Source organism: Pristiophorus japonicus, unplaced genomic scaffold (genome assembly GCF_044704955.1).
Source record: "Pristiophorus japonicus isolate sPriJap1 unplaced genomic scaffold, sPriJap1.hap1 HAP1_SCAFFOLD_504, whole genome shotgun sequence".
Lineage (NCBI taxonomy): Eukaryota > Metazoa > Chordata > Chondrichthyes > Pristiophoridae > Pristiophorus > Pristiophorus japonicus.
Genome location: NW_027254410.1, coordinates 818 through 72537, shown reverse-complemented (window position 1 = coordinate 72537; position 71720 = coordinate 818). Strand labels below are relative to the sequence as shown.

The 71720-nt window shown below is 48.7% G+C and overlaps 1 protein-coding gene and 2 non-coding genes across 3 annotated transcripts; all 3 read left to right on the top strand.

Annotated features, from left to right (window-relative positions):
• The first annotated feature begins 442 nt into the window (after positions 1–442).
• trnav-uac (transfer RNA valine (anticodon UAC)) lies at positions 443–515 on the top strand. Its single transcript has one exon. It is a non-coding gene; the product is annotated as a tRNA-Val (tRNA).
• A 42038-nt stretch (positions 516–42553) lies between these two features.
• On the top strand, positions 42554–42626 carry trnav-cac (transfer RNA valine (anticodon CAC)). Its single transcript has one exon. It is a non-coding gene; the product is annotated as a tRNA-Val (tRNA).
• A 1464-nt stretch (positions 42627–44090) lies between these two features.
• LOC139253695 (maestro heat-like repeat-containing protein family member 1) lies at positions 44091–66287 on the top strand. Its single transcript, XM_070873517.1, has 5 exons — positions 44091–44129; positions 55864–56026; positions 57338–57539; positions 61953–62088; positions 62241–66287. The coding sequence occupies exons 1-5, from the start codon at positions 44091–44093 to the stop codon at positions 66285–66287; spliced, it is 4587 nt and encodes a 1528-aa protein (XP_070729618.1).
• The last annotated feature ends 5433 nt before the right edge of the window (positions 66288–71720 follow it).

Genomic DNA, 71720 nt, shown 5'->3' with positions numbered 1-71720 from the left:
GTCGAGGGGTTAAGATCTGCCGCACTGACGTGGTAACGATACTCGATCAATTCATCGCATAAAAATAATTGAGGTCTGTGAGACGATTAATAATTGCTGTAAGCACCATGAATACCAATACTTTTTATAATAGACCGAGCTTACAGACTATCTGGCTTCTCCTGCCCTTTGCCGGGCACGTGTTCCGGGTTTAATTTTACAAACTGGGTGAGTTCACTGATCGCGGGGAGACGGTAGGAGCCTCTGTGGCCCCACTGTGAGGATGTGGGAGTGAACACGGTGGCTGGGTGATCCGTGACATTTCTGTAAAGGGCAGTGGAGGAGAAGGATTGAGAACTTGCAGTGTGGCACAGAAGTTGTTTCAGGTGAGCCTGCTCATTCCCGATCAGCGCAGAGGGAGCTCACTGGTCAGCTCCCTTCTGTTGGGACTGTTATACCAGTGGTTTCTGTAGTGTAGTGGTTATCATGTTTGCTTTACACGCAAAAGGTCCCTGGTTCGATCCCAGGCAGAAACATTTTGTTTAAACTTGCCAAATGGGAACAATCGGAGGCGAGTTGAGTCTCCTGGCAAATGCTGCCTCATTTGCTGAGATTTGCAGAATTTGCTGTTTTTATTTGCTATTTATTCTCCTGGCAAAAGGGCTCCCTTATACCTGAATTGCTCTTTATTTAACCAATAAATAGATAACTTTCAGTGAGAGAAAACGAATCCACCGGGGACCTTTTGCGTGTGAGGCCAACGTGATATCCGCCACACTGCAGCCCATCAAAGGGCGAGAAACCACTGAATATAAAGAATGAGCTCACAAATATCAGGGGCAGTGCAGTCTGGTCAACGTCAGACCCTCCTTTCTTATTCAGCAGTGGCATGAACGGGAGTCAGACGCCACAAAGTTTAATTCAAGACACAAATACAAGTAACACATCTAAATCTTTTCACTGTAAAATTCTTTTACTTTATTTGAAATCCTGCTGCATTGAATCTGAAAATGAGCACCGTAGGATTTTATCTTCACTACTGATTCTATTTTCTGTGCACGGTCGGAATAACCGGTGCTGTTAAATTTGACAAAAGTTGCCCCAGATTCCTGGTGTCATCAGCAATGAAGATTTTGAACCAGACTCCTAAAATACAGTGAGTAAAATGGGTCAATATGCATAAGAACACAAGAAGATAAGAAATAGGAGCAGTTGTCGACCATACGCCCCTCGAGCCTGCTCCGACATTTAATAAGATCATGGCCGATGCAATCATGGACTCAGGTCCACTTCCCTGCCCACTCCCCAAAGCACAGGACAAATGATTGAAGTATCGACTCTCCCTCAGTTCGCATTTCTTTCATTGTGCAAAAGAAGGTGAGGGGTTAATTAATGATGCTTTCCCGTGAAAACAATACAAAAGTTTAAGAAAAAAACATACGGTGACTGGCAGGTGAGCACTGCTTCTGACACCAGGTGGGAATGGGCGGGGATTTTAAAACCCCTTGTATTGTGAAACCTTCATATCGACGAACATCTCAGACTTCATGTGTGGACATTGTCAGGCAATCGTAGCATGCCTGACTCCAAATCGAAAGGTTGTGTGTTCTAATCATGTTGGGGTTGCAATTAATTTCAACATTGTTCTTCCAGAAAATATTTTCTTTGCTGTTTGGCAATAACCAGACCCTTGCTCCAAGGTCTGTCTCACTGTTTCCCCGGTGTCAGGCAGAGCTGCGCCTGCTGACCTCATTTATTTCATGTGTCAGGACACAAAAGTTCAAAATCAATCTGCAGGTGGCCACATCTAGCTTTGAATACTCAGGGTGGTGGAGTGGTTTAAAGTGCTGTGTTCAGATCGCAGTCTCCTCTGGAGATGCATGTTCGACTTTGACATTTCTTATTTTTAATCATTTAGTGAAATTCTTTGTTTGACACCACGACCAACTCCTTAAAAGTGGGATTCTGCAGTCCACCTGCTCGCTTCACATTTCTGTCTGACCTGGTGCTGAAAGTGGAGATGTTTCCACAGCGTCGCACTTAACACGTTCACCTCACAAGCGAAAGCTCCCTGGCTGAGAATATTTTCTGGAGCTTTTTCCTCATACATGCTCAGGGGCGCATTTTGTCCTGAACACTCGAGCTAAAGTGCTGAGTTCATTGCCCATGTAGTTAGCAGCCTGCCAGTGAATCTGTTTAAGATGTTCAAACAGATTCCTGACAAAGCTGTCCCGGCTCGCTTCCCGGAGACACCGTGGTCACCAGTGCCCCAGTTTCAGTGGGTCAGCCCCGGGAGGTTGGCCATCCGTTAGAGAATACCCAAGATCAGGGATCATTCTACGGACAGGGATCCCCAGCCGGCAGCCTTCGGCGGCGAGGGTCTCACAGGAGAGGTCGTGGTGGACCAGCCACGAACTGAGAGTCCCCAGCCTACAGCCCCCGGCTGTGCAGAATCCTCAGTTAATGAAATGAACTCAGCAGCCACACCTAAAGGGGAAGTGTGTTGTTGCCCCAGAGGGGCCATTCCCCCGATAATGTGGGACTCAGGCACACCTCCAGTCAGAACACTCTGGGTCCTGCGGTACAGACCGCCTTACCGCCGGCCACACAGGCAAACCACAGGCTGAATAAGGGAAGGAGAAGAACAGGAATTAACTTGGCCAGTCGGAGACGGGTGGCAGATGTATATAATAGCACGATATGAGTTGAAGAATGTTGAAGAGTTCTAGTTTTAAATTAAGATTTTAGAAATTTCAGGTCACCACAACCTCACGAGGAATCCATGGGTAAAGAAGTAGTGAGAGGAATAAGATCGGTTATGAAGGAGTTGTGGCCGGCAGTGTAAGGGGTGGTTTTCATGGGGTCAGCTTGCCCTTCTGACCTTATATGAGCGGTTCCGAATCGCTCCCACATCCTTGGTTCTCGACACTGGAATTATGAAGAGACTGTAAAAGACTTGGACAGACAATCGGTTTCAAGGTAGGAAGAAGGTATGGCTTTATTGTGTTTATAAAGAAGTAAAAGGCACACCTTTAATAACACACACAGACCAATACACACTGAGGGGTACAACACATTGAATAAATTGTCAAATTACAGCCTGTGGGGAAAAGAATACAGCTTAAACTCTAAATGGAGTAAAGAGGAGAATGCAGATACATTTACACAAGTTATCCCAGCCTCCCCCCTCCCAATTACACCAACTGACTAAGTTATAGCTCTTAGGGTTCAGGGGCTATGCTCACCAAATCTTGAGACAGTTGCCGGTGATTCGTGGTTTCGGGGTTCACTGCACTTGGCCTTCTAGGCGAGCCGTACCACGGACAGAGGAGAGGATTTCGGACTGCGTGGTCTTCGGTTTGGGTGCGTCCGTTGATGCGCTAAGTTGTGTTTTGGATGTATGGGGTAAGTACCCACTTTCTTTGGTTCGGAATAGTTTTAGTTAATCCCTTTGGGTAATTTCTCCCCCGTTGGGCCGTTCAGAAGTAGATTGTAGGGTGGTTGTCAATTTGGTTGCTGACAACCTTCCGTTTCGTGGGCCTCGTGCTCGGTCAGTTCTTGATGAGTTCTGGTAGTTTCCTTCACTGTTCCATTTCTTCACTGTAGAGGGAGCAGGCTGCTTGTGTCTGTGTCTGTGTTCCAGTCTATGTCCTTGTTCGAGTCAGTGCGAGTTCCAGTCTGTGTTCTGTTAGTTTTTCCTTGTAAAACTGGGGGATAGATATATCCCCCAAAAAAGGCTTTGTTATCTCCCATCAAATCTCTTGGGCTCTGTTTAAACTGTTCTGTCCATTGATTTTCAAATGTCTCCTTTGTCGGCAGTAATTCGAGAATGTGCTATCACTGGTTTTGCATTGCTTGAGGATTGTCCAGTTTCCTGACCATGATTTCCATTGTGCTTGATTGGGTAATTCGATTATCTCTTATGGGGTGAATAGTTCCCTTCAGACAGTCTGGGATTAATACATGAATTTGCTTCACAGAGTTTAGCCCCACCTTCTGTACTCAGTAACTCTTTTTCGCAGCCAAAATGTTGTAGAATCTTAAAATTGATCTGCTCCTTTCCATAGATGTTTAGGGGATCTCAGGCTTCTGAAATTTCGGTCCATTTTGAAATCTCTTTCCTATGAGTCCAAACACTGTGGGGGGTGGGGGGTGGGGTGGGTGTCTCGCTGAATGCATTCCCTTTTATCCCCTGCAGGCGTCGTCTGCCCCTTTAAACTCATTTTAAAAGCCCAGAAAGGAATTCTTCTCCTCTGCAGGGGAAAGGTACCAGGCATCTTTGCGAGATATTGGTAAATTCTACATTCCCCCCCTGTGATACCATGTCATTTATGGTATCATCTTACAGGTGAGCAAAGTTCCTGGCTCTCAAGAAATAACCTTCCCTGTAAATTAACTAAACTAAGACCAAAATATGCATTACACTTATGCAACATCACCACAGATTCACACTTTTCCCTTTACAGGTACAAACTTTATATGTTTACACCCTCCCAGCTTGGAGGGGGTTCCATCCCTACAATTGCATTTCAGCACAGTTACATTTTATTTCAATTGCATTATATTCACCAGCATGTAGCCAACGTACAACCACATTACAGAAGGAAGAAAATAGATTAAAATTAAACAACATCAATTGGTCTCCTGAGGTTTGTCCAACATCTGGTAATGTCTGGATCCTGTCTTTGAGAACTGCTCTCAGGCTGGCTGACACACAAGACAAACTCAAAACAATCACCTGAACATTACTGCAACATTACCCTCAATTCTAAACTAAACCTTAAAATGTAAAATGGTGCAGTCAGCTGCCTTAGACTAAAAATTAGACCTATGTACAACCGCCACCTGTCTCCGGGTGGCCTGGTAAGTCCCTGTCAGGCCCATGCCTTGTGCGGCCTGACAGCTGCCTGGATGCTAGGGTTTCCCTGCAGCCGGTGAGCTGGAGACCCTTGTCTCTGGGACATCTCGATGATACTGCTCCTGTGAGACCCTCACCGCTGGAGGCGGCTGGCTGGGGGTCGCTACTCTGAGCGGCCTCTGTACTTCTGACCTTCGGCCTTTCCTGTCAGGCTGCCCTTCTCCTAGGGTAGAATCGCTGAGGCTCAGATGCCGGTGACCACGGTATTTTAGGCCGTGGTTTACGGAGGGTCCTTCTCAGGGCTTGGGTTACTGGGGGTGCGTCCGAATCCCAAATGATGGGTGGGATAGCCCCTCCAGTACTGCAATTCACAGTCCCGAAAGGCACGGTTTCTGAGCCTGCCACATTCCCTGTGGGCCCTCCACCGTTGGGGGCGGCCAACGGAGGATCCCTGTCCTGAGGACAGTTCACACATCCCGGCTGCCCTCTGTGCTTGGCTGACCCTGGGTTGTACAGCTTGCACTGGTTGATGTGGAACCACTTAGTACAGCTGGGCAGCTTTATGGCATCGACCATCGGGCTTGCCTTGTCGACAAGGCTGTATGGCCCCATATATAATGCTTCAAAAATCCCGACCCGAGCATGGTTCCTCACCATGACCTGGTCCCCTATCTCCCATTCGTGGTGTTTGCTGGGTTCTAGCAGCAATTGGTTACTATGATGCTGTCTGCACATGTTACAAGCAGCCTGCCAGTGAATCTGTTCGAGGTGTTCAAACAGGTTCCTGACAAACCAGTCCCAGTTCACCTCTCTGAATTGACCTTCTGTGAGCACCGGGGCAAGGACATGGGTGGGGGTCCGCATGATCCAGCCAGTCATGAGCTCGTATGGGGAATACCCGGTGCTCTTTAACTGGCTGGCTCGGATCCCCATTAGGACCAACGGTAAGACCTCCACCTACTTTTGGGGTGAGTCTCCTGTCTCCTTCCGCAACCTTTCTTTAATGGTGTAGTTTAAAAGCTCCACATTACCCGATGACTGTGGATTGTGGGCAATGTGCCATTTCCCCTCAATGCCGAGCACCTTAAGGGTTGCCTGCATTACCTGCCCGGTGAAATGGCACCCCTGGTCCGACTCCACATACTGTGGGAGTCCCCACCGGGAGAACACTTCCCTCACTAGAATCTTAGCTGTCCCTAGTGCGGTGGCTGTTCGGCAGGGCAAGGCTTCAACCCATTTTGAGAACACGTCCACCAGGGCTAGGCAGTATTTGTAGCCTCCCTGGGCGGTGGGTAGGGGCCCGATTTAGTCAATTTGGATTGACTGCCATGGTCCCTCTACCCTCCTGACGTGTCCTAGAGACTCCTTCCTTTTCTGGGGGTCAGGGTTGTTCGCAGCACACACCAGGCAGTTCGCACAGAACCCACGGACATCCTCCCTGAGTCCCGGCCACCATCCTGCCTGTTCCACCCGTTGCCAGGTGGTCTCAGGCCCGGGGTGTCCCGCTCCTGGACCCTCATGGGCCAGTTTTAGGAATTCCCCCTCGTGCTGCTGTGGCACGACCCATTGTCCCTCTTTAAACAGCATGCCTTCCTTAACGGTAATGGCTGCTGTGCCGTACGGACCTTCTACTCTCTCTCCTCTAGCTAGCGCGTTCAGGACAGCTTTCGGGACCGGGTCCTGTTGCTGAACTGTTTTTAAGTCCAGGGCCAAAGCTATCCCTGTACTCCCTGCTGCCCTGTTCTTATTCTTGACCGCTGCTATGCGGCCAGTGTCATAGGGGTCACAGAACTTTACCGTGCGGGCACTTTCTTTGGCCAGTTTGTCAGCCTGTTGGTTTCCCTCTGCACGGGGTTCGGTTTTTGAATGGTCCTTCACCTTATGTATGTAGTCCTTTCCTTCTTCCCTCACCGCTGTCATGATTTTCTCCAGCAGGGGCTTGATTGCCAGGGGTCTCCCGTCAGCGGACGTGTAACCGCGACGGGACCATATAGCCAGGTACTCTGTACACGAATTGCAGGTGAACATACTGTCCGAGCAAATCGTGTATGGGATAGGGAATTCCTCGGGGTGGGACACCACGTACATTACGGCGGACAGTTCAGCATGCTGGGCGCACATGATGCGGCGGAGCTTGATTACCCTGGCAATACCTGACCTTGGGTCATCGGCTTCGCACTCAGTGAGTCGTTTGCCAGCAGATACCATGCTGGACCCGTCCACGTAGATGTCCCGGCCTGCAGGGTGTAACCCAGCCCGAAGGCAAATGTTCACCTCCCATACCCCTTCTATGGAGCACCTGTGGGCTTTCCCTGGGTAGATTAGGTTGGCTGCGAGCCTTGGCTCATGGGGGCCTTCTACTCTGAGGTCCATCTGGGAGTGGAGCAGGGTCCAGCGAGCAATGCGGGCAGTGCTCACCGTCCCGTCCTTAATCATCCCATCTAGGAGCATCTGAATAGGTGTGTGATGGGTTAGGAGTGTTAGAGGAGACCCTCCCGTGAAGATCAAGGATATTTTCACTGCCCAATGTGTGGCTTGGAGGTGTCTCTCACAGTTGGAGTACCCCTTCTCCACATCTGTGAGGATCCTGGAGGAGTAAACCACCGGTCTAAGCTGGCCGTTCCGCTCTTGAAGCAGCACTGAGCTCAAACTGTCCCCGCTGGCTGCCACCTCCAGGAAAAACTCCTTTCCTACATCTATCGCTCCTGAGGCTGGTGCGGTCTGCAAGTCCTTCTTGAGCTGATTAAATGCTGCCTCGCAACCCTCATCCCAGTCCCACTCTACCCCCTTGTGTAGGAGCCTGAGCAGAGGGGCTGCGGTGGCTGCATAATCCTCAATGAAGTCTCTGCAGTACCCAGTGAGCCCGAGAAAGGATGTTACCCCTGTCACTGTGTTGGGGGCTGGTAACTCCTTACTGCCTCCCTTCTAGCCTTGTCTATGGCCCTTTCCCCAGCGCGCACAGTCAGCCCCAGGAATTTGACTTCCTTCTGGCCGATCTGTGCCTTATTCGGGTTTACTTTAAACTCTTCTTCTTTTAGCAGCTCCAGCAGCTCAGCCAGCAGTGGGCCATGCTCCTCCCCGTGATCGGTGAACAGCAGCAGGTCATCCACATACTAACCAACTGCTGGGGTCTGCTAAAACCCTTTATACAGTTCGCCATGCATTGGTGAAAAATGCTGGGCTGTTGTGGAAGCCTTCGGGAAGACAGTTCCACGTGTATTGTTGGCCCTTTAAGGTAAAGGCGAACTTGTACTGGTCCTCCCGATTTAAAAGAATGGACCAGAAACCATTTGAAATGTCCAACACCGTGAAAGTGGTCGCGGATGCTGGAATACTCCCTCTGAGGTCCGCTACGGCTGCTACAGTGTGTGCACAGGCAGGGGCATTCTTATTTAGCACTCGATATTTCACGGTGGCCCTCCATGATTTGTCCGGTTTCTTAACCGGCCACAGTGGAGAGTTCACATGGGTTGCTATCGGTCTTAACACCCCTTGCTCTACCAGTGATCCCAGCGCCGTTGTCAGGACTACCTCTGCCTCCCTGGGGATGTTATATTGCTTTTGTGGTTGGGTCATGTGGTCCCCTTCTATACTAACTTCCACCCCCGTTACCCTGCCACAGTCATGTTTGTGGGTGGCGAATGCTGCAAGGTGTGCCGGTACATATGCCTGGTACTCCACTGGGGTGTTACTGACCAGTAATTCCAAGTCATAACCCTCCTTTGGCTTCACGGTACACAACGTTCCCTTGGCCTCTTTTTCTGGGATCACCGCCACCTCACCTTCCCTGTCTCTCCCTGTGGCTCCCCATCGACAGTGGTTCCTCAGATCCAAAAGGATCTAGTGGCTAATGATAAAATCAGCCCCCAGGATACATTTTCCCTCCTGCTCCCATTTCATCAGGACACACTTCCATTTGGTTTTGAGTGTCCCTAACTGAATGGTGAGCGGGATGGGAAACGAACCAGTTTGCTCGTTGCCTGTGAACCCCACTAGACTGTACGGGACCCCGTTCGATAGAGGTGAGGTAGCTGGGTTATCTGCATGTACAAGGGTGCAGGAAGCACCAGTATCTAGCCGGTAGGTCCCGTTCACTTTCCCCACCTCCATTTTAACGCACGGTCTCTTCCAGGCATCGTACTCTAGGGAACACAGGTACACAGGCTGCGCTGGCTCTAGTCATACACATGGGTGGGTTGGAGCAGAGGGATTTACCGTACCGGCCACTGTACCGGTTGCGGTAGCTACTGCTCCCAGTCCATTTACAAGTGTCTGTAGGGTGGCTACGAGTGTCTCATATGAGTCGGGTGTTCCTGCCCCGGCCTTAAGGGCTGGGGCTGAAGTGACCTTTCCCTTAGTCTCATTCCATGGGTTCCTACAGTCCTTCCTCCAGTGCCCACTTTTCCCACACCCAAAACATTCACCCCCTTTGTGGGGAGGGTTCCCACCTTCCTGATGCCACTCTCTCTTGCCTTGGCTGGGTTTAATCTGATGGACCTTCCCGTTCCGGTAAGCCAGGGTCAACTGTCCGACCACTGTCTCCTCGGTGGTTCTGGATTTCTTGGATCGAACCAGACCTGGGCTTTTGCCTTTACTCCAGGTAAGCTGTTTGCCACCAGGCTGCGGAGCCAGTGAGCCAGCTCGTTAGGGGCCAGGTGGGCCCGGTCAAGAACCCCACTACAGGCCCTTTCGTACACCGGCCACAACCTGTCGGCGAAAGCCTGTGGAGTCTCCCCATGGAGCTGTACTGTCTTCTCCACTCGGGAGAAAGGACTCCCGTCGTTCATACCCATGGCCTCTAGAACCTCCTCCTTAACCGGAGGGTACGTGTTTCGCCCCTTTGTGCTGTCTGCAGAGAGGGAATGGCACAGCTTGGTGTCTAGTGAGAGGAGCAACAGCTTAGCCTGCTCTGAATCATTGCACCCGTTAATATCCCCTGTGTGTTCCACTTCCAGGAAGTGTACCGAGGGATCGCCCTGTTGGGTGAGCTTACTTAGGTGGCCTATCATAGCGCTCAGTTTTTGGGTGTCATGGGGCCTATGAAATTGCTTACTAGGGGTCCTGCTGCCCCATTTGCACCAGGTGGGCCAAACGTCTGCTGCCGGACCGAGTGCATTGGCCCTGGTTCCAGCCCTCCTTGTATTGGCTTGCCTGCTTCCCCCTGCTACCAAACCGATTTAAAACTCGGGGCCGCCGGTGTTGGTAGTTCGCAATCGTTACCTGCCCTGCACTCTGGTTGACACCCCCGCTGCTCTGGGCTGTTCCCGGGAGCTGCAGGCGGTGACTGCGTGGTTTCTCCTTGCTCTACCAGGTATTCCTGGGCTAAACCCGGGTTTATCAGGCACACCATGCCTTTAGCCCGAGATAGAGCAAGGTTCAAGCCTTGGATTAGCTGCTGGCGAGGGCCATGGTCACCAGCCTCAAATTCCCTGGTACTGGCTACCTTATAGGCTACCTGAATGTCTTTCACCCTCTCCCCATAATCTTTAACTTGCTTGGCGAGGCAGGAATTATATTCCCGCAATGCAAGTTCGCTATTCTTGGCTTCAATAATCTGACACTGTAAAAGGTCCAGTTGGGTTTTGTGCCTTTCTTTAGTGAGCTCTCTACTTTCCTTTCACTGTCCCACCTCAGTCCACAGCCTTTCCCCGACTGTGTCCCTTGCACTGGACCTCTCTTCTGCCTGCCTCAATACTCCCTTTAATTTCTCATTCTCCTCATCTCGAAGCCGGATCTGTCGCTGAAGGCAAATTAGCCAAATGGCCTTCTCTATTGACTTTTTATGGTCCTTGCTCTCAGTCCATTGAGCTGCAGCATCTTCTGGACGCTCAACATACAATAGATCGAGTACCCACTCCTTAGCCACATTTACCCTCTAAAACACATACGAGGAAATTCCCTCTTCCTTTATGCTTCTTTTCATGAAACCACTCTCTCTCTTATCACGTCCCTTGCCCCAGAGGCCCTTGGTGGTCACCATTATGTAAGGGGTGGTTTTCGGAGGGCCAGCTTTCCATTCTGACCTTAAATGAATCGCTCCCACACCCTTGGTTCTAGACACTTGAATTATAAAGGGGCTGTGACAGACTTGGGCAAACAATCGGTTTCAAGGTAGGAAGCAGGTATGGCTTTATTGTGTTTAAAAGGAAGTAAAAGGCACATCTTTAATAACACACACAGAATAGTAATAGCAATAGACACTAAGGGGTAGAACACGTTGAATAAATTGTCAACATACAGCCTATGGGGAAAGGAATACAGCTTAAACTCTAAATGGCGTAAAGAGGAGAATGCAGATACATTTACACGAGTTATCCTAGCCTCCCCCGCTCTCAATTCCCCTGACTAACTAAGTTATAGCTCTGGTGGTTCAGGAGCTATGCTCACCAATCGCTTTTGACAGTTGCCGGTGAATCGCGGTTTCGGGGTTCACTGCACTTGGCCTTCTAGGCGAGCCATATCCCGGACGGAGGAGAGCACTTCGGACTGCGTAGTCTTCAGTTGGGGTGATGCGGAAAGTTGCGTTTTGGATGTATGGAGTAAGTACCCACTTTCTTTGGTTAGGAATAGTTTTAGTTAGTCCTTTTTGGTAATTTCTCACCCGTTGGTCGTTCAGAAGTAGATTGTAGAGTGGAAATAAATGTCGATTCTTCGGTTTTTGCTGAGTTGGTTTCGGTTGGTCGTTTCGCTGGTTGTGGTGGCCCGGGTTGTCAATTTGTTTGCTGAAAACCTTCCGTTTCGTGGGCCTCGTGCTGTTTGCATGCTCGGTCGGTCCTTGATGATTTCTTGCAGTTTTCTCCACTACTCCATTTCTTCACTCCCCACCTCCGGCTGCTTGTGTTCTTTTCCTTGTAAAACTGGGAATAGATATATCCCAAAAAGGCTTCCTTATCTCCCACCAAATCTGGCCCAGCTCTTTGTTTCAAGGGAGCTGCTCATTAGTTTTGAGCTCTCTTCTTTGTCAGAATTTGTCGGGCTTGTTCAGCAGTAATTTGATTGAGTTGTGTCGTTTAGATAATGGTTGGTAATTTGATTATCTCTTAGAGGGTGAATTGGCGTTGCATGGTACCCCCAGACAGTCTGGGATCCTTAATACACGAATTTGCTTCACAGAGGTTAGCCCCATGTCATTTATTCGGTAACTCTTTTTTCGCAGCCAAAATGTTGTAGAATCTTAAAATTGATATGCTGCTTCCCAGAGATGTTTAGGGGATCTCAGGCTTCTGTAATTTAGGTACAAATTAAATTCTCTTTCTTATGAGTTAAAACACTGTGGGGGCTCCATGAATGCATCCCCTTTTATCCCCTGCAGGCCTAGTCTTCCTCTTTAAACTCATTTGTGTCCTGAAGTTTGTCCTTCCATTTTAAAAGTCCAGAAAGGGATTCTTCTCCTCTGCAGGGGAACAGGTACAAGGAATCTTTGCGAAATATTGGTAAATTCTACATCTCCAAAGCAAGTAAAGCAGTATTAAACATGGAAACCAAATCTGCACGCAGTATTCCAGGTCTTGCCTTACCAATCTCCTTTATAACTGCAACAATACTTCTCTGCTTTTCTACTCCATCCCCTTTGCAATAAAGGCCAAGATTCCATTGGCCTTCTGATCAATTGATGTACCTGCATACTAACCTTTTGTGTTTCATGCACAATTACCCGCAGGTCCCGCTGTTACTGCAGCACTGTGCAATTTTCTCCATTTAAATAATAACTTGTCTTTGATTTTTTCTGCCAAAGTTGCACTTTCCAACATTATACTCCATCTGCCAAATTTTTGCCCACTCACTAAGCCAGGCTATGTTGTTTTGCAGGTTTGTTGCGTCCTCCTCACACATTGCTTTTCCTCCAATCTTTGACTACGTTACACTCGGTCCCTTCTTCCAAGTCGTTAATATAGATTATAAATAGTTGGGGTCCCAACACTGATCCCTGCAGCACCCCACTAGTTACTTTTTACCAACCAGAGAATGAACCATTTATTCCGACTCTCTGTTTTCTGTTAGTTAGCCAATCCTCTATCCATGCTAATATATTACCCCCAACCCCGTGAACTTTTGTCTTGTGCAGTATTCTTTTATGTGGCACCTTGTCAAAATGCCTTCTGGAAGTCCAAATACATCACATCCCCAGTTTTGGTCTCCTAATCTGAGGAAGGATGTTCTTGCTATTGAGGGAGTGCGGCGAAGGTTCACCAGACTTATTCACGGGATGGCAGGACTGACATTTGAGGAGAGACTGGATCGACTGGGCCTGCATTCACTGGAGTTTAGAAGAATGAGAGGGGATGTCATAGAAACATATAAAATTCTGATGGTACTGGGCAGGTTAGAGGCAGGAAGAATGTTCCCGATATTTGGGGAAGTCCAGAACTAGGGGTCAGAGTCTAAGGGATAAGGGGGAAGCCATTTAGGACCGAGATGTGGAGAAATTTCTTCACTCAGAGAGTTGTTAACCTGTGGAATTCTTTGCCACAGAGAGTTGTTGATGCCAGTTTGTTAGATATATTCAAGAGGGAGTTAGATGTGGCCCTTAAGGCTAAAATGATCACGAGGTATGGATAGAAAGCAGGAAAGGGGTACTGAGCTGAATGATCAGCCATGATCTTATTGAATGGTGGTGCAAAACTGATACACAATATTCCAGGTGACGCCTCACCAAGGCCCTTTAATTCTGCAGTAAGACCTCCCTGCTCCAATACTCAAATTCCCCAGCTATGAAGGCCAACATGCCATGTGTCTTCTTCACCGCCTGCTGTACCTGCATGCCAACTTTCAATGATTGATGTACCATGACACCCAGGTCACGTTGCACCTCCCCTTTTCCTAATCTGTCACCATTCAGATAATATTCTGCCTTCTACGTATCTATGTTTCTATGTCCTGCTACTGCTTTTTTAATAATGGACGCCAACATTTTCCCAACCACAGACGTTAGGCTAACTGGTCTATAGTTTCCTGCTTTTTGTCTTCCTCCTTTTTTAAATAGGGGCATTAAATTTTCAGTTTTCCAATCTGCTGGGTCCTCCCCAGAATCCAGGCAGTGCATGTCCACAGATCCCTGAAGGTAGCAGGCCAGGTCGATAAGGTGGTTAAGAAGGAATATGGAATGCTTGCCTTTATTATCCGAGGAATAGAATACAAGAGATGTGGTCGGTGGGGCTGGTTTGGCCACTGCTGGAGTACTGCGTGCAGTTCTGGTCGCCATATTACAGGAAGGACATGATTGCACTGAAGAGGATACAGAGGAGATTTACGAGTCTGTTGCCGGGAGTGGAGAATCTTAGCGATGAGGACAGATTGGATAGGCTGGATTTGTTTTCCATGGAACAGAGCCTAAGGGGAGACTTCATTGAGGTGTATAAAATTATGAGGGGCCTAGATATAGTGGATAGAAAGGGCCTATTTCCCTTAGCAGAGGGGTCATCAACAAGGAGGCAAAAATTTAAAGTAATTGGTAGAATGTTTAGAGGGGAAATTTCTTCACGCAGAGGGTTGTGGGGGTCTGGAACTCACTGCCTGAAAGGGTGGTAGAGGCAGAAACCCTCACCATATTTTAAAAGTGCTTGGATGTGCACCTGAAGTGCCGTAACCTGCAGGGTTATGGACCTAGAGCTGGAAAGTGGGATTAGGCTGGATAGCCTCTTGTTGGCCGACGCGGACACGATGGGCCGAAATGGCCTCCTTCCGTGCTGTAAACTTCTATGATTCTATGATCTCCTTCACAAAGAGTTGAGGTGCGTGTGAGGTGACTTGGGCACATCTTTCCTCACGTAACAGCATTTCAAAGGCAACTCAACGACTGTAAAGCACTTTGGGGCATCATGAGTTCCTGACAGACGCTGCAGAAATCCAAGTCCTTCTTTGCAAAATTCGATGCAAATTCAAAATTCGCGGCAAAATGAGGGCTCGTCCGCGATTTGAACCCGGCACCTCTCGCATATTTCAAATAACAACCCCGAAGCGAGAATCATACCTCTAGACCAACAAGCCAACTATGTAGTTTATTTAGAGATAAGGTGTAACCATTATTAAGCATTTTTAGTTTGTTGCTATTCCTGATTGGAGGAGCACATGAGACGGAATCAGTGACTTTGTCTTTTTGACATGTCTTCTGAAGTGCCGCACGGTCCCACTCCTGCAGTCAATGAGCTGTCGGGACGTTAATGTATCCATCATCATCATCATCATAGGCGGTCCCTCGAAACGAGGATGACTTGCTTCCACACCAAAAAAGGATGAGTTCATGGTAGTATGGTGTTGCTCCTCCCTGTACGATCCCCAAGTTTGGCCAGGGAGCGTACAGCCCCTTTGGTGCCTGACCTGATGGCCTCTGCATTTCACTCAACAAGTGAGACACCATAAGTAAAGAATAATCGCGAGTTGACAGACAACCAAAAGTGGGAAGCTATTCTGATCCCGGCAGGAACTTCTATATTTCTGAAAATGTCCCACCAAGGTGGAATTGTGATCTCGAGAATCGTTCTCCCGATCTCAATTGTTTTCTGTTCTCGAGAATCGAAATGTTTTTGTGAGATTACTACAGCTGCTAGCAGAGCAGTAAGTTGTTCGGATAGTGGGGGAATTTCATCGCCAAATGTACAACATAATCCTGCAGGTTTGTGATGTTTTCTCTCATAGTGAGGTGAACAGTGGAGGGTTCAGGAATGGGGACAATCCTTTCCTGGGACACTTGAACTTCTGCCTCGGGTTTAAAGCAAAAACTGCTGTCACTGACCGGACACCAGAGTGACCATGTTGGTAGTGGGGCGCACTGGTGGTGACACTATATGTCCCACCCCCGATGTATGCTCCCTGTGGAGGGACATGGTTTTGTGCCATTACCTCCATGGTACAGTTGATAGACTGTGCACCAGCAGCTTTAAACCCACACTGTGGTTTAGAATAGGTGTTCAAGTGCTGGGGACACAGTATTATGTGTGCACCCGGAGAGGTCAGTACCCGTCACAGCGTGTTCCCACTTTATGACATCGGGTGGGACTGCTGTGAAATGAACATGTGCACCTCCTTGAATGACTCCAATGTTCTCCACCCTGTATACAGTGTGGGAAGGGCTGTCCCACCCATGACCGACATCCTTAGTACTATCCCCATGATGGTGTGATTAGAACATCGCGATCGACTGGGACAGGGTAAGTTTCAGAAGCTAGGCCGAGCTGGCACATGCTTCGCGAGTTACTGTACGGGTGGAGGGCTGCAAGGTGCTTGTTACTGATCCAGGAGGGGACTAAACCTTGTTTTAAATCCTCCAGGTTGTTGCGGCCCTCGCCCAACAACCATGCCCCGTACAGCGCACACACCTCGTTCTGTGCAACCTGGTCAGAAGCATTCCTATCCTCCCGTATGAGTGCATTCCCTGTCTGTGCATGTTTTTCCAGCTCAGCCATGATTTCCTGTCAATGGATCATCATAGCCTGGTCCTCGTGTAGCTCTGAGCCTTCTCCTGTGTTTTCTTCTTTCATGATGTTTCTCAGTTGGTTCTTTAGACCATTTATCTGCATGTGTAGTTCTATATCGTCCAGGCTATTTATCACAGAGGATCCTGCATGATATGCAGTTAAAATGTCGTTCAAGGTGCCCCTTCTAGGTCTTCCCGTGCCCCTGGTGTCCCTAGCGTATAGGATGTATATATCTGTTTTGTCTACATTCTCAAATTCTAACTCATAAAAGTTCTTGAACATTTCTCTGAGTAGGGCCTGGTATAGCTGCTCTGTTTCCTTCGGGCACCAGTCAGGTATATGCACCTCGGTAAAGTTTAAAATAACTGAAGCTACTGCATAATGTAGCCCCTGGTATAACACCTTTTCGGTTGGTACCAATACTAATCTGTTCCCTGGTCACTTGCTGGTGGTCGGACACCTTTCTATTATTGTTCTCACTGACGGAGTCGTGGGCAGGGGTTTCTTAATGTGTGCTATAAGTTTGGTGGTGTTAATTGGGAGTGGGAAGTGTGGGACCACACACCTGTGTAGGCTGGAATCCCACCCCATCCCTTCCCCCTCATCTTGCCATTGCCTGGCAAAGGCGATTGATATGCCTGCAGGACAGATCTCCTCTGACCACCACATGAAGACGTAAATTCCCTGTTCAGACTCCCACCACTTGTTCTAACACACCTTCACTCCTCCCCATGTCCCCGTGATGGTACGGTACGTGTCATTCCCGAGTCTTTCCCAGTCAGAGGGCTGATCCCCCACATCCTTGCTCAGCTTCCTGAGCCAGCACCATCTACCCAGGGGAATCTTTCCTTTACAAGTCAAACATACACGTTTTCCCTCCGTGACACTGACCCACGCAGCAACGACCCGTATCCTGGGGCATGGAACGGAGGCCTCCCCAGGGGTAACCCTTCCTGGCTGGAGTAGTGGGTGGAATGAGACCCCATCCACCCTGGCCACCTTCCCTCGTGGGCGTACACGGCGAGCTCTTCCACACCCGGGGTGCCACCCCCTGCAGTCACGATCGGTGCTCTCTCTCCTGAGACCATAAATGGAGGATTCTTCCACGTCTCCTCAGCTGTCACTGCTCATCCTTATCAGGGAGAGCAGGAACAGGACCCTGTTCATGTTGTTATCGATCTTGTAGTGCCTCTTTTACTGCCGACAAGGTGGGATCTTTTCCTTTCCCCAATACATATGTCACTATTTAGTCACCGGCTGTCGGCTGAAACTCTTAACTTCTATATTCATATAAACATCCTTATCATATTCTACTCGTTTCACACCTTCCATACGTGTGGTTTCTTTTCGGTTGTGGTGCCCTGAAATCATTACACGCATAATCTACACTACGCTAGATTCTTACTAAACATACCTTAATACATATCGTATTATTTATGTACATCTGCCACCCATCTCCGGGTGGCCAGGTTAATTCCTGTCCTTCTCTTTTCATCTCTGGCCTCTGGGTTTCCAGCGGGGCCGGTAGTAGGTCGGACTGTACCGCAGGACCTGGAGTGTCCTGACCGGAGGTGGGTCTGAGTCCCACACTATTGGGGGAATGTCCCCTCCGGTGATACAGCACACTGCTCCTTTGGGGGTGGCTGCCTGGTTCATTTTTTCCCCTGGGGGTTCTGCCTGGTTGAGGGCCGTGTGCTGGGGACCCCCAATTAGTGGCTGGTCCACCACTATCTCTTCTGGGGCTCCCTCGTCGCCCGAGGCGACCGGCTGGGTGTCCCTGCTCGCAGGCTGGTCCCTGATCTTAGGTACCCCTTCACGGCAGGTCCCTCTCCCGGGGCTGAACCACTTAAATTGGGGCGCTGGTGACCACGGTGCCTTAGGCCGTGGCGTGCGGAGAGTCCTTCTCAGGGTTTTAACCCCTGGGGGTGCGTCCAAGTCCCAAATGATTGGGGGGATAGCTCCTCCAGTAATTCAGTCCACCGCCCCTCTGGGTACAGTCTGTGGGTCTGCCATGTCCCCTGTGGGATTTCCACAGTCGGGGGCTGCTGGCTGAGGGTCCCTGCCTTTAACACAGTTCCCTGTTCCTGGCTAAACCTTACGTTTCGCTGCTGTCCCGGGGTTGAAAAGTTTGCAGTGGTTTATGTGGAACCACTTTGTACGGCGAGGCATTTTCACGGCACAGATCATGGGGCTTGCCTTGTCGACAATGTGGTACGGCCCCATGTACAGTGCTCCATAAACCCCTACTCGAGCGTAGTTCCTTACCATAACCTGGTCCCCTATCTCCCATTCGTGATGTTCGCGGGGATCTAACAGCAGTCAGTTGCTCCGATGCTGTTTTCCCCTATTGTCAGCAGCCTGCCAGTGAATTTGTTTAATGTGTTCAAACAGGTTCCTGACAGCTGTCCCGGCTCGCTTCCCTAAGCTGACCTTCCGTGAGTACCGGGCACTAATACGTGGGTGGGGGTGCACCTGGCTCTGCCGGTCATGAGCTCATACGGGGAGTACCCCGTGATCTTTGACTGGCTGGCCCTTTTCCCTATGAGGACCAGTTGTCGGACCTCTGCCCAACTCTTGGGTGAGTCCCCTGTCTCTTTTCGCAGTCTTTCTTTGATGTTGCGGTTTAAATGCTCCATGGGCCCGGATGACTGCAGGTTGTGGGCGACATGCCATTTCTCTTTGATGCTGAGAACCTTAATGGTCTCCTGCATCACCTGCCTGGTGAAGTGGCTCCCCTGGTCGGAATCCACGTACTGGGGTAGTCCCCATTGGGAGAACACCTCCCTGACCAGGATCCTGGCTGTTCCCAGGGCAGTGGCTGTTCGGCATGGGAAGGCTTCCACCCATTTGGTGAATATATCCACCAACACTAGACAGTACTGGTAACCTTCCTGGGCGGTGGGTCGAGGCCCAATGTAATCGACCTGGATCGACTGCCAGGATCCCTCTACCCTCCTGATATGTCCCATAGACACCTTCCTTTACTGGGGGTCGTGGTTGTTGGCAGCGCACACCAGACAGCTGGCACAGAACTCGCGGACGTCTTCCCTGAGTCCTGGCCAACACCCTGCCTGTACCACCCATTGCCAAGTGGTCTCAGGTCCAGGATGTCCTGCTCCTGGACCCTCGTGGGCCAGCTGGAGGAATTCTCTCCGCTGTTGTTGGGGTACTACCCATTGCTCCCCCATGAACAGCATTCCTTCTGTACGGGCCGTCTACCCTTTCCCCTTTTTCTAGCGTGTTCAGGACAGTTTTAGGGACGGGGTCTTGGATCTGAACCGTTTTTAGGTCCGGGGACAATGCTACCCCTACCCTCCCTGTCATCCCAATCCTGCCCCTGACTGCTGCGATGGGGCCTGGGTTGTACGGATCCTAGAGCTTGCCCGTGCGCGCACCTTGCTTGGCCAACATGTCAGCCTGCTGGTTTCCCTCGCTACGGGGTTCAGTGGTGGAATGTGCCTTCACTTTATGTATATAGATCTTCCCTTACTCCCCCACGGCTGTCATGATCTTTTCCAGTCGGGGCTTAATTGCCAGGGGTCTCCCGTCTGCAGATGTGTATCCGCGACGGGACCAGATAGCCAAGTACTCCAGGCACGAATTGCATGTGAACATACTGTCCGAGAAAATCGTGTGTCGGGTGGGGAATTCTTCGGGGTGTGTGACTACATACACCACCGCAGACAGTTCAGCGTGCTGGGCACTCATCGTACTGGGGAGTTTAATCACCAGGACAATGCCTGCCTCTGGGTCATAAACTCCACAGCCTGTGAGTCGTTCACCTGCAAATCCGTTCTTGAACCGTCCACAAAGATCTCTCGGCTTGTGGGATGTTACCCAGCCCGAAAACCTATGCTAATTTCCCATACCCCTTCTATGGAACACCGGTGGGCGGTCCCTGGATAGATCATGTTGGCTGCGAGTCTTGGCTCGCAGAGACTCTTACCCCTTAAGTCCATCTGGGAGAGGAGTAGGGTCCAGCGAGCAATGCGGGCACTGCTCTCTGTCCCGTCCTTGATCCTCCCGTCCAGGAGCATTTGGATGGGCGTATGGTAGGTAAGGAGTGTGATAGGGGATCCCCTGTGAAGATCAGTGATCTTTTCACAGCCCAGTGAGTGGCTAGGAGGTGCCTCTCAAAGTTGGAGTATCCCTTCTCCACATCCGTGAGTATCCTGGAGGAGTAGACCACTGGTCTCAGCCGGTCGTGCCGCTCTTGGAACAGTACTGCACACAGGCTGTCCCCACTGGCTGCTACCTCGAGGAAAACTCTTTTACCCCCAACAATAGCCCCGAGAGCTGGCACGGTCTGCAGGTCTTTCTTGAGTTGGATAAATGCTGCCTCGCAACCTTCGTCCCTTTCCCACTCCACTCCCTTGTGTAGGAGTCGGAGCAGAGGGGCTGCTGTGGCTGCACAATCCTCATTGAAGTCTCTGCTGTACCCGGTTAGCCCGAGAAAGATCTTACTCCTGTCACTGTGTCGGGAGCTGGTAACTTCTGCACTGCTTCCCTTCTGGCTTTGTCAATGGCCCTTTCCCCAGCGCGCACAGCCAGTCCCAGGAATTTTACTTCCTTCAGGCCGATCTGTGCGTTTGTGGGATTCACTTCAAACCCTTCTTCTTTCAGCAGCTCCAGCAGTTCAGCCAGCAGTGGGCCATGCTCCTCCCCCTCATCGGTGAACAGGAGCAGGTCATCCACCTACTGTACCAGCAGCTGGGGTCTGCTGAAGCTCTTTAAACAGTTGGCCGACATTGATGGAAAATACTGGGGCTGTTGTGGAAGCCCTGAAGGTATTGCTGTCCTTTAAAGGTAAAAGCAAACTTGTACTGACCTTCTCTTCTTAAAGGTATGGACAAGAACCCGTTGGAAATATCCAGCACCGTGAAGGTGGTTGCGGAGGCTGGGATACGTCCAATGAGGTCATCCAACGGCAGCAACCGTGGGTGCACAGGCGGGGATGTTACGGTTGAGTAATCGATAGTCCACCGTGGCTCTCCAGGTGTTGTCCCGTTTCTTAACCGGCCACAACGGAGAGTTCACATGGGTAGCTATTGGTCTCAATACCCCTGTTTCACTAAAGAACCCAAGGCTGTTTCCATGTCTGCCTCCGCCTCCCTGGGGAAGTTGTACTGTTTCTACGGTCGGGTCATAGGGTCACCATCTATGCTAACCTCAACCCCGTTTATCCTCCCACAGTCATGTTTGTGAGTGGCAAAAGCTGCAAGGTTTGACCTCACATACTCTTGGTACTCCATCGGAGTGTTACTGACCTGTGATTCAAGGTCGTAATACTCCTTGGCTTCATGGTACACACCTTCCCTTTTCCCCATTTTTCTGGGATAACCATCACATCACTCTCCTGTCCCATACATACTGACCCCGAAAGACAGTGGTTTCTTAAATCCACGAGGATCCCATGGCCTCGAATGAAGTCAGCCTCCAGGATCCCTCTCCCTTCCTGTTCCCACTTCATCAGGACACAAGTCCATTTGGTGTGGAGTGTTCCGAAACGAATAGAGAACGGAACGGAGAAAGAGCCAACCTTCTCGGTGCCTGTGAAACTCACCAAGTCCCAGGGGACCCCGCTAGACAGAGGTGAGGCGGCGGGGTTATTTACATAGACAAGGGTGCTTGATGCACCGGTATCCAGCAGGTCAGTCCCTTTCACCTTTTCCACCTCCATCTGAACGGTCGGTCTCCCCCACGCATCGAACTCGAGGGAACACAGGTGGACAGGCTGTGTCTGTTCTAGTCACTATTGTGGCTGGGATGGGGCAGATGGGATTTCGGTACCGGTGGCAGTGGCTACCCTCCCAGAGCCATCCAGCATTGTTCGCAGCTCAGTCAGAAATGTATCAAACGGGTGGGGAGGGGCTGGCTTCTCAGTCTCGGTCTTTTGTGCAGGGGCAGGAGAACTCTTCCCTGCGCTACTCTTCCATGGGTCTGGAGAAGGGACTCCCGTCATTACAGCCCATGGCTTCTCGAATATCTTCCTGGACAGCAGCACATGTCCTCTGCCCCATTTTACTCTCGGCAGAGAGGAACCTGTACAGCTTGCTGTCCAGTGAGAGGAGGTGCATCTTTGCTATTTCGGCATCATCACACGCGTTAATATCCCCTGCCTGTTCCACTTCCATAAAGTGGACCGAGGTGTCCCCCTTTGGGGTGAGCTTTCCCAGGTGACTTATCATAGCCCTAAGCTGTTGGGTCGTGTGGGGAACCACAAACTGACTTTCCAGGGGACCCAAACCCCCAGCACCGGTGGGCGGGCCAAACGTTTGTTGCCGGACCGGGCACATTGGCCCTGGTTCTGGCCCTTCCTGTTCTGGCTCGCCTGCCCCTCCTCCCTGCTGCCAAGCCAAGCTGAAACTCGGTGCCACAGGTGGTGGTGGTCCGCTGTCCCTGTCCGCCCCACAACTCGTTCACCCCTCCTGCTGCCGAACCGCAATAGTCACCGGCACCACAGGTGGTGGTTGAACAGTTTCCTCCTTCTCTTCCAGGTTTACCCGGGCCGTACCCGGGTTTATTAGGAATACCTTGCCTTTTGCCTTGGACAGAGCAAGGGTTAAACTTTTGGTTTGTTGCTGGCAGGGACCGTGGTCTCCTGACTCAATAGTGCTGGCTATTTTATAAGCTGCTGTACGTCTCTTAACTTCTACTCCAACTCTTTTACTTGAAGGGTGAGGCGAGTGTTTTCCTCCCACAGTATCTTTTCATTATTCTTAGCCTCGGTAACCTGACACTGTAAATAGTTCTGGCTGTTTTTGAACCTTTCCATTCGCTGTGTCTTTCCATGTTTTAGTTTACGGAGTTCCCCCCACACCTTTCTTCTGCCATAGCCCTGTCATGTGATGCTTCTGCACATTCACATCGTTTTCGCCTGCAGTGACTCGATGTTCTTATCTAGGAGTTGGACCTGTCGCTGCAGGCAGGCCAACCAAATTGCCTTTTCTACTGATTCCTTATGGTCCTTGCTGGGTGTCCAGGGCCGCAGCGTATCCTGGATCCTCAGCGCGCAACAGATCAAGCACCCATTAAATAAGAACATAAGAATTAGGAACAGGAGTAGGCCATCTAGCCCCTCGAGCCTGCTCTGCCATTCAACAAGATCATGGCTGATCTGGCCGTGGACTCAGCTCCACTTATCCGCCCGCTCCCAATAACCCTTAATTCCCTTATTGGTTAAAAATCTAATCTCTCTGTGACTTGAATACATTCAATGAGCTAGACTCAACTGCTTCCTTGCGCAGAGAATTCCATAGATTCACAAGCCTCTGGGAGAAGAAATTCCTTCTCAACTTGCTTTTAAATTGGCTCCCCCATCTTTTGAGGCTGTGCCCCCTAGTTCTAGTCTCCCAGACCAGTGGAAACAATCTCTCTGCCTCTATCTTGTCTATCCCTTTCATGATTTTAAATGTGTCTATAAGATCACCCCTCATCCTTCTGAACTCCAACGAGAAAAGACCCAGTCTACTCAATCTATCATCATAAGGTAACCCCCTCATCTCCGGAATCAGCCTAGTGAATCGTCTCTGTACCCCCTCCAAAGCCAGTATATCCTTCCTGTAGTAAGGTGACCAAAACTGCGCGCAGTACTCCAAGTGCAGCCTCACCAATACCCTATACAGTTGCAGCAGGACCTCCCTGCTTTTGTACTCCATCCCTCTCGCAATGAAGGCCAACATTCCATTCGCCTTCCTGATTACCTGCTGCACCTGCAAACGAACGTTTTGGGATTCATGAACAAGGACCCCCAGGTCCCTCTGCACCACAGCATGTTGTAATTTCTCCCCATTCAAATAATATTCCCTTTTACTGTTTTTTTCCCCAAGGTGGATGACCTCACATTTTCCGACATTGTATTCCATCTGCCAAACCTTAGCCCATTCGCTTAACCTATCTAAATCTCTTTGCAGCCTCTCTGTGTCCTCTACACAACCCGCTTTCTTCCCAGTAATCTTTGTGTCATCTGCAAATTTTGTTCCACTACACTCTGTCCCCTCCTCCAGGTCATCTATGTATATTGTGCACAGTTGTGGTCCCAGCACCGATCCCTGTGGCACATCACTAACCACCGATTTCCAACGCGAAAAGGACCCATTTATCCCGACTCTCTCCTTTCTGTTAGCCAGCCAATTCTCTATCCATGCTAATACATTTCCTCTGACTCCACGTACCTTTATCTTCTACAGTAACCTTTGTGTGGCACCTTATCGAATGCCTTTTGGAAATCTAAATACACCACATCCATCGGTACACCTCTATCCACCATGCTCATTATATCCTCAAAGAATTCCAGTAAATTAGTTAAACATGATTTCCCCTTCATGAATCCATGCTGCGTCTGCTTGATTGCATTCTTCCTATCTAGATGTCCCGCTATTTCTTCCTTAATGATAGTTTCAAGCATTGATGAGTGACATTCACTTTCTTATACACATCGGAGGAAATCCTTTCTGTCATCTTGGTTCTTTCCTCCAAAACAGCAATCTCTGCATCACATCCTTTACACCAAAGTCCTGCCGTGGTCGCCATTCTCTTGGGGGTGGTGTGTGGGATCAGGTTCACATCAGACCTTCTGAGCGGATTGAATCGCTCGCACTTCCTGCGTTCTAGACTTTAGATTTATTTGGCGATGTGACAAAGAACAAGAGACAACTAGTTTTGATGCAAAGAACCTCAATTTTAACAAGGGTAAGAATGTACAATGTCAAGCTTGTAATTACTAGAATAAAAAAACACTTTACCAAACATTCATGGGGTTACAGAATAATAATACATCTCCCACATCCCAATGCCTAACTCTGACTAGGTCAAACTCTCGGGCAAACAGGGATTATGCTCACCAATCCTCTTATTGTCAGTTGGCGGTGGTTCGCAATTTTGGGGTTCACTGGAGTCTGTAAGTTCTGCTTGCCATACCCTGAATGTTGTGAAAGACTTCTTGCTGCGTAGTCTTCAGTTGGGTGGTGTCCGCTGATGCGGCAGGGCGCGTATTGGATTTATGGGTAAGTACCCACGTTCTTCTGTCAGAAATTGGTTTTAAAGTTCTTTTGGGTAATGTTTCACCTGTTGGTATCGAGGAACAGATAGTAGAGGGGAAACTTTCGAATCTTTGGTTTCTTCTTGAGGACTGTTTATCTTAGAATTTGTCGGTCGCGGTGTTTTCGATGTTACCACGTTGGCTGTGGTCAGTTGCTGCTGCGATGATGATGTCGGAAGTTACTGGGAACTGCTTTCTCTGCTGTGATGATGTTCTTTCCTCTCCTTCGGTAGCAGGGCAGTGTAGTCCAGGAGTGTCGTCGAGGCTGAAGATGTTGGAGCTCAGAAGACCTGCATAGGAGGCTGTGCAGCAAGCTCTCTGGAAAGCTTATTACAAACTGCTGCAGTGGCCTCTCTTCTTTTTCCCTCGTTCCCCTTCTCCTTCTTTCGTTAAAAAACAGGGCCCCAGTTATACTTTGGGAGCCGTTCTAATCTGCGCGCCAAATGAGCCCCGATTCTTTGATTTTAATTTTGGCGGGCTTGATATCTCTTTGTTATATTTTGGCGGGCCCATTAATGGTAACCTGTCTCGGATGTGTCGATCTTTTGAATTTGTTTCTTGATCGGGAAAATTAGATTTTTGGTATTTTCAATGTCAGCCTCGGCCTGGATTTTCCATGCGGGCTGGATGGGCCATTGTCATTATGTATACGCTGGATGGGTTTCCTGCTCTGAGTGATGGCTGGCTATCTCTGGGTTGATTGTTGCTATGTTAATGTCTCCCGGGGAGATGGGTTTTCGAGTTTACACAATTCCCCAGACAATTTGTTCAGCTTCAATATCCCAGACAGTTTCAATACCCAAACTGGTTTCTTTGAACGATCCTTTAGTTCTCAGCCCTTTCCACACGGACCCAATCTGCCTTGTAAAATCCCAAATTCGATTAAAACTCGTAGTTTCTTCCAGTTAGGATCCCAAACTTTCTGGTTGATAGTTCTAAATTAAATTTCCTTTCCAATGAGTCCAAACACAGGGGAGGTTGTCCCATGAATTTTTGCCATCCTACTCCTGCACCTATTTTCTATGTTTCTATGTTTCGATGTTTCTATGTTTCAAAAACTTTGGCATGATTGGTTCCATGGTGTAATGGTGAGCATTCTGGACTCAGTAAACCAGTGATCTGAGTTCAAATTGTGGTGGAACCTCAATTCTTGCTGTCCCAGCTGCTGAAAATTTGGGACAAACAAGTGAAAGACACCTGGTGCTGGTGGGCAGTTTTGTTGCCTTTGTCAGTGTTGCTTGCTCTAATTGTGAAATCATTTGTTCAACCATCAGTTACCTGTTACAAATCAGCGGAGGAGAAACCCGTTTTTTATCTAATGCTGCCTTTACCTGCACGATGTGTGCTGAGATTATCTGTGCAATATGCATTCAGCAGGATGAATAAAAGCAACGCTTTTGAAATGCAGGCACTGCATGTTTTGTACTCGAAAAAATTTGCATTTTCTTTTCATGCCAAGCATTTTACATTAATGCATTGCAATGCCAATGCACTTTTTACCTGGCAAGACTGAAGTACAACCTGTGATGAACAGTGTGAAACAGAAACAGCTACTTGAGAACCCATAGCCTCGATGGTACCTGTGTGAATTGATCTGCATCGATAATTAGCAGAGCGTAAAGAGAGGAAACGGACAGTGTGGATGAGAAAAGGCCTAGTCAAATTGTAATGTTGCAGATGGTTTTGTTGTTTTTGAGAAATGTTTCAAAGATTTTGTCATGGTTGTTGCCATGGTGTGATGGTGAGCACTCTGGACTCTAAATTTAATGATCTGAGTTCAAATCTCAGTCGAACCTGAATGCTTGTTGTCCCAACTGCTGAAAATTTGGGACAAACAAGTGAAAGACACCTGGTGCTGGTGGGCAGTTTTGTTGCCTTTGTCATTGATGCTTGATCTACAAGTCTAGTTGTCAAATCGTGTGTTCAACCGTCAGTTATCTGCTACAAATCAGCGGAGGACAAATCACTTTGTTGTCCAATGCTGCCTTTGTCTGCACAATGTGTGCTGAGATTACCTGTGCAATATGCATTCCGCAGAATCAATAAAAGCAATGCTGTTTGAAATGCAGGCACTGCATAGAAACAAAGAAACACAGAAAATACTTGCAGGGTTAGGCCATTCGACCCTTCGAGCCTGCACCATCACTCAGTAAGATCATGGCTGATCATTCACCTCAGTACCCATTTCCTGCTTTGTCTCCATACCCCTTGATCCCTTTAGCCGTAAGGGCCACATCTAACTCCCTCTTGAATATATCCAACGAACTGTCATCAAAAACTCTCTGCAGTAGTGAATTGCACAGGTTAACAACTCTCTGAGTGAAGAATGTTCTCCTCATCTTGGTCCTAAATGGCTTAAACTGTGTTCCATGGTTCTGGACTTCCCCAACATTGGGAACATTCTTCCTGCATCTAACCTGTCCAGTCCCATCAGAATTTTATATGTTTCTATGAGATCCCATCTCATCTTTCTAAACGCCAGTGAATAAAGGCACAGTCGATCCAGTCTCTCCTCATATGTCGGTCCTGCCATCCCGGGAATCAGTCTGGTGAACCTTCGCACTCGACAAAACGTTTTCTTTTCATGCCAAGCATTTTACATTAATGCATTGCAATGCAAACGCACTTTTGACCTGGCAAGACTGAAGTACAAGCTGTGATGAACAGTGTGAAACAGAAACAGCTACATGAGAAACCATAGCCTCGACGGCATCTGTATGAATTGCTCTGCATCGATAATTAGCAGAGCGTAAAGAGGGGAAACTGATGCGAGACATGAGAAAAGGCCGAGCCAAAGTGTAATGGTGGCGATGATTTTGTTGTTTTTGAGAATTTTTTCAAAGATTTTGGTGTGGTTGGTTCCATGGTGTAAAGGTGAGCCCTCTGGACTTTGAATCGAGCAATCTGAGTTCAAATCTCAGTAGGACCTCAATTCTTGTTGTCCCAGCTGCTGAAGATTTGGGACAAACAAGTAAAAGATACCTGGTGCTGGTGGGCAATTTTATTGCCTTTATTATTGATGCTTGATCGACAAGTCTCGTTGTCAAATCCTGTGCTCTGTGGGAGCACAGTCCCGCATTGCTGAACTCTTTGCTTCAGCACGCAGTCTGAAGTTTGGATTAAAAAACAGGAAGATTGAAGTTTGGATGGAAAAGAGACTGTTCGACAATGTGGTGCCTTCAGCCAGTGAGATGAGCAACTGGTCATTGTCTGGATGTTATATATTTCAGTACCTTGTTACGGTGGGAATAATGGAAATTCAGGACTAAACGATTTGACGATGTCTGTATGTTCTCTATTTGAGTTTAAACTTGTTACTATATAATGAGATCTATAGGTTAAACACGCAATATTAAGTCTGTCTGTTAAACGATTCAGAAAGCAGTTCGTCTGGATTGTCTAAATGCAAAGAATAAGAGTTCAAAGGCTTTTTCAGTATAAAGATGACTGCAGTATGGACTGCAGAGTAACAGACATCAGAGACACTAGACATTTGGAAGGTGTGTGTCTCAAGCAGCCACGGAAATCGAAGCAAGCTGCCTTTGTGAAGTGTTCTCAGTAACTTTCATATTTGGTTTGCTGAGTATGAATGTTTAATTAAAAGATCCGATCCTGCCTTTACTACAACGGAGTGTGTGCGGGTAATTCGACGTTAAAAGCAACGAAGTGAAAAGAGCAAGACAGCCGTTTACAACATGTTGGTGACCCCGACGTGATTTTCAAAAGTTCGTTAGCTCATTCGAAGCCCCCGACATGAAGCAGAAAGTTGGCTGAGTTGTTGGAAGAAGAGTTTCCCACACATCAGTTCGAGGGGTGAGCATTCTCTTAATTGTCGTGATTAAAGGGATCTTCAGTTAGTAATGGGAGGCTCAGGGGATATTCCAGTTGAAGTCTGGTCATTTCTTAATGAGTGGATTGAGTTGAAAGGGGAACTTATGGGATAAGACAGGAAACAATGACAGGAGAATGGAGAGAGACACGGCAGTCCTTAGTGGAGAGTGTCCAGTTAAAAAAGATTAAAGTGTTTGGCTTCCACACATCCACAATGAATGTCCCACCCTTTACTTGGGAAAAGTACAACTGAGAGTGGACAAGTTCCATCCCGGTAAGAGCAATCTGAAGCTTTAACTGACTGACACCCTGGTTTGGGATGTCTTGCAGTGTGCAATTGCGTCAGTCTCTGTGTCGCAATGGGTTAGCGCGTTCGGCTGTTAATCGAAAGGTTGGTGGTTCGCGCCCACCCAGGGACGAAGCATTTAACTGTTTTTCCCCGTGGATTCGGTGCTGCACGATTCCAGGTTGTCATTGTGAGTTTTGGCTCCGCGAATATATTCCACAAACATTGCCAGCTGTGCTGTTATCCAGTGAGTTCCCACTCCAATACTTATATGAGCATTCAGTTTGAGTGTATACAGACTCGCTGAGAGTCGGCACGGGCTCGACGGGCCGAATGGCCTTCCGTGCTGTAACCATTCCATTATTCTATAAGTTAGTGGCACATTTCATAGTGTGGGTGGAAGCAGAACATTTCAAAGGGACATGGATTGAGTCGGCAAAACTAGAGGCATTTGATTCAGGAGATTCGGGCGGCACGGAAATTCGGAAGTTTAATGACTTTGAAAGGAACATTGTTGTTTTGTGCAGTTACGGTCAGAGAAATGTTTGTGAAAGGAATTTTTTGAACAGAGGAATGCAGCATTTAATCTTCTGCCTTAACACTTCTTCCTGGGTGTCGGGGTCACATTTCTTTTCGAGGTTATTCTTCTCAAAAAGGAGTTAGATGTAGTCCTTCAGACTTGGGGGATCAAGGGCTATGGTGAGAAAGCAGGAATGGGGTATTGAAGTTGCATGTTCAGCCATGAACTCATTGAATGGCGGTGCAGGCTCAAAGGGCCGAATGGCCGACCTCTGCACCTATTTTCTATGTTTTCTATGTTTCTTGAATTTATATTTCCTTTGGTGTTTCACAATAACCAGACCTTTGCTCTAAAGTCTTTCTCACTATTTCCCCAATCTCCTGTTGATGTTCCCAGAAATGAACATTTTGAACCAGACATCGAAAACACACTGTGCAAAATGGGACATGCTTTAACAGTTAACGTGGGGCTCGAACCCCCAAATTCGAGATTAAGATTCTCATTCTCGACCGATTGATCTCACGGGGCTTCTACCAAATAGACGTTTTTGTCGTTGATTGCAGCCAGGTGCCTGTTGGCTCCGCCCCAGATGTTTAAACTTGCTGTCAAGGAACTGCGAGGATCTTCTTGAATGGTGGACCAGGCTCGAGGGGCCGAATGGCCCACTCCGGCCCCTAATGCTTACATGTTTATGACCTTATGACCTTTCACAGGAGAACAAATTCGCCCCTGAGCATGCATGAGGAGAAAGCTCCAGAAAATATTCCCACCCGGTGAGCTTTCGCGTGTGAGACGAACGTGTTAAACGCTACACTGCGGAAACATCTCCACTTTCAGCACCAGATCAGACGGAAATGTTAAGCGAGCAGGTGAACTGCTGAATCCCACTTTGAAGGAGTTGATCGCGGTGTCAAACAATGAGTTTCACTTAATGATTAAAAATAAGAAATGTCAGATTTAAACACAGACCTCGAGAGAAGACTGCATCCTGAACACAGCACCTGAGACCGCTCGGCCATCCTGACTAATTAATGCTGTATGTGGCCATCTGCAGGTTGATTTTGAACTTTTGTATCCTGTCACATGAAATAAATGAGGGCAGCAGGCGTATCTCTGTCTGACACCGGGGAAAAAGTGAGACAAAACTTGGAGCAAGGGTCTGGTTATTGCCAAACAGCAAAGAATATATTAATTCTGGAAGAACAATATCTAAAAGTACAGTAACCCTGATGTGATTTAAACACACTACCTTCGGAACTGAAATCAGTCACGCTACCATTGCGCCACGAGGTCTACATCATAAGACTCAGATGTTCGTCTATATGAAGGTGTCACAATACAAGGAGCTTTAAAATCTCCGCCCATTCCCACCTGGTGTCAGAAGCAGCGCTCACCACCCAGTCACTGTATGTTTTTTTCTTAAACTTTTGTGTTGCTTTCACGAGAAAGCATCATTAATTAACCCCTCACCTTCTTTTGCACAATGAAAGAAATGCTAACTGACGGACAGTCGATACTTCAATCATTTGTCCTGTGCGTTGGGGAGCGGGCAGGGAAGTGGACCTGAGTCCATGATCACATCGACCATGATCGTATTAAATGGTGGAGCAGGCTCGAGGGGCATATGGCCGACTCCTGCTCCTATTTCTTATGTTCTTATGTTCTTCAGCATGATAATCCATTTTGCACACTGTATTTTAGGATCTGGTTCAAAATCTTCATTGCCGATGACATCAGGAATCTGGGGCAACTTTTGTCAAATTTAACAGCACCGGTTATTCCGACCATGCACAGAAAATAGAATCAGTAGTGAAGATAAAATCCTACGATGCTCATTTTCAGATTCAATGCAGTAGGATTTCAAATAAATTTTAAGAATTTTACAGTGAAATGATTTGGAAGTGTTATTGCATTTGTGTCTTTAATTAAACTTTGTGGCGTCTGACTCCCGTTCATGCCTCTGCTGAATTAGAAAGGAGAGTTTGACGTTGACCAGACTGCACTGCCCCTGATATTTGTGAGCTCATCCTTTATATTCAGTGGTTTCTCGCCCTTTGATGGGCTGCAGTGTAGCGGATATCACGTTGGCCTCACCCGCGAAATGTCCCCGGTGAATCCGTTTTCTCTCACTGAAAGTTATCTATTTATTGAAGTGAAATAAAGAGCACTAAAGGAATAAGGGATCACTTTTGCCAGGAGAATAAATAGCAACTAAAAACAGCAAATGCTGGAAATCTCAGCAGGTCAGGCAGCATTTGCCAGGAGATGAAACTCGCCTCTGATTGTTCCTCTATAGCAAGTTTAAACATAATGCTTCTTCCCGGGATCGAACCTCATACCTTTCATGTGTAATGCAAACGTGATAAGCACACGTGATAACCACGACACTACAGGAACCTCTGGCACGGCTGGCACAACAGAGTGGAGCTGACCAGTGAGCTCCCTCTGTGCTGATCAGGAATGTGTTGGCTCACCTGAAACAACTTCTGGCCCACACTGAAAGTTCTCAATCCTTCTTCTCCGCTGCCCTTTGCAGAAATGTCACGGATCACCCAGCCACCGTGTTCACTTCCACATCCTCACAGTGGGGCCACAGAGGCTCCTACCGTCTCCCCGCAATCAGCGAACTCGCCCAGTTGACAAAATTAAACCCGGAACACGTGCTCGGCAAAGGGCAGGAGAAGCCAGATCGTCTGTAAGATCGGTCTATGACAGAAAGTATTGGTATTCATGGTGATTACAGCAATTATTAATCGTCTCACAGAACTCAATTATTTTTACGCAATGAATTGATCGACAATTGAAACCAGGTTAGTGCACCGGATCTTAACCCCTCGACCACCAGGGATCAGTTATGATACATTTCGATATATTTATATATATTTATATATGAACTGGAATATCAGTGGCTAGCTGCCTAGACCTCATGGTGCAACGGTAGTGCGTCTAACTTCGAGTGAGAGAAATTGTTCCACAGTGACACCCATTTCATCTTTTGTTCCCTTTTAAACACTAGAAACTGAGACAGGGGGAATAAATAGAGAAATAAAAGCACAGGGATATAGACAAGAGGAAGAGAGAAGGGGAAAGATACTGCCCCCACCCAGAACTAATGCAGAAAGCCCTCTGCTGCGCTCGGGGTGGCCACCCACAGCCTGCATACACTAATGGGAGAACACCAGCGGCAGGTCGGGGCCATGAAAGGAACGGCGAGCGGCCCTGGGAGCAGCTTGGAGGTCCCGGAAGACTACTCCAGGGAGTAGCGCGAGCTGGTGCAGGAGGGCGGCGGCAGCGAAGAGTGACGTCATCAAGGTCCAGGTCGGTGATTGGAGCGTGGGCAGGTGCAGCAGGAGCGGCGAGATCGGGGCGAAGGAGCGGCGAGAGACTGTGGAGGGATGTGATCAGGGCCAGGGGAGGTATGAGTTCGGGGCCAGTGGCCCAGGGGCAGCACGGGCCAGCCCACACTGCGATATGTGTGTGCACTGAGTCCGTGCAGCAGAACTGGTCTCCAGTCGACCTGCTTAACCCTTGCCACTGGACCAAGACCAAGCTCTGTCAAGCCCGTTTGATGGCTGGGGTGCAACGGCCATCACAATTAAAAAAAATCCACGCACAGGCATCTTCCACCGTTCGGCATGTAGTTCGGGTCCTTCATTAAAACACCTGTGAACTCATCCTTTTTCGGCGTGGAAGCAAGTCATCCTCGTTTCGAGGGACCGCCTATGATGATGATGATGATGGATACATTAACGTCCCAACAGCTCATTGACTGCAGGAGTGGGACCGTGCGGCGCTTCAGAAAACATGTCGAAAAGGCAAAGTCACTGATTCCGTCTCATTTGCTCCTCCGATCAAAAATAACAACACACACTAAAAATGCTTCAATGATGGTTACACTTTATCTCCGTGCAGCCTCTACAGTCTAAAGACACCACAACGGTAGTGTGAATACATTCTTCCCATCAAAGTTCTATTTGTGCTACTTTGTTGTGGCAACTCTTGATTGCAGTCACCAAGATATCCCTTGAGATAGAGGGTAAAACTCATTATTTTCCTTTGGCAATGCTTTTAAGAATCTGAGAAGATTTGACTGGAGGTTTATTAACAGATAACACTTCGTAAGGCCTTTATCTCCATATTTGCTAAGCAGTTGGCTCGTTGGTCTAGTTGTATGATTCTCACTTTGGGGTTGTTACTTGATATTTGCGAGAGATCCCGGGCGAGCCCTTTTTTTGCCGTGAATTTTGAATTTGCATCGAACCTTTGCAAAGAAGCACTTGCATTTCTGCAGCGTCTCTCAGGAACTCATAACGCCCCAAAGCGCTTTACAGCCGTTGAGTTACCTTTGAAATGTTGTCACTTGAGTAAAGATGTGCCCAAATCACCCCACACGCATCTCAACTCTTTGTGAAGGAGTTCATAGAATCATAGAAGTTTACAGCACGGAAGGAGGCCAATTCAGCCCATCGTGTCCATGCCGGCCAACAAGAGGCTATCCAGCCGAATCCCACTTTCCAGATCTAGGTCCATAACCCTTCAGGTTACAACACTTCAGATCACATCCAAGCACTTGTTAAATGTGGTGAGTGTTTCTGCCTCTACCACCCTTTCAGGCAGTGAGTTCCAGACACCCACAACCCTCTGCGTGCAGAAATAAATAGGTGCAGGCGAAGGCCATTCGGCCCTTCGAGCCGCACCACCACGGAGAATGAAACAGTTAATTCAGAGACCATGGTCCAGAACTTAAAGTAGGGTAACTTTGAAGGTGTGATGCATGAATTGGCTAGGATAGATTGGCGAATGATACTTAAGGGGTTGACAGTGGAAGGGCAATGGCAGACATTTACAGACCGCATGGATGAACTGCAACAATTGTACATCCCTGTCTGGTGTAAAAATAAAAAAGGGAAGGTTGCTCAACCGTGGCTATCAACGGAAATCAGGGATAGTATTAAAGCCAAGGAAGTGGCACACAAATTGGCCAGAAATAGCAGCGAACCCGGGCACTGGGTTTGATTAGGGCAGGGAAAATAGAGTACGAGAGGAAGCTTGCAGGGAACATTAAAATGGACTGCAAAAGCTTCTATAGATATGTAAAGAAAAAAAGGTTAGTAAAGACAAACGTAGGACCCCTGCAGTCAGAATCAGGGGAAGTCATAACTGGGAACAAAGAAATGGCAGACCAATTGAACAAGTACTTTGGTTCGGTATTCACTAAGGAGGACACAAACAATCTTCCGGATATAAAAGGGGTCAGAGGTTCTCGTAAGAAGGAGGAACTGAGGGAAATCCTTATTAGTCGGGAAATTGTGTTGGTGAAACTGATGGGATTGAAGGCCGATATATTCCCAGGCCTGATGGTCTGCATCCCAGAGCACTTAAGGAGGTGGCCTTGGAAATAGCGGATGCATTGACAGTCATTTTCCAACACCCCATAGATTCTGGATCAGTTCCGATGGAGTGGAGGATAGCCAATGTAACCCCACTTTTTAAAATAGGAGGGAGAGAGAAAGCAGGGAATTATAGACCGGTCAGCCTGACATCAGTAGTGGTGAAATTGATGGAATCAATTATTAAGGATGTCATAGCAGCGCATTTGGAAAGAGGTGACATGATAGGTCCAAGTCAGCATGGATTTGTGAAAGGGAAATCATGCTTGACAAATCTTCTGGAATTTTTTGAGGATGTTTCCAGTAGAGTGGACAAGGGAGAACCAGTTGATGTGGTGTATTTGGACTTTCAGAAGGCTTTCGACAAGGTCCCACACAAGAGATTAGTGTGCAAAGTTAATGCAAATGGGATTGGGGGTAGTGTGCTGACGTGGATTGAAAATTAGTTGGCAGACAGGGAGCAAAGAGTAGGAGTAAATGGGTACTTTTCAGAATGGCAGGCAGTGACTAGTGTGGTACCGCAAGGGCCCTAGCTGTATACATTGTACATTAATGATTTAGACGAGGGGACTAAATGTAGTGTCTCCAAATTTGCAGATGACACTAAGTTGGGTGGCAGTGTGAGCTGCGAAGAGTATGTTATGAGGCTGCAGAGTGACTTGGATAGGTTAGGTGAGTGGGCAAATGCATGGCAGATGAAGTATAATGTGGATAAAGGTGAGGTTATCCACTTCGGTTGAAAAACAGAGAGACAGACTATTATCTGAATGGTGACAGATTAGGAAAAGGGGAGGTGCAACGAGACCTGGGTGCCATGGTACATCAGTCATTGAAGGTTGGCATGCAGGTACAGCAGGCGGTTAAGAAAGCAAATGGCATGTTGGCCATCATAGCGAGGGGATTTGAGTATAGGGGCAGGGAGGTGTTACTACAGTTGTACAGGGCCTTGGTGAGGCCACACCTGGAGTATTGAGGAAGGATGTTCTTGCTATTGAGGAAGTGCAGCGAAGGTTCACCAGACTGATTCCCAGGATGGCGGGACTGACATATCAAGAAAGACTGGATTCACTGGAGGTCAGACAAATGAGAGGGGATCTCATAGAAACGTTTAAAATTCTGGCGGGTTTCGACAGGTTAGATGCAGGAAGAATGTTCCCAATGTTGGGGCAGTCCAGAACCAGGGCTCACAGTCTTAGGATAAGGGGTAAGCCATTTAGGACCGTGATGAGGAGAAACTTTTTCACCCAGAGAGTGGTGAACCTGTGGAATTCTTTACCACAGGAAGTTGATGAGGCCAATTCACTAAATATATTGAAAAAGGAGTTAGACGCAGCCCTTACTACTCGGGGGATCAAGGGGTATGGCGAGACAGCAGGAATGGGGTACTGAAGTTGCATGTTCAACCATAAACTCATTGAATGGTGGTGCAGGCTAGAAGGGCCGAATGGCCTATTCCTGCACCTATTTTCTATGTTTCTACATTCCAATAAGATCATGGCTGATCATTCACCTCAGTACCCCTTTCCTACTTTCTCTTCATACCCCTTGAGCCCTTTTGCCATAAAGGCCACAGCTAATTCCCTCTGGAATATATCAAATGAACTGGCATCAACAACTCTCTGCGGCAGAGAATTCCACAGGTTAACAACTCTCTGAGTGAAGACGTTTCTCCTCATCTCGGTCCTAAATGGCTTACCCCTTATCCCTTCGACACTGACCCCTGGTTCTGGACTTCCCCAACATCGGGCACATTCTTCCTGCCTCTAACCTGTCCAGTCCCGTCAGAATTTTATAAGTTTCTTTGAGATCCCCTCTCATTCTTCTAAACTCCAGTGAATACAGGCCCAGTCAATCCAGTCTCTCCTCATATGTCAGTCCTGCCATCCAGGGAATCAGTCTAGTGAACCTTCTCTGCACTCTCTCAGTCGCAAGAACATCCTTCCTCAGATTAGGAGACCAAAACTGAACACAATATTCCAGGTGAGGCCTCACCAAGGCCCTGTACAACTGCAGTAAGACATTCCTGCTCCAATACTCAAATCCCCCAGCTATGAAGGCCAACATGCCATTTGCCTTCTTCACCGCCTGCTGTACCTGCATGCCAACTTTCAATGACTGATGTACCATGACACCCAGGTCTCGTTGCACCTCCCCTTTTCCTAATCTGCCGCCATTCAGATAATAATCTGCCTTCACGTTTTTGCCACCAAAGTGGATAACATCACATTTATCCACATTATAGTGCATCTGCCATGTATTTGCCCACTCACCTCACCTTTCCAAGTCACTCTTCACCCTCTTAGCATCCTCCTCACAGCTCACACCGTCACGCAGCTTAGAGTCACCTGCAAACTTGGAGATATAACACTCAATTTGTTCATCGAAATCATTGATGTATATTGTAAATAGCTGAGGTCCCAGCACTGAGCCCTGCAGCACCCCACTGGTCACTTCCTGTCATTCTGAGAAGGACCCATTTATCCCAACTCTCTGCTACCTGTCTGCCAACCAGTTCTCTATCCATGTCAATACATTACCCCCAATACCATGTGCTTTAATTTTGCACACTAATCTCTTGTGTGGGACCTTGTCAAAGGCCTTTTGAAAGTCCAAATACATTACATCCACTGGTTTTCCCTTGTCCACTCTCCTTGTTCCATCCTCAAATAATTCTAGATGATTTGCCAAGTATGATTTCCCTTTCCTAAATCCATGCTCACTTGGACCGATTTTGTCACTGCTTTCCAAATGCTATGTTGTTTCATCCATAATAATTGATTCCAGCATTTTCCCCACTACTGATGTCAGGCTAACCGGTCGATAATTACCCGTTTTCTCTCTTCCTTCTTTTTAAAAAAGTGGTGTTATATTAGCTACCCTCCAGTCCATAGGAACTGATCCAGATTCGATCGACTGTTAGAAAATTATCACCAATGCATCCAATATTTCGAGGGTTACTTCCTTAACTACTCTGGGATGCAGACTATCTGGCCCTGGGATTTATCAGCCTTCAATCCCAACAATTTCCTGAACACAATTTCCTGACTAATAAAGATTTCCTTCAGTTCCTCCTTCTCGCTGGACCCTCGGTCCCTGAGTACATTAGGAAGGTTATTTGTGTCTTCCTTCGTGAAATCAGAACCAAAGTATCTGTTTAACTGGTCCGCCATTTCTTTTTTCTCCATTATAAATTCACCTGATTCTGACTGCAAGTGACCGACGTTTGTCTTCACTAATCTTTTTCTCTTCACATATCTATAGAAGCTTTCGCAGTCAGTTTTTATGTTCACAGCATACTTCCTCTCATACTCTATTTTCCCACTCCTTATTAAACCCTTTGTCCTCCTCTCCTGAATTCTAAATTTCTTCCAGTCCTCAGGTTTGCTGCTTTTTCTGGCAAATTTATAGGCCTCTTCCTTGCATTTAACACGATCCCTAATTTCCCTTATTAGCCACGGTTGAGCCACCTTCCCCATTTTATTTTTTCTCTAGACAGGGATGTACAATTGTTGAAGTTCATCCATGTGATCTTTAAATGTTTGCCATTGCCTATCCAGCGTCAACCTTTTAAGTCTCATTTGCCAGTCTATTCTAGCCAATTCACATCTCATGCAATCGAAGTTACCTTTCCTTAAATTCAGGTCCCTGGTCTCTGAATTAAATGTTTCAATCTCCATCTTAATAAAGAATTCAACCATATTATGGTCACTCTTCTCCAAGGGGCCTCGCACAACAAGATTGCTAATTAGTCCTTTTTCATTACACATCACCGAGTCTAGGATAGCCAGCCCTCAAGTTGGTTCCTCGACATATTGGTCTAGAAAACCATCCCTAATACACTCCAGGAAATCCTCCTCCACCGTATTTCTACCAGTTTGGTTACCCCAATCTATATGTAGATTAAAGTCGCCCATGATAACTGCTGTATCTTTATTGCACGCATCTATAATTTCTTGTTTGATACTGTCCCCAAATTCACTACTACTGTTTGGTGGTCTGTGCACAACTCCCACTCGTGTTTTCTGCCCTTTGGTATTCCGCAGCTCTATCCATACAGAGTCCACACCATCCAAGCTAATGTCCTTCCTTAATATTGCGTTAATTTCCTCTTTAACCAGCATCGTTCCCCGACCTCCTTTTCCTTTCTGTCTATCCTTCTTGAATGTTGAATACCTCAGGATATTGAGTTCCCAGCCTTGGTCACCCTGGAGCCATGTCTCTGGAATCCCAATTATAACATGTTCGTGAATTGCTGCCTCTGAGTGAATTCATCCACCTTATTACGAATAATCCTCGCATTGAGGCACAGAGACTTCAGGCTTGTCTTTTTAATACACTTTGTCCCTTTAGAATTTTGCTGTAATGTGGCCCTTTTTCATTTTTGCCTTGTGTTTCTCTGCCCTCCACTTTTACTTTTCTTCTTTCTATCTTTTGCTTCTGCCCCCATTTTACTTCTTTCTATCTCCCTGCATAGGTTCCCATCCCCCTGCCATATTAGTTTAACCCCTCCCCAACAGCACGAGCAAACATTCCCCTAGACATTGGTTCCGGTCCTGACCAGTTGCAGACCGCCCGATTTGTACTTGTCCTATCTCCCCCAGAACCGGTCCAATGTCCCAGGAATTTGAATCCCACCCTCCTGCACTACTCATCAAACCATGTATTCATCTGAGCTATCCTGCATTTCCTATTCTGACTAGCTCGTGGCACTGGTAGCAATTCTGAGATTACTACCTTTTAATTTAATTCCTAGTTCCCTAAACTCAGCTTGTAGGACCTCATCCCATTTTTCCCTATATCATTGGTGCCTATATACACCACGGCAGCTGGCTATTCACCCACCCCCTCCAGAATGCGCTGCAGCCAGTCCGAGACATTCTTGACCTTTGCACCAGGGAGGCAACATACCATTCTGGAGTCTCGATTGCAGCCGCAGAAACATCTATCTATTTCCCTTACAATAGAATCCCCTATAACTATAGCTCTCCCATTCTTTTTCCTGCCCTCCTGTGCAGCAGAGCCACCCATGGTGCCATGGACTTGGCTGCTGCTGCCTTCCCCTAATGAGTCATCTCCTCCAACAGTACCCAAGGTGGTGTATCTGTTTTGCAGGGAGATGACCGGAGGGGACTCCTGCACTGTCTTCCTTCCACTGCTCTTCCTGATGTTTACCCATTCCCTCTCTGCCTGAGTAACCGTTACCTACGGTGTGTTCAATTCACGACATCCTGAGCATTGCGGATGAATCCGTGCGCAGCTCCAGTGCCGCAATGAGGCCTGTCAGGAGCTGCAGATGGATACACTTGGTGCACATGTAGTCAGCAGGGACACTGGAAGCGTCCCTGACTTCCCACACAGCACAGGAGGAGCATGACATGTGTCTGAGCTCTCCTGCTATGACTTAACCATTAGATTTACTTAATTCGGCAACAATTCTAAAGTTTCTTTGCTGCTAAGAACAAGAAGAAATCACTCAACCAGCCAATCACTTACCCTCTTGGCTGTGACGTCACCCTTTGATTACTTTTGACTTCTTTCTTACTTTTGACCCTGCACCAGCTGTAGCTCGCTGCTCGCTGCTCCTCCAGCCGCTGCTCCTCCGACTGCCGCCGATCCCCGGACTCCTACTGGGCATTTATAGGCCGCTGCTCACACCGCCTCCGGTCACTGCTCCTCCGACTTTTGGAAAAAAATAATTCAGTCAGGCAGAGTCTGCATAGATTTATGAAAGGGAAGTCATGTTTGACAAATTTGCTGGAATTCTTTGAGGGTGTAATGAACAGGGTGGATAAAGGGGAACCAGTGCATGTGGTGTACTTGGACTTCCAGAAGGCATTTTGACAAGGTACCACATAAAAGATTACTGCACAAGATAAAGGTTCCCGGGGTTGGGGGCAATATATTAGCATGGAGAGAGGATTGGCTAACGAACAGAAAACAGAGAGTCGGAATAAATGGTTCATTCTCTGTTTGGCAATCAGTAACTAGTGGGGTGCTGCAGGGATCAGTGCTGGGACCCCAACTGTTTACAATCTATATTAACGGCTTGGATGAAGGGACTGAGTGTAATGTAGCCAAGTTTGCTGATGATACACAGATGGCAGGAAAAGCAATGTGTGAGGAGGACACAAAAAATCTGCAAAAAGACATAGCCAGGTTAAGTGAGTGGGGAAAAATTTGGCAGATGGTGTATAATGTTGGAAAGTGCAAGGTTATGAATTTTGGCAGAAAAAAATCAAAGAACAAGTTATTAGTTAAAAGGAGAAAAATTGCACAGTGCTGCATTACAGCGGGACCTGGGAGTCCTTGTGCATGAAACACAAAAGATTAGTATGCAGGTACAGCAAGTGATCAGGAAGGCCAATGGAATCTTGGCCTTTATTGCAAAGGGGATGGAATATAAAACAAAGAAGTATTGCTGCAGTTATACAGGGTATTGGTGAGGCCAGACCTGGAACACTGCGTGCAGTTTTGGTTTCCATATTTAAGAAAGGATATAGATGCTTTGGAGGCAGTTCAGAGAAGGTTCACTAGGTTGATTCCGGAGATGAGGGGGCTAACTTATGAGAAAAGGTTGAGTAGGTTGTGCCTCTACTCATTAGAATTCAGAAGATTGAGAGGTGATCTTCTGGAAACGTGTAAGATTATGAGGGGGCTTGACAAGGTGGATGCAGAGAGGATGTTTCTGCATACTAACCTTTTATGTTACATGTACAAGGACCCCCAGGTCCCTCTGCACCGCAGCATTTCGTAATCTCTCCCCATTTAAATAATTATTTGCTTTTTTATTATTGCTACCACAGTAGATAACCTCATATTTCCCACCTTATACTCCATCTGACAAATTTCTGCCCACCCACTGAGCCTATCAATATCGCTTTGCAGATAGTTTGCGTCCTCCTCACAACTTGCTTTCCCAGCTATCTTTGTATCATCAGCAAACTTGGCGACATTACAAACATGCAGAGCACAGAACAAATTATTGACATATTGACTCTCCCTCAGTTAGTATTTCTTTCATTGTGCAAAAGAAAATTATCGAATCATTAATTATGTTATCCCATGAAAGCAAAATAAAAGTTTAACGAAAATAATTGGCAAATTTGAAAGGAACATTTTTGTTTTGTGCCGTTTCGGTCAGAGAAATGTTTGTGAAAGAAATTTTTTCAGAAAAAGGGATTCAGCATTTCAGCTTGTCGCTGAACACTTCTCTCTGGGCACTGCACTAGGCCGCAGTTTCCGTAGTGTAGCGGTCATCACGTTCGCCTCACACGCGAAAGGTCCCCGGTTCAAGCCTGGGCGGAAACATTATTTTTGAAACAAAAACTGGTTTTAAATGTTCATTGCTCATGTGACAATGGCCTCCTTCTGTGCTGTAAACTTCTCTGATTCCATGAAGAACATTTAAAACCAGTCTCCTAAAATACAGAGTGTGTAAAATCAGAGAGGGAATAAAACTTCCTCAATGATTAAAGTTTCACAAATTATTAAAATGAAGTTGTTGAAGTTTCGACTGACCCTCAGTGATCATGTTAGCATTTCTTTCATTCTGCTCAACAATGCTATCGGTTAATACCAGCAGATCTAAGCCGCATTTCAAACCCGGAAACAACTCATTCATTATTCACCCTTCCCAGTTCCAGTGCACAGAGGGTTATTTATACTTCATCCCAGAAACTCAAGTCCAACTTCTGACATTCCTTATTTCTAATTACTAACTCATTTATTTTGATACCACTCTGAAGTGCTTTGGGTCATCTATGTAATTTAGTTAAATTACTTCACTTTAATTAAAAACGGTGGTCGCAAAATGATTTCCCTAACTGGGAATCGAACCAGGGAAGCTGAAGGGATCGAAATGGTTTTGTGAAGCATTTGAAGATGCTCTCTAAAAATCTCACACTGCTAATTTAAAAACACGGTTACGATTTGTTTCAGTGTGAAAGAAGGGGATTGCAATGTCAACAAAAACACCAGGCAGTGACTGCATTAAGACCAATTCAAACTTTTCACAAAGTTGGTATCACAAAGTAACAGCTGAGCTAAAGTTGGCACTGACCAATGGGTAAAAACATCTCATTATAACCGATAAGCTCACAAATATCAGGAGGAGTGCAGTCTGGTCAATGTCAAACCCCTCCTTCCTTATTCAACAGAGACATGAATGGCAGACAGACGCCACAAAGTTTAATTAAAGACCGAAGTACAAGTCACATTTAATTTCCAAATCCTTTCACCATAAAATTCCTTCACTTTATTTCAAATCATACTGCGTTGATTCTGAAAATGAGCACCATGTGATCTTACCTTCAATACTGATTCTATTATCTGGGCACGGTAGGAATTACCGCTCCGCTTTTGAGCCCAATTTGACAAAAGTTGCCCCAGATTCCTGGTGTCGTCAGCAATGAATATTTTGAACCAGACTCCTAAAATAGTGTTTTTTTACATGAGTTCACAGGATCTGGGTGTCACTGGCAAGGCCATAATTTATTGCCCAACCTTAATTGCCCTTGAGAAGCTGGTGGTTGTTGTGTATCTGTAAAGCATGCACTCCCATGTTCCGCCACTAGGGAGCTCATCCCTTGAAGTCCCACGGGATCTCAGCATCCCTTTGGAGCACTGTATATAAGCCGGCCCCCAAGGCCTGTTCCTCACTCTGGAGTGTCTTATTAAAGACTGAGGTTACTGTTACTTTAACCTCCGTGTGTGCAGCCTCATCTGTGTTAGGAACGCAATAACTGGCGACGAGAATACGAATCCAACGCAAAGATGCAGCAAACTGTGGGCATCCTGGAGAAGTTCTCGGAGGTAGCAAGCTCGGAGGAAGCTTATGTCGAACGGCTAGACCAGTAATTTGTAGCCAACGAGCTGGATGGAGAAGGAAGCGCTGCAAAAAGGAGAGCGGTCCTCCTCACAGTCTGTGGGGCACCGACCTACAGCCTCATGAAGAATCTTCTGGCTCCGTTGGAACCCACAGATAAGTCATATGAGGAGCTGTGTACAGTGGTTCGGGAGCATCTTAACCCGAGGGAGAGCGTGCTGATGGAGAGGTATCGGTTCTAACGTGCCAGCGATCTGACGGTCAGGAAGTGGCGAGCTACGTCGCCGAGCTCATGCAACTTGCAGGACAATGTGAGTTTGATGGTTGCTCGGAGCAAATGCTCAAAGACTTTTTTGTACTGGGCATTGGCCAAGAGACCAGCCTGCGAAAAATTTTGACTGTAGAGACACCGACCCTCAATAAGGCCATTGCAACAGTACAGGCGTTTATGTCCACCAGTGATAACACCCAACAAATCTCTCAGCACACAAGTGCTAGCAATGTTCAGAAATTAACTGGAACTGTGTTTGCAAGCAGAAATGTACAGGGCAGAAGCCACGAGTTTGTAACTTCCAGCAGGCCTCAGGTGATCCAGATGACTCAGAGTCCCCAACAAAGAATAAATGCAAGGCAATTCACAGCTTGTGGAGGCTTCCATTCAGCCTATTCATGATGCTTCAAAGGGTATGTTTGCAAGTGCTTGTGGAACAATGGAGCACCTCCAATGAGCTTGCAAACGAGCTGCAAGCTCTGCAAAACCTGCTAACCACCACGTGGCGGAGGAAGATCGGTCCATGGTGGATTAAAGCAATTTAGAGCCTTCGAGAGAGGAGGCAGATGCTGAAGTACACGGGGTGCACACATTTTCGACGAAATGTCCACCTATTATGCTGCACGTAAAATTGAATGGCTTAGCCGTAGCCATGGAACTGGACACTGGCGTCAGCCAATCCATCATGAGTAAAAAGATGTTTGAGAGACTGTGATGCAACAAGCCATTCAGTTCAGCCCTGAGCCCCATCCACACGAAACTGATAACATACACCAAAGAGCTTATCACTGTCCTGGGCAGCGCCATGGTCAAGGTCACCTACGAGGGCATGGTGCATGAACTGGCACTCTGGATTGTCCCGGGCGATGACCCCACAGTGCTTGGAAGGAGCTGGCTGGGCAAAATCCGCTGGAACTGGGATGACATCCGAGCGCTATCACATGTCGATGAGGCCTCATGTATCCAGGTTCTTAAAAAATTTCCTTCCCTTTTTGAGCCAGGATTTGGAAACTTTTCCGGGGCGAAGTTGCGGATCCACTTGGTCCCAGAGGCACGACCCATTCACCACAAGGCGCGAGCAGTACCTCACATGATGAGGAAGAGAGTGGAAATGGAGCTGGACAGGCTGCAACTCGAGGGCATCATCTCCCCATAGGAATTCAGCGAGTGGGCCAGCCCGATTGTTCCAGTACTCAAAAGTGATGGCACAGTCAGGATTTGCGGCGATTATAAAGTAACTATTAATCGTTTCTCGCTACAGGACCAATACCCGCTACCTAAGGCAGACGACCTAATTGCGACGCTGGCAGGAGGATAGACGTTCACCAAGCTCGACCTGACTTCGTTTTACATGGCGCAGGAAGGCCAGGCTCACCCAGCAGCCCTGCAGGGCTAACAACACGCCAGCCCAGCGAGGGCACAGCCAGCACACCAGAACAGACATTTGTACTGAGGCGGCCCACCAGGGAAAGAAAGGCTCCCGACCGCCTCACCTTGTAAATAATTTTCAATTCGACTTTGCAGGGAGTGATGCTGTGTATCTGTAAAGCATGCACTCCCATGTTCCGCCACCAGGGAGCTCATCCTCTGAAGTCCCAAGGGATCCCAGCATCCCTTGGGAGCACTATATATAAGCCGGTCCCCTGAGGCCTGTTCCTCACACTGGAATGTCTTATTAAAGACTGAGGTCACTGTTACTTTAATCTCTCTGTGTGCAGCCTCATCTGTGTGAGGAACACAATAGTGCTGAGCACCATCTTGAACCGCTGCAGTCCGTGTGGTGAAGATGCTCCCACAGAGCTGTTAGGGAGGGAGTTCTAGGCTTTTAACCCAGTGACGATGAAGGAACGACCGATATATTTCCAAGTCAGGATGGTGTGTGACTAAATCTAACAATGGCTGGTGTCACAGGCACCAAATATTTTAAAGCAAGGTCTTAAAATGCTATGTGTAAAATGGGAAGGGATAATAATTCATGACATGCAAAGCCTGTTTAAAATGGGACTGTATAAAATTAATGTGAATATTTTTCTGCCTGACAGGGTTTTGGAAGCAGATTTAATATTAACTTTCCAAAGGGAAATATCGTTGAAAAAGAAACATTTGCAGGGTGCTGGGGAATGGGACTAATTGGAAATTTCACAGAGCCAGCACAGGTAACAACATAAGAAATCAGAGTAGTATAGGCCATACGGCCCCTCAAGCCTGCTCCACCATTCAATAAGATCATGACTGATCGTTGATCTCAACTCAACGTTCCCCGCTCGAACTCCCGATCCCTTGATTCCCCGAGACTCCAAAAATCTATCTTACGCAGCCTTGAATATATTCAGAGACTCAGCATCCACAGGCCTGTGGGGCAGAGAATTCCACAGATTCATAACACTCTGAGTGAAGAAATTCCTTCTCATCTCTGTCTTAAATGGTAGACCCCTTAACCTGAGACTGTGCCCCCTGGTTCGAGACACTCCAGCCCGGGGGAAACAACCTCTCAGCATCTACCCTGTCAATCCCCTTCAGAATATTGTGTGTTTCAATGAGATCACCTCTCATTCTTCTAAACTCCGGAGAGTATCGGCCCATTCTGCACAATCTCTCAACTTAAGACAGTCCTCTCACCCCAGGAATCAATCTCGTGAATCTCCGTTGTACCTCCACCCAGGCAAATATTTCCTTCCTCAAATAAGGAGACCAAAACCGTGCGCAGTACTCCAGGTGTGGTCTCACCAGTGCCCTGTACAATTGTAGCAAGACTTCCTTACTCTTGTACTGTGGGCTATATATTAGGTACTATGGGCCGAGTGCCCTTTTTTTTGCTGATTCGACGGTTGAATAAAAAGTCATTAAAATTTGACAGTTGCTCGGCAAACATATTTGTATTTCCTTCAGTGTACTCCTTACTCTTCAAGGGCTAGATTTTCCCCAAGCAGTTTTGTCGGCGCACTGACCTCAAGCGCACCGACTTTGCGCGCTGGAAATGGCGCGGGGAAATACTCGCCCCATCCTGGCCGCTGTGTACAGTCCCCGGAGTCCTGGCGTGGTGTCGATGGTGAAGTGGGGGGCGGAGCCAAATGCCTGCGCCGAAAACACTGCCGGCACCTTCGCGCATGGGCAGTAGGGAGAGAAAACTTGGCACTCTGCCATTTTTAAACAGTGTCAAACCCGATGAAAAGCACAGCAGCTTCTCAGCTTCTCCGGTCACTCGGCAGGCTCTGCCCCCGTCCCTCCCCGATAAAACGCACAGCTCCAGCAGCTGCAACTACTCCGGTCCACAAGCTCACACTTCTCCGGTGTGTCTTCTCTCTCCTATCCCCGGGATATAGGGACCGAGTGTAATGGAGCCAAGTTTGCTGATGGTACAATTATTGGTGGGAAAGTAAATTGTGATACAGCAAAGAAAATCTCAATTACGGAAGAACAATATGGAAAAGTACAGTGACCCCGACGTGATATAAACACGCAGCCTTCTGATCTGGAGTCAGACACACTACCGTTGCACCACGAGGTCTACAGTGCAGAGTGCCCATGTTTGTATACATGAAGGTTCCTGAAACACAGTTTCATTTACCCTGCATTGGTGCAATGAAAGGGCTTCAAAATCCCCGGCCACTCCCACCGTGGGTCAGACAGCATCAGAAGCAGTGACCACCTGTCACTCACACTCTCACGCCCGCTTTCATCACCTGCTGCTCGGGTATTCAACATTCAGGAAATAGAATGAAAGGAAAAGGAGGTGGAGTAGCATTGCTGGTTAAGGAGGAGATTAAGGCAATAGTTAGGAAGGACATTAGCTTGGATGATGTGGAATCTATATGGGTAGAGCTGCAGAACACCAAAGGGCAAAAAACGTTAGTGGGAGTTGTGTACAGACCTCCAAACAGTAGTAGTGATGTTGGGGAGGGCATCAAACAGGAAATTAGGGGTGCGTGCAATAAATGTGCAGCAGTTATAATGGGTGACTTTAATATGCACATAGATTGGGCTAACCAAACTGGAAGCAATACGGTGGAGGAGGATTTTCTGGAGTGCACAAGGGATGGTTTTTTAGACCAATATGTCGAGGAACCAACTAGGGGGGAGGCCATCTTAGACTGGGTGTTATGTAATGAGAAAGGATTAATTAGCAATCTCGTTGTGCGAGGCCCCTTGGGGAAGAGTGACCATAATATGGTGGAATTCTGCATTAGGATGGAGAATGAAACAGTTAATTCAGAGACCATGGTCCAGAACTTAAAGAAGGCTAACTTTGAAGGTATGAGGCGTGAATTGGCTGAGATGGATTGGCGAATGATACTTAAGGGGTTGACTGTGGATGGGCAATGGCAGACATTTAGAGACCGCATGGATGAACTACAACAATTGTACATTCCTGTCTGGCATAGAAATAAAAAAGGGAGGGTGGCTCAACCGTGGCTATCAAGGGAAATCAGGGATAGTATTAAAGCCAAGGAAGTGGCATACAAATTGGCCAGAAATAGCAGCGAACCTGGGGACTGGGAGAAATTTAGAACTCAGCAGAGGAGGACAAAGGGTTTGATTAGGGCAGGGAAAATGGAGTATGAGAAGAAGCTTGCAGGGAACATTAAGACGGATTGCAAAAGTTTCTATAGATATGTAAAGAGAAAAAGGTTAGTAAAGACAAATGTAGGTCCCCTGCAGTCAGAATCAGGGGAAGTCATAACGGGGAACAAAGAAATGGCGGACCAATTGAACAAGTACTTTGGTTCGGTATTCACGAAGGAGGACACGAACAACCTTCCGGTTATAAAAGGGGTCGGGGGGTCTAGTAAGGAGGAGGAACTGAGGGAAATCCTTATTAGCCGGGAAATTGTGTTGGGGAAATTGATGGGATTGAAGGCCGATAAATCCCCAGGGCCTGATGGACTGCATCCCAGAGTACTTAAGGAGGTGGCCTTGGAAATAGTGGATGCGTTGACAGTCATTTTCCAACATTCCATTGACTCTGGATCAGTTCCTATGGAGTGGAGGGTAGCCAATGTAACCCCACTTTTTAAAAAAGGAGGGAGAGAGAAAACAGGGAATTATAGACCTGTCAGCCAGACATCGGTAGTGGGTAAAATGATGGAATCAATTATTAAGGATGTCATAGCAGTGCATTTGGAAAGAGGTGACATAGAAACATAGAAACATAGAAAATAGGTGCAGGAGCAGGCCATTCAGCCCTTCTAGCCTGCACCGCCATTCAATGAGTTCATGGCTGAACATGAAACTTCAGTACCCCCTTCCTGCTTTCTCGCCATAACCCTTGATCCCCCGAGTAGTAAGGACTTCATCTAACTCCCTTTTGAATATATTTAGTGAATTGGCCTCAACTACTTTCTGTGGTAGAGAATTCCACAGGTTCACCACTCTCTGGGTGAAGAAGTTTCTCCTCATCTCGGTGATAGGTCATGATAGGTCCAAGTCAGCATGGATTTGTGAAAGGGAAATCATGCTTGACAAATCTTCTGGAAATTTTTGAGGATGTTTCCAGTAGAGTGGATAAGGGAGAACCAGTTGATGTGGTATATTTGGACTTTCAGAAGGCGTTCGACAAGGACCCACACAAGAGATTGATGTGCAAAGTTAGAGCACATGGGATTGGGGTTAGTGTACTGACATGGATTGAGAACTGGTTGTCAGACAGGAAGCAAAGAGTAGGAGTAAATGGGTACTTTTCAGAATGGCAGGCAGTGACTAGTGGGGTACCGCAAGGTTCTGTGCTGGGGCCCCAGCTGTTTACACTGTACATTAATGATTTAGATGAGGGGATTAAATGTAGTATCTCCAAATTTGCGGATGACACTAAGTTGGGTGGCAGTGTGAGCTGCGAGGAGGATGCTGTGAGGCTGCAGAGCGACTTGGATAGGTTAGGTGAGTGGGCAAATGCAAGGCAGATGAAGTATAATGTGGATAAATGTGAGATTATCCACTTTGGTGGTAAAAACAGAGAGACAGACTATTATCTGAATGGTGACGGATTAGGAAAAGGGGAGGTGCAAAGAGACCTGGGTGTCGTGGCAGTGTGGGCTGGCTCGTGCTGCCCCTGGGCCCCTGGCCCTGAACTCACACCACCCCTGGGCCCCGATCACATCCCTCCACAGTCTCTCGCTGCTCCTGCTGTACCTGCCCACGCTCCAATCACTGACCTGGACTTTGATGACGTCACTCTTCGCTGCCGTCGCCCTCCTGCACCAGCTCGCGCTGTACCTTGCCGTGGTACACCACCACGCTGCTCCCAGGCCGCCGCTCACCGCTCCTTTTATGGCCCCGACCTGCCGCTGGTGTTCTCACGCAGGTCGGGGCCTCCACGCTGCTCCCAGCAAATCCAGTTACACGCCGTGTCACCGCACAATTCTCAGCTGTGATTGTCAGCTGACTACATTTTAAGCTATCACAGAGGCTGCAAGCAGTGTTCCCTGGTAGTCTAGTGGTTAGGATTTGGTGTTCTCACTGCCGTGGTCTGGGTTTGATTCCTGGTCAGGGAAAGTATTTTGACAGAGCAAATTGACAAAAATAATTCAAGTCTGCGAAATAATGAATAATTGTTTCAATCATCATTAATCCACCCACATGTGTTGCACACTGAAGGAAATACAAATATGTTTGCTGAGCGACTGTCGAATTTTAATAACTTTTCACACAACCGGAGAATCAGAGGAAAAACAGGATATTCGGCCCATAGTACCAAATATATAGCCCATAGTACAAGAGTAAGGAAGTCTTGCTACAATTGTACAGGGCCCTGGTGAGACCACACCTGGAGTATTGCGCACAGTTTTGGTCTACTTATCTGAGGAAGGATACACTTGCCTTGGAGGTGGTACAACAGAGCTTCACCAGATTGATTCCTGGGATGAGAGGACTGTCTTATGGTGAGAGATTGTGTAGAATATGCCGATACTCTCTGGAGTTTAGAAGAATGAGAGGTGATCTCATTGAACCGGACAATATTCTGAAAGGGATTGACAGGGTAAATGTTACGAAGCCTGGCTAACCCAGTCGGTAGAGCATGAGACTCTTACTTGCAGGGTGGTGGGATAGAGCCCCAACATTGGGCGATTACTTTTCCTGAAACTTTTATGTTGCTTTCAGAGGAAAACATCATTAATGAACCCATGATCTTCTTTTGCACAATGAAAAGAATGCGAATTGAGGGAGTGTTGATATTTTAATCAAATAATGAAAGCAGCGCCTGAGATAACTCGGCCATCCTTACTGTTCAATGCTGAAGTTGCAAGTTATTACTCTGGAACGTTTCAGACCGGGTACTTATTCACTGTTGCTGGAAGGCCCAGTGACCGGGATACTCTCTCCCCCGGGGTTTTCCTGAGCCTGTGCTCGTTGCACGGGGAGCTTTTGCCTGGGTCCGAGGTAGCTTGTATCCCAGGGATGGACAATAACCCTCTGAGCTCTGGAACTGGAGAAAAGCAAATGATTAATGAGTTGTTTGCGGGTTTCAAATGCAGCTTAGAGCTGCTGGTATAAACCGATCGTACTGATTCACAGAATGAAATAAATGTGAATAGATAGCTGGAACTTCAACAACTGAACTTCAATATTTCATGAAACTTAAATCCTTGAAGAAGTTTTATCCCCTATCTGATTTTACACAATCTGTATTTGAGGAGACTGGTTTTAAATGTGCATTGCTCATGCAACAATGTGTCCAAAACAGCTTTTATTCAATTTTATTGCAGACAAGTTTTTGCTTGAGAAATAATGTTTCTGCCCAGGCTTGAACCAGGAACTTTTCACGTGTGAGGGAAAAGTGATAACCGCTGCACGACAGAAACTGCTGCTTAGCTCAGCGCCCAGAGAGGAGTGTTCAGCAACAAGCTGAAATGCTCAAACCCTCTCTCTGCAAAAAGTTCCTTTCACAAACATTTCTCTGGCCTGAACTGCACCAAACAACAATGTTCTCCTTTCAAAGTCATTAAACTCCCCAATTTCCACGTCTGCAATTTTAAGGACAAGGACTGAAAGCGCTTTGCGATCAGAAAATTGCAGGAAACCCCTGTGGTTAATGACAGGGCATTTAATGGTTGATTTCCATACACACCTTGTGTTATGTATTTAACCCTTGGCCACCTGTATCACACCACCACCAGAGGGCCTATCTGTTGGAGTCCCAAGGGATCCCATGAGGTACCTGCACTCTGGTGTCTTACTACAGGAGCTAAGGTCACAATTACTCATTGTTCACAGTACTCAGTTTCAACCTTTATTATGAGCTTATCAATTGGCGACGAGACAATGAACAACCACGTGAAAATGCAAGGAACAGTTGGTATCCTGGAGAAGTTCTCAGAAGTGGCCGATTGCGAAGCCTTCGTGGAGAGAATCGACCAATACTTCGTGGCCAACGAGCTGGAAGGGCACGTAAACGCTGCCAAATGAAGGGCGATCCTCCTTACCGTCTGTGGGGCAACAATCTCTGGCCTCATGAAGAATCTTCTAGCTCTGCTGAAATCAACAACTAAATCCTTTGAAGAATTATGTACGCTGGTCCGTGAGCATCTAAATCCTAAAGAAAGCGTTCTGATGGCGAGGTATCGGTTCTACACGTGCTAACGGTCGGAGGGCCAGCAAGTGGCGAGCTATGTCGTCGAATTAAGGCGCCTCGCAGGACATTGCAAATTTGACGGATTCCAAAACAAATGCTGAGAGTCTTTTTGTGCTTGGCATTGGCCATGAGGTAATCCTTCGCAAACTGTTGACTGTTGAAACTCAGAATCTGAGCAAAGCCACAACGACAGGTCAGACAATTTCCACCATTTCCTTTAAACCCAATAACGTAATTTATTTCTGGTGGACTGGATGGAGGAACATGATCCATGCAAAAAATTGTTATTACATGAAATGAATGTTCCTAAAAGTATTAGAGTGGGAACTCACTGGATAGCAGCACAGCTGGCAATGTTTGCAGAATATATTCGTGCAGCCAAAACGCACAACGACAACCTGGAATTGTGCGGCACCAAATAACAGTTTGATGCTTCGCTCCTGGGTGGGCTCGAACCACCAACTTTTTGGTTAATATCCAAACGCACTAACCGATTGCACCACAGAGACTAAATTAAATGTACATTGCAAGACATTCCAAACCAGGGTGTCAGTCAGTTAAAGCTTCAGATTGCTCCGACCGGTATGGAACTTTTCCACTCTCAGTTGTAGTTTTCCCAAATAAATGGAGGGACATTCATTGTGGATGCATGGAAGCAGTCTGGTCCCGGACACTGCAGACACTTGCATGTCACCGCCAACCAGCTCTCCCACAACCGGTGTGATCTACCTTCCAGCCTTCCGGTGCCTTGTCTGTGACGAAGTATTCCGATTGTCCCGAAGCCAGTCTTATGTTTTAATTAATTTTCATCTCCTGACTGCAGATATTCCTGTGATTAAACCCAAACAAAATGCTGACAGGGACAGTTGGATTCATCATATCTTTGCTTGGTGAAATTTCAAAGATTGAAAGCGACGCACATCAACCCCAAACCTCGTCACCTACTCGCTAACCACGACACGATGCTCCCGTGAGATGGAAGCCCAGTTGCTGTTTCAAGCTTGAATGCAGGTACAAGCAGAACTCATTCAAAGAAAGTCTAAGTCCCTGAGGCATCTGATTATTTGCACCGAATTCCTTCGCAATGAGTTGAGGTTAGTGTGGGGTGATTTGGTCACATCTTTCCCCACACTACAACACTTCAAACATAACTCAACGGCTGTAATGCGCTTTGGGACGACATGAGTTCCTGAAAGGCACTGCAGAAATGTAAGTCCTTCTTTGCAAAAGTTTGATGCAATTTCAAAATTTGCGGCAGAATAGTGGGCTCGGCCGGGATCTCTCGCAAATTTCAATTAACAAGCCAGAAACGAGAATCATACCCCTTGACCAACGAGCTAACTTTTTGACAAACCTGGAGATCAGGTGTAATTTTATAAAAGCATTTTTTGTGTGTAGCTAATCTTGGCAGAAGGAACACATGGGATCGAATCAGTGACTTTGCTTTTTCGACCTGTCTTCTGAAGCGCCGCACGGTCCCACTCCGATAGTCAATGAGCTGTTGGGACGTTAGTGTATCCAGGCTGTGGGTGGGCACCCCGAGTGCAGCAGAGGGGTTTCTGCATTAGTTCTGGGTGGGGACAGTATTTCCCCTTCTCTCTTCCTCTTGTCTATATCCCTCTGCTTTGTTTTCTGTATTTATTCCCCGGCCTCATTTTATGTGTTTAAAAGGGAACAAAAGATGAAGTGTGCGACACTCTGGAACAATTTCTCTCACTCAAATATATCTATTTAGTGAAGTGAAATAAAGTGCAATTAAAGAATAAGGGAGAAGCCACTGTCGCCCTTTTGACAGGAGAATAAACTCGCCCATGGCTGTTCATCCACAGCAAGTTTAACCATAGTCTTCCTGCACGGGATCCTTCCACGTGGAAAGCAAACGTGATAACGGCTCCACTGCGGAAACCGCTCTGACCAGAAGTACAGCAGAGGGCAGCTGACCAGTGAATGCCTTCTGTGTTGATCGGGAATGTGTTGGCTCACCTTAAACAACTTCTGTCCCTCACTGACAGCTGTCAATCCTTCTCCTCCGCTGCCCTTTACACAAACATGTCACTGATCCCCACCCACCTCCCCACATCCCCATCGTGTTAACTTCCATGTTAGCACAGTGGGGCCGCGGAGACACCTGCTCTCTCCCCGCGGTTAGTGAACTTAGTGCATTGTCCTGGTACATTTTATGTATAGTTACAATGATGCGCCACTGGGGGCGCTGTGGTGCGAGACCCAAAAGTTCCTGCAAGACAGAGTATAAAAGGCTGCCCACCACACCTGAGAGGCACTCTGGAGTTACACAATAAACGACTAAGGTCGCAGCAGTTACTACAACACCAGACTGTGTAGAGTCAGTGATTTGACTGCTGCATACACCACAGTAACCTTGTTACATGCTTCTCTAATTTCCTCTTTGATGCCGTCCCCTACATTACCATTACTGTTTGGACGCCAATAGACAACTCCCACCAATGTTTTAGAAAGATAGAAACATAGAAATTTACAGCGCAGAAGGAGGCCATTTCGGCCCAACGTGTCCACGCTGGCCGACAAAGAGCTGCATAGCCCTTGGTCAGCAGCCCTAATGGTTACATATAAAGCTATGAATGATATATACATGCCTCGTGTGAGTTTGTAACAAGGTGCAGTGACACTACATCTGGCGACGAGAAACGGGAATCACTGAACCACGAGGATGGCCACCGGTGGCACAGAGGAACGCGACTGTCTGGGTGAGGACTGGGACGACTTTGTGGAAAGACTCCAGCAGAGCTTTGTCACAAAGGACTGGCTGGAAGAGACAGCGGCTGACAAGCGGAGGGCGCATCTACTGACCAGCTGTGGTGCACAGACGTATGCGCTGATAAAAGACCTGCTCGCACCCCAAAAGCCAGTGGACAAGTCTTTCGAAAAGATCAGCCAGCTGATCAGTGAGCATCTCAAGCCGGCAAGTAGTGGACACATGGCCTGGCACCAGATCGACTCTCACCGGCGTCTGAAGGGTCAAAACGTCTCGGACTTGGTGGCGGAACTGCGGCGTTTGGCCAGTCTCTGTAAGTTCTCCGATGCCTGCAGGGGGGAGATATTAAGGGACTTTTACATTGAGGGCATTAATCATGCTGGCATTTTCGGGAAGCTTATAAAGACCAAGGACCTGACTTTAGAAGGGGTGGCGTTGATAGCTCAGACCTTTATGGCAGGGAAAGAGGAGACCAAGCTAATTTACACACGCAGCCCTGGTTTTAACGTTGCGATGAACCAGGAAGTTAATATTGTAAAGTGATACAGAACCCGGAACACAGAACCGCAGGCAGGCAAGGGCAATTCGACACCGCCCAGGCAGACAGGCAAGGGAAATTCAACACTGCCCAGGCAGCAACAAGCTCCAGGGTGGGCCCACAACAGGGACAATGGAAAGGGGATCGGCAATTCATGTCATCACGAGGAACAATGCATCCCGTGATGGGACCATTCAGAGTGCTTAGAAACAGCTAAACGGGCCATCAGAGAGGAATGCCTGGGAATAGTCCTTTTGTTAACAGCAATAACACACTGCCAAAAGCTGCAGGTTCCAGCTTTATACCTGTAGCATTTGTAATGTCAGTGGACACTTGGCCAGGATGTGCAAAAAGGCAGTAGCGAGGTTAGTCTGCGAGACAGAGGAACCAGACGACGGGTCTGCAATGCAGGATGAGGCCTGGGGAACAACCATGGATGCGGAAGTTCAAAGAGTTCATGTGGCTGACGTCCACAGCTCATACACTAAAACGCCACCCATGAAGATGAAAATCTTACTGAATGGCATCCCGGTGCACATGGAGCTGGATACGGGAGCTAGCCAGTCTCTCATGAGCGCCCAACAGTTTAAGAGACTATGGTCACACAGAGCTAGCAGGCCGAAACTGGAACGCATTGAGACGCAGCTACGTACGAACACCAAAGAGATCATCCCAGTGCTGGGCAGCGCAAACTTGATGGTAACGCATAATGGATTACAGAACCGGCTGCCACTCGGGATTGTTCCGGAAAATGGCCCCGCACTTTTGGTAAGGAGTTGACTAGCTGAGATGTATTGGAAATGGGGGGATGTGCACGCCATTTCATCCGTGGAGTGAAGTTCATGCTCGCAGGTCTTGCAAAAATTCGAGTCACTGTTTTAACCCAGTGTTGGTACGTTCAAGGGCACTAAAGTAGTGATACGCACACTCCGGACGCCAGACCAGTGCACCACAAAGCCAGAGCAGTGCCATACGTGATGCGTGAGAAAATTGAAAGTGAACTGGACAGGCTGCTCAGAGAGGGCATAATTTCGGCCATTGGATTCAGCGACTGGACAAGTCCCATCGTTTCCGTCCTCAAAGCAGATGACTCGGTTAGGATTAGTGGCGCCTACAAAGCCACCATCAACCGAGTGTCGCTGCAAGACCAATACCTGCTTCCGAGAGCAGGTGGAAAGCTGTTCACGAAGCTGGACCTCACTTCGGCCGACATGACTGAGGAACTGGCGGAAAATTCCAAGCTTCTGACCACCATCACGACGCACAAAGGATTATTTGTCTACAACAGGTGCCCGTTTGGCATTCGTTCGGCAGCGGCTATCTTTCAGCGAAACATGGAAAGCTTGCTCAAGTCCATCCCTGGAACGGTCGTATTCCAAGACGACATCCTTATAATGGGTCGTGACACCGAGGAACACCTCCGCAACCTGGAGGAGGTGCTATGCCGATTGGATTGGGTAGGTTTGCAGCTGAAAAAGGCCAAGCGTGTGTTTTTGGCCCCAGAGGTCGGGTTCCTGGGCAGGAGAGTTGCCGCAGACGGGATCCGGCCCACTGAATCAAAAACTGAGGCGATTCGCCGGGCGCCCAGTCCCGGCAACACGTCGGAGTTGCGAACATTCCTGGGACTTTTGAACTATTTTGGGAACTTTCTGGTGAACTTAAACACATTTTTGGAGCCATTACACATGCTCCTCCATAAAGGTTGTGAATGGTTTTGGAGGGATTGTCAAGAACGGGCTTTCAATAAGGCGAGGAACCTGTTGTGTTCCAACAAACTGTTCACTTGGCATGAGCTCTGTAAAAAACTGGTTTTAACATGCGATGTATCATCCTACGGAGTTGGGTGTGTATTGCATCAGGGTACCGATGACGGCCGACTCCAACCAGTGGCTTACGCCTCCAGGTCGCTCTCCCGGGCAGAGCATGGATATGGCACGATCGAGGAGGAGGCACTCACGTGTGTGTACGGTGTGAAAAAGATGCACCAGTGCCTTTTCAGCAGACAGTTCGAGCTAGAGACGGATCACAAGACGTTAACATCCCTGTTGTCTGACACCAAGGTTGTCAACGCTAACGCGTCAGCTCGCATACAGCGATGGCTGCATATGACTACACCATACGGCACCGGCCAGGCACCGAAAATTGCGCTGACGCATTCAGCAGGCTCCCACTGGCCACCACCATGGGGGCGTTGGAGCAGAGCACCGAGATGGTCATAGCCTTTGAGGCTTTTGACACTGCGGGCACCCCCATCACAGCCTCACAGATCAAACTCTGGACCAACAGGGACCTCCTCCTATCCATGATAAAGAAATGTGTCCTGACTGGGAATTGGGCGCCCGCACACAGGGCGTGCATCGAGGAAGTCAGGCTGTTTCAGAGACGGATGGATGAGCTCTCCATTCAAGCCGACTGCCTGTTATGGGGCAGCTGGGTAGTCATGCCCCAGAAAGGAAGGGAAGCATTCATCAGGGAACTCCACAGCGAGCAGCCTGGCGTCGTGTTAAAGAAGGCCATTGCCCGGTCACATGTATGGTGGCCGGGGATTGACTCAGACCTGGAACACTGGGTTCGCAAGTGCACGATGTGTGCCCAACTGGGCAATGCCCCCAGGGAGGCTCTACTCAGCCCATGGCCTTGGCCCACCAGGTCATGGTCACGCATTCACGTAGACTATGCGGGCCCATTCATGGAGAAAATGTTCCTGATCGTAGTCGATGCATACTCGAAGTGGATCGAGTGCGTCTTAAGAGAAGTAAAGGCAGGGATAGATGATGCATTGGTTGTAATTTACCAACATGCCCAGGATTGTGGGGAGGTCCCAGCTGATTGGAGAAGTGCAAATATAATTACCCTATTTAAAAAGCGAGGTAGACAAAAAGCAGGAAATTATAGATCAGTTAGCCAAACATCTGTGGTTGGGAAAATGTTGGAGTCCATTTGGTGTATTTGGACTTGCAGAAGGCATTTGACAAGGTGCCACATAAAATGTTACTGCACAAGATAAAAGTTCAGGGGTTTGGGAGTAATATATATGCATGGATAGAGGATTGGCTAACTAACAGAAAGCAGAGAGTCGGGATAAATGGTTCATTCTCGGGTTGGCAATCAGTAACTAGGGGAGTGCCGCAGGGATCAGTGCTGGGACTCCAACTATTTACAATCTATATTAATGACTTGGAAGAAGGTATTGAGTGTAACATAGCCAAGTTTGCTGACGATAAAAAGATGGGAGGAAAAGCAATGTGTGAGGAGGACACAAAAAGCCTGCAAAATGACATAGTTAGGCTAAGTGCGTGGGCAAAAATTTGGCAGATGGAGTATAATGTTGGAAAGTGTGAGGCTATGCACTTTGGCAGAAAAAAAAATCAAAGAGTAAGTTATTATTTAAATAGAGAAAAAATTCAAATTGCTGCAGTACAGCGGGACCTGGGGGTACTTGTGCAAGAAACACAAAAGGTTTGTACGCAGGTAAAGCAAGTGATCAGGAAGGCCAATGGAATCTTGGCCTTTATTGCAAAGGGGATGGTGTATAAAAGCAGTGAAGTTTTGCTACAGTTTATCAGGGTTTTGGTGAGGCCACACCTGGAATAATGCGTGCAGTTTTGGTTTCCATTTTTAAGAAAGGATATACTTGCTTTGGAGGCAGTTCAGAAAAAGTTGCTTCCGGAGATGAGGGGGTTGTCTTATGGGGAAAAGTTGAGTTGGTTGGGCCTCCATTCATTGGAATTCAGAAGAATAAGAGGTGATCTTATCGAAACATATAAGATTATGAGGGGGCTTGACAAGGTGGATGCAGAGAGGATGTTTCCACTGATGAGAGAGACTAGATCTAGGGGGCATAATCTTAGAATAAGGAGCCGCCCATTTAAAACTGAGATGAGGAGGAATTTCTTTTCTCTGAGGTTTGTAAATCTGTGGAATTCGCTGCCTCAGAGAGCTGTGGAAGCTGAGTCATTGAATAAATTTAAGACAAAGATAGACAGTCTCTGAACCGATAAGGGACTAAAGAGTTATGGGGAGTGGGCAGGGAAGTGAGATTGAGTCCATGATCGGATCAGCCATGATCGGATTAAATGGCAGAGCAGGCTTGAGAGGACGTATGGACGATTCCTGCTGCTATTTCTTATGTTCTTATGTTCTTATGAATCTACCTCAAGCACAGTTGCAGAAATGAGACCAGAGATGAGCAAACATTGCTGTGCGTGCCCTGGGGCTCACCCTTACACTATTGGTCCATTCTGATGGGGTCACAACCATTTCTGATGCTGCAGGTGGGCAGCGTGGCCAATAGTCGCTCGGAGAAAGAATTGAAACCCTGGTATAACTGATACACCTGACTGCAATCCATATAGCCCATGGTTAATGCTTGGAGCTGAACCCCGGCAATGGTGCTGTGTAAGGGAGATATTACAGGCTCAGACTCCCAGTGTTAAGCTTCACCCGTTGGGAGCTCATAATGGGAATCTGAGGCATGGAGGGTCCGTGCACCCTGTCAGCAACACACATTGATACATTCTACACTTCAATCCGTATTATTGATCATTAGCTTTATGAACAATCATTGTAAAAGCAGTTTAACAATCAACCCATAGATACACGACTCAATCAATTGTGAGCTCACCCTCACCAGTGAGGTCATCACCTGGCTGGTCATGTGACAGCTCAAGTCACAAGACGTCACAATGAAATTCGTGACTTCACAAAAGCAGGAAATAATGACACGGTGCCTTTTCCACATAAAGCTGTCGGCTGCTTGGTCATCCAGCAGTTAAACTTTGTGTTTGACCAGGAGGAGAAGGAGGGAGAGAGTTTTTCAAATAATTTTTTTCAAAGCAATCAACCAAAAGCTTTAAAGCATTAAATTAATTCAAGACCATCGAATTAGGAATCTACAAAGAAAGGTCTGCAGAGGACGGACATCTCTGTGTGTGAGAAGTTCCATTCACAGAAGAGAAAGAGCCCGTGTTCGGGTCGAGACAAATAAAGGTCGAAATATCAAATCGACAACATAACAGCAGCAATACTGGTGATAATTGGTGAGTAAAAGCAGAGAGCTCTGTGTTGTTACAAGTCTGTTTATCACTAGGACACATTGTGTGAAACAAGAGAAGTGATTGAATTACAACAAAATGGTGAAAAACAGAATAAAGTGTTCGATGGCCATGATTATCAGTCTGTTTTCTGATGAAGATGACTTTGTTCCAATGAGATTAACTGAGTCACTGCAAGAACTGGGAAGGATCAATCATAAATGCGTCCTTACGTACTGCCATAAGTATCTGACCAAAAACAAGTTGCAGCCGGCCCCACGTTGGGCCTTACTAACGGCGATGACGTTGGTAATAAAGGATAATCTTGGACACTTACACACACGGCTGGCTAAAAAACTGAGCAACTTGACTTTGATGAACATGATCAGATCAGAGCATGTTGACCATTAGGAAGCGGCAAGTTGCCTCCTGATTAGTCTGGGTGCCAGGTTTCCCATTGAAATTTTCAAGCACATCGAGTCGGGGTGCCAACCATGGACCCAAGCATATTTCTACATGGTGCTGACACTGGCAAGGCTGTGTAGAGCAAACGTGCATTGCTTGGTACCTCGGCTCAAGCCTGTCTTGAGAAACCTGCTCCCCACACTGCATGGAGTAACTGATGGGGAAATGAAGTGGACTCTCTGTGTTTCATTGGGGCTTTTTAGTGAGAGCATTCAAATGTACCTGTCAAACCCAGAGGGGACCAGAAAACCTAAACTTGAGAAGAAGATGTTCTTTCATGAGATTTCTGCGGCTTACGATCTGCTTTTGAATTCCTGGCTGCCCATGAAAGAGCCCAAGGTGAGCAGAGCAATACTAGAAACAGTCGCCCAGATAATCCAGCTACTACCCAATGACAAACTGGACAAGGAGCTCCCCAGCTTAATTCCAACCCTTCTCTTGGTGTACCAGGAAACCTTTCCCCATGTTTCTGTCACTCGGTGTCTGTGCAGTGTCCTGCGCACTGCCATCGAGAGGACAGTGAAATACTCGTGACACAACTGCAGATTCTGCTGATCACTTTCCATGAGCAGATCTGTATTGTGATGGAACAACCCCAAAACACCTTTTCTGAGAAGCAGCTAAATGAAATCCTTTGCTGCTTCAGAGTTCTAGCTCCGGCATTTACAAGCCAGATGCTAGAGATCCTTCGGATGCAACTGGCAATTGACAATGAGCAAATTCAACTCGGGGCACTGGCCGTGCTGAAGTACCTTCTCGATACTGTCCCTTCAAACATGGAGAGTCAGAAGGATCAGATTCTGAATTGTGTGCGACGATCACTTTTAACTGGGAGTAACAGAGTGAAGGGAATCCTTGCCCAGGTAATATACACCATGGCCTGTCACAATTACTTGGAGCGAGAGGGAGGAAAGCAGCTGGTGGAATTTATCATCCAACAGTGTGCTCTGCCCACCGAGGAGAACGAGGAGAGTACTGAAAGCAAAGAGGAGTTCTGCAGCGTAATGGCGGCCGTGGTTACGGATAAGGATTTAAGGAGACAGTGCGAAGGATTGCTGAAATTGATGGTGGGAACTTTACCGATTGGCGATGTCCTCTGGTCCTACCTACTGGAGTTTGTGATCACAGTAAAGTACACTGAAGCCTTTACAATAGTCTGTGGTTCCTCATATTGCGTTGGAATAAAGAGACTGATGGCCAGCAATACACAATTTGTTCTTAATTACGAGGACTATCTGAATCTTCCTGAGCCTTTTACACTGCTGACGCGGCTATTGATTGTGTCTTCTTCTCTGTGCCATGGAAAAGGGAGAGGTGTTCCTACTCTGGGCTTACTATATCTCCTGGCAATGGACATCCACGCAGCAACAGTGAGAGTATGGGACAAGGAATTCCCAATGTTATGTAACTTTCTGGAGGAGCATTCAGAGAAGCCCAATCTCCAGAATGAGTGGCAAGAGAAACTGTTGGGGGTTGTGTCCCAGACTCTGGAGGCAATCGCGGATAAGGTGTGGATCACCCAGCTCATTGCAGAAATGACCCACTGCATTCACACCTATCGCCTGTATCCAACAGAGAGGGCTTTTCTGTACAAGTGTTTAGGGAGAGTGCTTCGACTGACCCAAGACAAAGACATCGTCAGTAAAAGTCTTCAGAGTGTTGAGCACAATGAAGATTTCGAGAGAGACAGGGTAGCCGCTGGAATTGGTGACTGTGCTGTAAGACACTTAGAAACCACGCTCACCACACTGAAGGCTTTCATGGAGTTCAATCGTTTGTGCATATCAAGTCCCTTTCACCAGGTTGACAATCACATAATGAAAGTTAAAAGCACGCTTATTTTATGCTATGGGCAGATTATGTCACGTTGTCCTCGGGACCTCATTCTGCCCAGAATCGAGACCGACATTCTGCACAATGTGTTGGCTCTTTTCAACACCAAGATGTTTGGACTGAAATCCAAGGTGAAGGAATTGACACTGAAATTAAGTTTGACAAACACTGTGACACTGTTGGCCAAAGCTCTCCAACCCAGCGAAGAACACCCACCCTACACTCTGAGCAGAAAGGCAGAACTGCTGAGTTGCATGCAGGAGCTGATCACTGCCGAACCAAAGGAGATATTGAGCACTTGGGTTCGAAAGTCTGCCATGGACGCCTGTGCAGCTCTCATCAAACTGCAGCCTTCACTGAGCAGTGAGACTGAGCTGATTAGCATCTGTTTGAATCGTGTCTTCAGTTTGCCAGATTGGGAGAGCAGCACTGCCGACCAAAGTACAAACATGGACATGGCAGAGAGACAGAAGCTTCACACCGACACAATGGCCTCTGTGCAGGGTCTCCTGAAGCAATGCTTACTTTTGGATCTGTCTCCTGATGGGCTTCATTCTGTATTTAAAACCATGGAGACTGAGATCCAATCCACACGGGACCATGAGCGAGAAAAGGCAATTGAGAGCACTTTACAGCTGGTGACATTTTACCTGGAGAAACTGCAAGTTAGCAATAAGATGCCATCCCATAACTTGGTGAGGATTATTGGATGTGTGGGGCTTCAATGTGCAGATCCATCGCATGTTGTAAGGGAGGCAGCCATTAAAAGCTTGTATGGATTGCTGTATATCCAGTTGCACCTTGAAGGCTTTCCAGTGGGTCATCAAGATAAGGAAGTGGAGCATCTGAAAGCCATCAAAGGCGGATTGAAGCAATTTACCAGTCAGGCCCTCTTTCAAACCTGCACTGCTGTCGGTAACGTTTTATCCAAGTGCATAGCCCATGAGAAGTTGAACACTCTACTCTTCACAGTCTTTAAAGGGCTGACAGACAAGCACCGGAACATTTCCTGCACAGCTTCTATTGTGACAAATGTCCCCATTACAACACGTGGAACCACCCTTGCAGACGTTTGGGGAACAATCAAAGTATTGAGCCGTCACTTGCGTTCAATTACTGAGCCGCGGGTGAGAAATGCAGTGACGCATTCAATCTCCATTCTGGCCTCACACCATCTGCCAGCAGTTTTGTCCGCTCTCCTCACTTACCCCATTCCATTTGATGGATATATTTGTGACATATGGCGATCCCTCCTGACACGTAATGCATTAGCACCGGCCAAATTCTTACTGAACAACATCAAATCATTGTATGATGACGGCAGATATTGCCATGTCACAGATACAAAAGATTCAGCAACTCAGCAGTCTTTAGCTGTCCTCTGTGCTCTTCGTGATGTTGTATGTGAGCCTGACTCAGGGCACGTGATAAACATTCTCTACCCCCAGTTAGTCAGCACCCTTCTGATTCATCTCAGCTTCAGTGTCTGGGTTCGCTTTCCGACCAACTTTCTGACAATTCCAAAGGCTGGGAACACCTTCGGCCCTGCTCTAAGACTGAATCATGCCGACGCTTGCCATTACTCAGCTGAGATTCTTCGAGCTGTCCTGTCACAGGGAAAGGGAGATGATCGCATCATGAGAGAAATGGGAGGTTGGGATCTCATCGTGAGCCCAAGAAAGCACCATGAGGGGGTTACACTGCTGGCAAGCACATTGACCGCGTGTGCTGCCCCGCATCTAATCAGCATTGTGGAGCACCTCACTCCTTGCCTTGTCAACATAGGAGAGAGTCAGAGGATCACAATAGCTGCCTTCTTTGGGGAGCTTTTACATCATTCCGTGGTGTGGGACTTGTTGCTGATGGATACCCTTCTGCAGAGTTTGTTTCGATGTTTGCTTGATGAGTCCCCAATTATCCAATGGCTCGCTGTACAAGGTTTGGGAAATGCTGCAATTGGAGCTTCTCAACGGATAGACACATACTGCACAAAACTGTTGTCCACAATGTTATCTGTGATTGACCAGAAGTCCAAACCCGAGAATCTCATTGCAGTTGAGGCAATGTCGAGCATGTGCAAAGTTCTGGGTCAGCTCCAGGAGGATTATACAAATCCCATTCTTGGTGATGTGGCACTGGCAGTTCAGCCTTACTTGGAACATCAGCATGAGACAATGAGAGCTGCGGCGTTTAACGTTCTTGGCAAGCTAATAAGATTTGGGAGTGTGGAAATGAACCCTCCACATATGGAGCACATCAAGTCCACCTTGATCCGCTTGCTGCTACATCTCAACGCTGAGAGCATTGAAGTCACCAACGTCTGCAAATCCGTGCTGAATTCCTACGCTCCAGTAATGGAGTCAGCAAACATATCCAAGATGTTCCAAGAACTTTCCTCGGAGGAGACCACCCTGGATTATGAGAACTATTTAAGCAACATCTCCAGGCACATTGCCAAAGACTTGAACAACCAGATCCCCTTGTACATAAGGAGCTGTGCCCCCTTCCTAAGGAATGTGCTTCCTGCGGTCAGAGGGAACGCATTGACATTCCTCGCTTTCCTCATGTACAATGCCCCACGACATTATTACACATCACAGTCTGCAGCTCAGATTTGTGAGCAGATTATTGCCTTGCTGTCAGATCACGAGCAAGATGTCAGAACGAAAGCAGCCAAGGCGATGCGATACCTCTACATGTATTAGGGACCATCAGAACAAAATTATTGTAATGTATGCGTTCGTAGTGTGTTTGGAAATGAGTCTGAAGTCCAAAAATTCGCAGACCCAAAATAGGCAAAAGGAGGAAAGGGGAGGGGGAAGGGATTTGGCCGCGGCATGGGGGGGAGGGAGATGGAGAGTGATCCTGGGCGGGGCATTGGGGGAGGGGGAGGAGGGAGTGATCCTGGGCGGGGCATCGGGGGAGGGGGAGGAGGGAGTGATCCTGGGCGGGGCATTGGGGGAGGGGGTGGGGGAGGGGGATTGTAAGAATGGCAGGCCGGGATGGGCGGGGGTGAGGTGAGAATCGTTGCCTCGTGAGGTAATCGGAAACTTCCGGGGTGGAGGGGATTTGTAGGCCTCATGTGGGTAATGCGAGGCCTGTGGGATAGGGGGGATGGGAGCCCTCGGAAGTGGATTGGAGGCCTTGGGGGAGGTCTCCTATCATGGGGCGGGGGTGTGGGTGAGGCAGGGATGCTGGATCGGCACTTACCTCCTGGATCCAGCAGGTCTCGCCGTACTTTCGCAGGTTGATTCCCCGAGGCCTGAGAAACCCGACTAGCCAGGGTTACATTTGAAATGGAGGTTAAATCTGAGGCATGCCAGCCGCATTATAATATTTAAATGAACCCCCCACCTCCTATGAGCAGGTTGGCTGCAATCCCCCCGGGCCCGCCCACATTAAACCGGCAGTGGTCGGGGGAGGGGTGTTACTCCCTGTGGGGAAGGGTCTATCTCCTGTCAGATCCCCTCCCTCCCCAACAGCCCAGTGGCGATTGAGGACTTGCTGTGGGCACAAACCCAGCGCCCACCACCCCTTGGTACAGTTTGTTGTACCACCAACATGTTCACCCACCTGTCTCAGGGAATCCTCTCTTATCCTCAGTTTGGTGAAGCAGAAAGGAGAGTCCACAAAGAACTACGTGTACTTCAAAACCTAATATCCATCTGCAAGGAGTGGGTGGGCTGTGGGGAGCACTGTCTGTTTATTCTCTGTCACTATCAAACATGGCTGCAAACCCTCCCTTGGCCGATTTCTGCCTTTCTCAGTGTTTATTGTGTAATCTAACTTTCTACCAATAACCTTCATAAATAAGCTGCCTGTGGGCTAGAAATTGCCTGGAGATCGCCCGCGCCCGATCCCACGCGGTATTGGCGTGGTTGGGTCTTTCCCACGGCCGGAATGCTGCTGGTGCGCGCTCCCGAGGTTTTCGGACGGTCCATATCGACGGCGGCGATGCGGTGCGGGAGCGGAGCGCAGCGGGGCCAAAGTCGCGATCAGCTTTCCTGCATAAAGGGAAGCTGAACCGTTGTGTGACATGGTCGCAAACGCTTGTCTGCGCATTCTCCCGCCATTCTCCCGCCATTCCGGGGTCAAAGCTGACCCGCGCATGCACAGGCAACAGAAGGACCGCACTCAACAGTTTGAATCTGCAGAGGTTGGTGCGTCTCCGTGGGAGAGGGGCTGGGAGTGGAGGGGAGGGAGTCGGGGGGGAGGTGGGGAGGGAGTGGGGGGAGGGGAGAGTGAGGGGGGAGTGGGTGGGGGGGTGGGAGGGAGTGGGTGGGGGGTGAGGGAGAGAGTGGGTGGGGGGGGTGGGGCAGTGGGAGTGCGTGGGGTTTGGGGGGGAGTGAGTGGGGGGGAGGGGGAGAACGAATGAGTGGGGGGAGGGGAAGAGTGAGTGGGGGGAAGGGGAGAAAGAGTGAGTGGGGGGAGGGGGAGAACGAGTGAGTGGTGGGAGGGGGAGGGGGAGAGTGAGTGGGGGGGAGGGGGAGAACGAGTGAGAGTGGGGGGGAGGGGGAGAATGAGTGGGTGGGGGGAAGGGGGAGAACGAGTGGGTGGGGCGGGAGGGGGAGAACGAGTGAGTGGGGAGGGAGAACGAGTGAGTGGGGTGTGAGGGGGTGAGGGGGTGGGGGAGAACAAGTGAGTGAGGGGAGGGGGAGAACGAGTAAGTGGGGGGGAGGGGGAGAATGAGTGATTGGGTGTGGAGGGGGAGATGAGTGAGTGGGGGGGAGGGGGAGAACGAGTGAGTGGGGGTAGGGGGAGAACGAGTGAGTGGGGGAGGAGGGGGAGAACGAGTGAGTGGGGGAGGAGGGGGAGAACGAGTGAGTGGGGGTGGTGGGGGGGAACAAGTGAGTGGGGTGTGAGGGGGAGAGGGGGAGAATGAGTGAGTGGGGGGGGAGAACGAGAGGGGGTGGGAGGAGGGGGAGGATGAGTGAGTGGGGGAGGGAGAGGGGGAGAGTGAGTGGGGGGGAGAGGGACAACGAGTGAGTGGGGGGGAGAACGAGTGAGCCGGGGGTGGGGTGGGAGGGGGAGAACGAGTGAGTGGGGGAGGAGGGGGTGGGGGAGAACGAGTGAGTGCGGGGGAGGGGGAGAACGAGTCAGTGGGGGGAAGCAGAGAATGAGTGAGTGGGTGTGCAGGGGGAGAACGAGTGAGTGGGGGGGAGGGGGAGAACGAGTGAGTGGGGGAGGAGGGGGAGAATGAGTGAGTGGGGGTGGTGGGGAGAACGAGTGAGTAGGGGGAACAAGTGAGTGGGGTGTGGGGGGGAGGGGGAGAATGAGTGAGTAGGGGAGGGGGAGAACGAGTGGCGGGTGGGGGGAGGGGGAGAATGAGTGAGTGGGGGAGGGGGAGGGTGAGAGTGAGTGGGGGGAGGGGGAGATAGAGTGAGTGGGTGGAGGAGAACGAGTGAGTGGGGGTGGAGGGGGAGAACGAGTGAGTGGGGGGGAGTGGGTGGGGAGAACGAGTGAGTGGGGAGGGGGAGAACGAGTGAGTGGGGGTGAGGGGGGAGGGATAGAACGAGTGAGTGGTGGGGAGGGAGAACGAGTGAGTAGGGGGGAGTGGGAGAACGAGCGAGTGGGGGGTAGGGGGAGAACGAGTGAGCGGGGTGGAGGGGAGAACGAGTGAGAGGGGGGAGGGGGAGAACGAGTGAGTGGGGGGGAGGAGGAGAACGAGTGAGTGGGGGGGAGTGGGAGAACGAGTGAGTGGGGGAGGGGGAGAACGAGTGAGTAGGGGAGAAGGGGGAGAACGAGTGAGTGGGGGGAGTGGGAGAACGATTGAGTGGGGGGGAGAACGAGTGAGTGGGGGGGAGCGGGAGAACGAGTGAGTGGGGGGGAAGGGGAGAACGAGTGAGTGGAGGAGAATGGGTGGGGAGAACGAGTGAGTGGGGTGAGGGGGGAGGGATAGAACGAGTGTGGGGTGGGGAGGGGGAGAACGAGTGAGCGGGGGGAGGGGGAGAACGAGTGAGTGGAGGGGAGAACGAGTGAGTGGGGGGGAGGGGGAGAACGAGTGAGTAGGGGAGGAGGGGGAGAACGAGTGAGTGGGGGGGGATGAGTGAGTGGGGGAGGGGGAGAACAAGTGAGTGGGAGGAGGGGGAGAAAGTGTGAGTGGGGGGGAGAGGGAGAACGATTGAGTGGGGGGGAGAGAAAGAGTGAGTGGGAGGGAGGGGGAGAACGAGTGGATGGGGGTGGAGGGGGAGAACAAGTGAGTGAGGGTGGTGGGGGAGAACGAGTGAGTGGGGGGAGGGGAGAACGAGTGAGTGGGGGGGAGAACGAATGAGTGGGGGGAGGGGGAGAATGAGTGAGTGGGGGGGAGAACGAGTGAGTGCGGGGAGGGGAGAACGAGTGAGTGGGGGGGAGAACGAGTGAGTGAGGGGGGTGGGGGAGAACGAGTGGGTGGGGGTGAGGTGGAGAACGAGTGAGTGGGGGGAGGCGAGAACGAGTGAGTGGGGGGGAGAACGAATGAGTGGGGGGAGGGGGAGAATGAGTGAGTGGGGGGGAGAACGAGTGAGTGCGGGGAGGGGGAGAACGAGTGAGTGGGGGAGGGGAGAACGAATGAGTGGGAGGGGAGAACGAATGAGTGGGGGGGAGGGGGAGAATGAGTGAGTGGGGGGGAGAACGAGTGAGTGCGGGGAGGGGGAGAACGAGTGAGTGGGGGGAGGGGAGAACGAGTGAGTGGGGGGGAGAATGAATGAGTGGGGGGGTGGGGGAGAATGAGTGAGTGGAGGGGAGGGGGAGAACGAGTGAGTGCGGGGAGGGGGAGAATGGGGGGGGTGGGGGGAAGGGGGAGAACGAGTAATTGGGCGAGGGGGAGTACACGTGTGTGGGGGAGGAGGGTCAGAACGAGTGATTGGTGTGTGGGGCGAGAACGAGAGGTTGGGGGGAGGGGGAGAACGAGTGAGTGCGGGGGAGGGGGAGAACGAGTGAGTGGGTGTGGAGGAGGAGAACGAGTGAGTGGGGGGAGGGGGAGAACGAGTGAGTGGGGGGGAGGGGGAGAACGAGTGAGTGGGGGGGAGGGGGAGAACGAGTGAGTCGGTGTGGAGGAGGAGAACGAGTGAGTGGGGGGAGGGGGAGAACAAGTGAGTGGGGCGGGAGGGGGAGAACGAGTGAGTGGGTGTGGAGGAGGAGAACGAGTGAGTGGGGGGAGGGGGAGAACGAGTGAGTGGGGGGGAGGGGGAGAACGAGTGAGTGGGGGAGAGGGGGAAAACGAGTGAGTGGGGCGGGAGGGGGAGAACGAGTGAGTGGGGGGGAGGGCGAGAACGCGTGAGTAGGGGGGAAGAACGTGTGAGTGGGGGGGGAGTGGGAGAACGAGTGAGTGGGGGGGAGGTGGAGAACGAGTTAGTGGGGGAGGAGGGGGAGAACGAGTGAGTGGGGGAGGAGGGGGAGAACGAGTGAGTGGGGGAGGAGGGGGAGAACGAGTGAGTGGGGGTGGTGGGGGGGAACAAGTGAGTGGGGGGGGAGGGGGAGAATGAGTGATTGGGGGGGGGACGAGAGGGGGTGGGGGAGGGGGAGGATGAGTGAGTGGGGGAGGGAGAGGGGGAGAGTGAGTGGGGGGGAGAGGGAGAACGAGTGAGTGGGGGGGAGAACGAGTGAGTCGGGGGTGGGGTGGGAGGGGGAGAACGAGTGAGTGGGGGGGAGTGGGTGGGGAGAACGAGTGAGTGGGGATGGGGAGAACGAGTGAGTGGGGGGAAGGGGAGAATGAGTGAGTGGGTGTGGAGGGGGAGAACGAGTGAGTGGGGGGGAGGGGGTGATCGAATGAGTGGGGGGGAGGGGGAGAACGAGTGAGTGGGAGAGGAGGGAGAGATTGAGTGAGTGGGGGTGGTGGGGAGAACGAGTGAGTAGGGGGAACAAGTGAGTGGGGTGTGGGGGGAAGGGGGAGAATGAGTGAGTGGGGCAGGGGGAGGGGGAGAGTGAGTGGGGTGGAGGGGGTGAACGAGTGAGTGGGTGGAGGAGAACGAGTGAGTGGGGGGTGGAGGGGGAGAACGAGTGAGTGGGGGGGAGTGGGTGGGGAGAACGAGTGAGTGGGGAGGGGGAGAACGAGTGAGTGGGGGGAGGGGGAGAACGAGTGAGTATGGGAGGAGGGGGAGAACGAGTGAGTGGGGGGGAGTGGGAGAACGAGTGAGTGGGGGGGGAACGAGTGAGTGGGG

Excerpts from the sequence above, each read along its gene's own strand:
- LOC139253695 (XM_070873517.1), top strand. The coding sequence starts at position 44,091 with ATGCAGCAAACTGTGGGCATCCTGGAGAAGTTCTCGGAG. Across the intron at positions 44,130-55,863 it reads TCCTGGAGAAGTTCTCGGAG|CCAGTGGACAAGTCTTTCGA; the intron begins GTAGCAAGCTCG and ends GCACCCCAAAAG. Across the intron at positions 57,540-61,952 it reads GGATTATTTGTCTACAACAG|TGAGAGCATTCAAATGTACC; the intron begins GTGCCCGTTTGG and ends GGGGCTTTTTAG.